General features: G+C 42.6%; 2 protein-coding genes across 3 annotated transcripts in view; one reads left to right on the forward strand and one right to left on the reverse strand.

Annotated features, from left to right (window-relative positions):
• LOC123766495 (ras association domain-containing protein 10) overlaps positions 1-20,417 on the forward strand; it is a 266,095-nt gene extending 245,678 nt beyond the window's left edge. For both annotated transcript variants that reach the window (XM_045755683.2, XM_069308312.1), the window contains 3 exons: positions 2,983-3,208; positions 4,184-4,383; positions 14,905-20,417. In XM_045755683.2, coding sequence (XP_045611639.2) covers positions 2,990-3,208; positions 4,184-4,383; positions 14,905-16,066 — 1,581 coding nt within the window. In that variant the 5' untranslated portion in view covers positions 2,983-2,989 and the 3' untranslated portion in view covers positions 16,067-20,417. The remainder of the gene's footprint in view (positions 1-2,982; positions 3,209-4,183; positions 4,384-14,904) is intronic.
• Positions 20,418-29,412: 8,995 nt separating this feature from the next.
• LOC123766496 (I-kappaB kinase beta) lies at positions 29,413-58,361 on the reverse strand. The gene is given in 17 exon segments (XM_045755684.2): positions 29,413-30,382; positions 30,662-30,849; positions 31,614-31,758; positions 32,702-32,854; positions 34,644-34,824; positions 35,387-35,541; positions 39,074-39,288; positions 40,009-40,200; positions 42,551-42,680; positions 47,123-47,180; positions 47,183-47,222; positions 47,224-47,239; positions 49,404-49,618; positions 51,933-52,091; positions 55,419-55,636; positions 56,423-56,544; positions 58,265-58,361. Coding segments are annotated over 16 exon segments (2,367 nt in total). The 5' UTR covers positions 56,541-56,544; positions 58,265-58,361; the 3' UTR covers positions 29,413-30,198.
• Between the last annotated feature and the right edge of the window lie 4,464 nt (positions 58,362-62,825).

Here is a 62,825-nt window from a genome sequence, read left to right on the forward strand (position 1 = left end):
TCCCCACTCCCTTCTGGGATCGAAGGGTATACAGAGAACATATACGGCACGCATAGACGCGATAAAGCACCTAAATTATTGGGATCGTCTCAAAGATCTCCAAATGTACTCACTAGAAAGGAGACGAGAAAGATACCAAATAATATATACGTGGAAAATAATGGAGGGCCAGGTCCCAAATTTACACAGTAAAATAACAACATACTGGAGTGAACGATATGGAAGAAAATGCAGAATAGAACCAGTGAAGAACAGAGGTGCCATAGGCACAATCAGAGAACACTGTATAAACATCAGAGGTCCGCGGTTGTTCAACACCCTCCCAGCGAGCATCAGAAATATTGCCGGAACAACCGTGGACATCTTCAAGAGAAAACTAGATAGTTTTCTCCAAGGAGTGCCGGACCAACCGGGCTGTGGTGGGTATGTGGGCCTGCGGGCCGCTCCAAGCAACAGCCTGGTGGACCAAACTCTCACAAGTCAAGCCTGGCCTCGGGCCGGGCTTGGGGCCAGTAGACGAACTCCCAGAACCTCATCTAAGTAGAATCGAGGTAGCTCTCTAGTCAACTCCTTAGCGATGGAGGGCCAGGGGGCGGAGACCCACCAGGCCGCACGGACACAAGTCAATGAGAATTCTGGCCAGTGACAGCGAGGGAGGCGGTCGTGACCTCGTGGGGGGGCGGAGGTCACGTATCTCTGCTCGCTTGTTTTTCAATATATCGAGTTGAGTCGTGCGGGGAGGGGGGAGGGGGACGGTGAGGGGGGGGGTTACAGTTGAGGTAATAATAGGGTTGATAAGACAGGTCAAATGGGGGGGGGGTTAATGACCCCCCCACACACATTCCAGGAGACCCCCAGGTCACCTCCCAGGGGGGGGGGGAGAGATATCTCTAGTATCTTGTTATAATTGATGAGTTTAGCGACTGTTGTATTCTACGCGCCATGACAGGTTTATACATTATACATTGCCCCGAGTGGCAAGGGGGTTTATACATTATACATTGCCCCGAGGGGCAAGGGGGTTTATACATTATACATTGCCCCGAGGGGCAAGGGGGTTTATACATTATACATTGCCCCGAGGGGCAAGGGGGTTTATACATTATACATTGCCCCGAGAGGCAAGGGGGGTTTATACATTATACATTGCCCCGAGAGGCAAGGGGGGTTTATACATTATACATTGCCCCGAGGGGCAAGGGGGTTTATACATTATACATTGCCCCGAGGGGCAAGGGGGGTTTATACATTATACATTGCCCCGAGGGGCAAGGGGGTTTATACATTATACATTGCCCCGAGGGGCAAGGGGGTTTATACATTATACATTGCCCCGAGGGGCAAGGGGGGTTTATACATTATACATTGCCCCGAGGGGCAAGGGGGGTTTATACATTATTTAATCAGCTCACAGAGCCACAAAGTAGATTAAAGAGGGAAGGGCGTTATCAGGAGAAAGCGGAAAGCCATGACGACTATATAGCACTGGGACGGTTATCTTGAGGTTATCTTGAGATGATTTCGGGGCTTTAGTGTCCTCGCGGCCCGGTCCTGACGTGTCACGTGTTACCCTGGGGACCCGACCCTGGGGGCCTGACCCTGGGGACCTGACCCTGGGGACCTGACCCTGGTGGGAGGCTGGTAGCGGCGAGCCTGTTGTGTGAGGCAGCTGGCCGGCTGGCCGGCTGGACGGTGTGACGGCAGGTATTGTTGCATATTGATCGTTAGAGGGGAAGGTATTATCCCCTGCATTCATCAGGAACATTACAGTGTGGTGGCGTGTTTTAGTGAGCGTGCTCTCTATCTCTCTCTCTCTGTCTCTGTCTCTGTCAGAGACAGAGACAGAGAGAGGAGAAAGCAAAAATTGAAACTGGAAAAGTCGAGAGATATGCAACAAAGTGTTCCCCAGAGCACGACTTCCTCCACAAGAACGAATAACTTAGAGAACTTCTCGCCTGGCTGGAGAAGAGAAGACTCACGGGAGATATGATAACAACGTACAAAATACTAAGACAAATTGACAGAGTGGACCGAGATAAAATAGAAATAGAGACTACTGGTGGAAAGATAACAGGAAGAACTCCGCTATTATAACTGATAAATAATATGTTGACCAGACCACACACTAGAAAGTGAAGGGACGACGACGTTTCGGTCCGTCCTAGACCATTCTCAAGTCGCCTGTGATGATGGAATGTTGTTGTTGTTGTTGTTTTAGATTTAGCTACTCAAAACGAAATGTCCAAGTAGCACGGGCTATGGTGAGCCCGTAATCTCCTCCCTCCTTCCTGCTCTGTTTTTGTATATCCTTTCCCCTCCACCTCTCTTGCCCCCACCACTTCCCTTCACATTGAGGGGGGCTGCTTCTGCTGTGGCTGCTGCTCCAGCTGGAGCTACCCTTGCTGCTGACTGTGGCTGCAGGCTGTGGGTGCTGGCTGTGGCTGCAGGCTGTGGCTGCAGGCTTTGGGTACAGGCTGTGGCTGCAGGCTGTGGGTGCTAGCTGTGGGTGCAGGCTGTGGGTGCTGGCTGTGGGTGCTGGCTGTGGCTGCAGGCTGTGGCTGCAGGCTGTGGCTGCAGGCTGTGGCTGCAGGCTGTGGGTACAGGCTGTGGGTGCTGGCAAGTATTTCACTCACAAGGAGTGAACATGTCGGAATACAACCCCCAACCCTACAACATACACACCAAGGTCAACAAGGCGGGGGTCCAAGAGCTATAACTCCTCGCTCGTGCAGGCACAATGGTACAGGCACCACACAGGTGCACCGTAGCACACCCACGGTACACCCATGGTACAATTCACAATATGGGAGAACTGTACTAACTCTACACGGGTCTCTGATGGGAGTGATGTAGTGATGCTACATATAATTATTATTGAATGCTGATTATATATAATTCCTGTTGCTGATAATCAGTATCTAATAAATCCCGTTATCATTTCTAGCATGTCTTAACGAGCCTGTGTATCCTGTTCTCCCCCAGGGGCGTGATGACTAGTGAGGTGGAGATCGGCGTGTGGGTGGAGGGCGTACAGAAGTGGGTGACGGGTGTTACGCGGAGGACGACCTGCCACGACCTGGTCAAGGCGCTACTGAGGGCGCAGCCGGGGGCGGCCCGCGCTGACGACGGCGACGTCATGCACTACGTCATCGTTGAGCGCTGGCGCAAAGTGGAGAGACCGCTGGATCACGAGCAGCGCATTCTGAAGGTAAGTTGCCCATTGTGGGAGGGGTGTGTGTGGGTGGGTGCTGTGGGAGGGTGTGTGGGGGTGCTGTGGGAGGGTGTGGGGGTGCTGTGGGAGGGTGTGGGGGTGCTGTGGGAGGGTGTATGGGGGTGTTGGGGGAGGGGTGTGTGGGGGGTGCTGGGGGAGAGTGTGGGGGTGTGCTGTGGGAGGGTGTGTGGGTGCTGGGGGAGGGGTGTAGGGGTGCTGTGGGAGGGTGTAGGGTGCTGTGGGAGGGTGTGGGGGTGCTGTGGGAGGGTGTAGGGGTGCTGGGGGAGGGTGTGGGGGTGCTGTGGGAGGGGTGTAGGGGTGCTGGGGGAGGGGTGTAGGGGTGCTGGGGGAGGGTGTAGGGTGCTGTGGGAGAGTGTGGGGGTGCTGGGGGAGGGGTGTAGGGGTGCTGTGGGAGGGTGTAGGGGTGCTGTGGGAGGGTGTAGGGTGCTGTGGGAGGGTGTAGGGGTGCTGTGGAAGGGTGTAGGGGTGCTGGGGGAGGGTGTAGGGTGCTGTGGGAGGGTGTAGGGTGCTGTGGGAGGGTGTGTGGGTGCTGGGGGAGGGTGTAGGGGTGCTGGGGGAGGGTGTAGGGGTGCTGGGGGAGGGTGTGGGGGTGCTGGGGGAGGGTGTATGGGGGTGCTGGGGGAGGGGTGCGTGGGGGGTGCTGGGGGAGAGTGTGGGGGTGTGCTGTGGGAGGGTGTGTGGGTGCTGTGGGAGGGTGTGTGGGTGCTGGGGGAGGGGTGTAGGGGTGCTGTGGGAGGGTGTAGGGGTGCTGGGGGAGGGTGTAGGGTGCTGTGGGAGGGTGTAGGGGTGCTGGGGGAGGGTGTGGGGGTGCTGGGGGAAGGTGTAGGGGTGCTGGGGGAGGGTGTGGGGGGTATATACACCTTTCGCAAGCGGAGAAAATGAATCTCAGATGAATCTTGGTCCTGGCCTCCTGAAGTAGCTCTTCGCTGAAGCTGTAAGTTGTTTCCGCAGGTGTGGCGGACGTGGGGCGAGGCGGTGGGCGAGGTCCGCTTCTCCCTCCGGCGGGTGCGGGATGACGAGGCCGCAGGCGACAACAACAGCAGCTGCGGCAGGCCCGAACGAAGCAGGAGACGCCAGAAATGGCGACATATCCACGGCTCCAAGGAGGCCCTTCACCCGAAGACCCTGGCCAGAGAGGACCACAAATTCAGGTAAGAGAGAGAGAGAGAGAGAGAGAGAGAGAGAGAGAGAGAGAGAGAGAGAGAGAGAGAGAGAGAGAGAGAGAGAGAGAGAGAGAGAGAGAGGAGAGGTGGGGAATTAGCCGAGGGAAGGAGAGAGATAAAATGAGTAAATATGTACTGTATATATGTATGTGTATATATATATATGCGTGTGTGTGTGTGTATATATGGTTCACCTTACAGGGGAGCCATAGTCGGGGACAGGAAGCCTGCAAGATTTATCAAGGTCTTCCCTTAGGCCAATTATTGATGATCTTTACCCTGGGATGTAACCCCCCCCCCCACACAACAGTTTCCTCAGTCACCGGTACCTGCTTACTGCTAACAGAACAGAGGCATTAGGTGAAAGGGGTGCAAAGGAAACATACCCAACCGTCTCTGTTCGGCATGAATCACACACACACACACACACACACACACACACACACACACACACACACACACACACACACACACACACACACACACACACACACACACACACATGAGGGGACATGGGTGGAAACTGGAAACTCAGATGAGTCACAGAGATGTTAGGAAGTTTTCTTTTAGCGTGAGAGTAGTGGGAAAATGGAATGCACTTCGGGAACAGGTTGTGGAAGCAAACTCTAATCATACTTTTAAAATTAGGTATCATAGGGAAATAGGACAGGAGTCATTGCTGTAAACAACCGATGGCTGGAAAGGCGGGATCCAAGAGCCAATGCTCGATCCTGCAAGGACAAATAGGTGAGTACACACACACACACACACACACACACACACACACACACACACACACACACACACACACACACACACACACACACACACACACACACACACACACACACACAAAATCACACACACACACACACAAAATCACACATTGACGGTTGAGAGGCGGGACCAAAGAGCCACAGAGCTCAACCCCCGCAAGCACAACTAGGTGAGTACAACTAGGTGAGTACAACTAGGTGAGTACAACTAGGTGAGTACAACTAGGTGAGTACACTAATTACCATAATGTAACTAAGCAAATGTTGACAAAAACACGCCCCAGAGATATTTCTGCTCCCAGTTGATTGGATACCTCTTTTATCGTGTTCTTTTGTGTGTGTGTTTATTTAATACGGTGATACATGATAGTGGACATGTGTCCACCACCATGGGAACAGGTAACGCCACTAATGACCTCCTGGTGGTGGTCCTCCCACACCAATAACAACAGTGGACACAATGTATCGTTGGTTCAACCCCCGCTAGTTTTTTTTCAGATCCAGGGTTCGCATCTCTGTCGAGAAGTGAATAAGGTGTCAACAAGGGGTAAGGGGTGGGGGTGGGGTTAGTGTCGTAGGGTCGGTATTATAGTGGTGTAACATGGGGGTTCTCAACCATCCCAGCACGGGGAAGATGATCTGTTCGATTTGAAGTCATGCAATTAAGGACTGCTTATGTTTACACAGGTGAGTGCAGGAGGAGATGGTGATTCTCCTCTGTGTCTGCTTTCAGTGTTAATTGAAGGTGATTGTTCACAATCACCAACACGGGTGGTACCGTGTACTGTGTTAGAGACTCCTCGCACAGCTGGTAACCTGGCGTCATTCACAGTGTGCCTTGTTCAGATCTGATGAATGAATGAATGAATGAATGAATGAATGAATGAATGAATGAATGAATGAATGAATGAATGAATGAAAGAACGAATGAATCAAATTGTTGGTAGTGCCACCAACACAAAACCCAAATCATAGTTTTATTCGCAGTTTATCTTCCATTGTTTGCAAGGAAGAGCTTAGTTTGGAGAGAGAGAGAGAGAGGGAGAGAGAGAGAGAGAGAGAGAGAGAGAGAGAGAGAGAGAGAGAGAGAGAGAGAGAGAGAGAGAGAGAGAGAGAGAGAGAGAGAGAGAGAGAGAGAGAGAGAGAGAGAGAGAAAGAGAGATGAGGCTGGGTGTCGCTGCTCCCTCTGGCCAGCGTTACGCCACTCTCCACAAAAAACATCCCAGCTACTGTAGGCGCGCGCCAGAACAGGCAGCAAGTCGGACGTCCTGGCGGTGAAGGGCTCGCACTGACCAGATGCTACTCAACTCTTTATGCCATTCGTATTTATCTACCGTTGAATTATTCACTTGACTATTTAATATGCTCGTGCCCCCTTACCTGGAGGACGGCAGGAATATACAGTTGAGGTTGGCTTGGGTTATATTAAGGGGGGAAAGTACGGTTTGTGTGTGTGTGTGTGGATGAAAATGTGGCAGCGTGCGCCAGTGCCAAAGTGAAGGGCCGCTGATGGTGGGCAGTGTAGCCAGGTGGCACATTCACCTGGGCCACAGTCAGCTTGTGTAGTGACGAGGGGAGGGACCTGGCGCTGACCGGGAGACGACCCATCTTACCAGTGGCCTGTGCGACGGAAGACGACCCCCATCTTATCAGTGACCTGTGCGACGGAAGACGACCCCATCTTACCAGTGGCCTGTGCGACGGAAGACGACCCCATCTTACCAGTGACCTGTGCGACGGGAGACGACACTTGCATCGGACGTCGGACGACCACCCGGACGACCCCTGTCGGTCCCAACCACCGCCCAACACACAAGACCCTCTGAGTTCTCTTCACATCGGCTCAATCAGACTTTTTCTCTCGTTTGAATAGAAGTAGCGTGACATCTACACCGACATCAAAGCCTTAACTTTAACGGGAACACCTGGAACATTGACATATGTGACTTAATATGTAGCAGTGAGGGGGTTCTAAGAACACTGGGTGCGTGGGAGCACACGCCTCAAGGCTGACCTTTCACCAGCTAAAGGCCATCAGACATATCAAACACGCTGGCAGGGAAAGTATCTCTTGCGACTAAAAACTTGTTTTGAAATTCAACTTGGGTGTTTATTAGCAAATACCTAGACTAGTAACTAGTTTAGTGCCACGGCTGCCACTAACTGGGAGTCTGAGTACCACCTGGGAACAGTGGCAACTGGGGTCTGAGAACCACCTGGCAACAGTGGCAACTGGGGTCTGAGTACCACCTGGCAACAGTGGCAACTGGAGTCTGAGTACCACCTGGCAACAGTGGCAACTGGGGTCTGAGTACCACCTACCAACAGTGGCAACTGGGGTCTGAGTACCACCTACCAACAGTGGCAACTGGGGTCTGAGTACCACCTGGCAAGTGGCAAAAACACAAAAAATTCAAATAACCTTAATTTTCTCGTATACATTAATATATATCCATTACAAAATATCCATTTTAGATGATTCAAACATAATTTGTATTGATATCACTTAACAGTTACGAAACATTTTGTTATTCTAGCTTGACTTGTGATAATTTACTTACAAAAGGACTTACAAAATACCTGACAGAGGTGTAAGGTGTAGCAGGTTAGGGGCTAAGTAGTACTAAGGTGTTCAGGGACCTTGACGTCTCCTTCACTCTGGTGGGGACGTCTTGAGGGGTGAGGATGAGGTTCCTGAGGAGTGTGTGTCGGCCAGGGTGTAGAGGGTACTCTACACTCTCCGTCTTGATGCATTGTAAAAGGTATTATGTTGCTGCATCTTGTATTGCCTCTCTGTGTTCCTGCTTGCTTGTTCCTGCTGCTGCTGCTGCTGTCTGTGCTTTACTGGGGCTTCCTGTGTGTTGCTGCTGCCTGTGCTTTACTGGGGCTTCCTGTGTGTTACTGCTGCCTGTGCTTTACTGGTGCTTCCTGCTGCTGCTGCTGTCTGTGCAACACTGGGGCTTCCTGTGTGTTACTGCTGTCTGTGCTTTACTGGGGCTTCCTGTGTGTTACTGCTGCCTATGCTTCACTGGTGCTTCTGTGTCCACTAGCGCCACTTGGGGTAGTGGGCCCCATACCCATCCTGTGGGGGGTAGTTGAAAGGTTAGGTACACAATGACCTCACAAACTGAAACCCAAAATGCATAATTTAAACAACAAATGGTTAAAACAAAAACCCAGCGCTAAAAACATCCACTTGGGACTAGAATATTTGGCAGAACAAAACATTACAATGTGGCAGGGATTTTGGTTACAGCTCTTATGTCAGTCGTGGAAATGCCGAAGTCGTAACAGTGCTTGTAGGAGTGCGACTTGCTACAGTACCCCTCCCTGTCCAGCTGGTTGTTGCCGTGGAGGGGCTTGGTGGGCGGCTGCCGGAGTGTGATGCTCCTTAGGGCGGTCCCCTGTCCTTTTATAGCCTTGTGTTCCTGCTGCTGTCCTCACAAATTTTGCTGGATGCCTTTTAATTATTTTCCTTTTGTTTCGTTTTTCTCCCCCCTCTTCGCCTTTCTCGTTGTCATTTCCTGCTGACCTTGTGGCTGTTTTGATCATTCCTTTTACCTTCTTTTGTTTTGACGCCCGGGTGTTTGAGGAGGCATACTCTTGCACCCGTAGAACTGTAGTACCCAACGTCTCGAACGAGGGGAACCTTTTATTATCAATCCTCCTTTCGTCACTGAACCCGATCTCGACGGACTGACGGTTCTTAAGGTGGCGTTTGTGGGGCGTATACTCACGACGCACCCCTAGGGGGGCCCCGGCATGATCGGCGATAGCTTCTTGTTGGGTGTCCTGCCTCTAATTGTGGCTTCATAGTGGGTGTGAGGGCACATTCGTGAATGAAAATGTCTCTTTTTGTCTTTATGTCATTGAATGTTCCTCTTGTACCCTCTCAGGCTCGTGGGGTGGGCGACCAAGCCCCTGAGTCGGACTGTATTGGAAGACCAGGCTCTGTAGCCCCCGCTGCGTTGGGCCCCAACCTTGCTCCTCCTTTGACCCTCCTGACTTCTCTCCTCAGCTCCCCTCCCTCCTCTGTGGTTGGGTGGAACCACAAGCCCCCAGTGGTGACCACTTCGTCCCCTGGTGCGGCTCAGTCTTTCGTTGTGACTACTGCGTCTTTTAACCCCTCTCTCTCTGGGAGTTCTCAACGCCGTCCGCACCACGGCCGCATTCGCTCGATTCCTTCCCATACTGATGCGTATTAGGCCTTGTTTGGTCCCGCTTCGTGGGCCAAATACTTTGATCTCCGCCCTCTTGATTCTACGCCTGACGATTTCTCCCTCCATAGGCATCTTGTTGATTCCGTAGATGCCTCTGTTACCTTCAACCCCACTTGTCTCGGTACACGTGTCTTTGCTGCTCCTTCTCAGGAGGCAGCTTCCCGCTTGGCTGCCTTATCCTGCCTTGGCGAGACCCCTGTTCGGGTCTCAAAGAACGCTTGGTTGAATGCCAGTGTTGGCACTATTCTCCTCCCGCTCTATATTGCAACCGGTGTTCGGAATCTGCAGGACTGCCACGATGATATTCGGCATATCCTCGATGCCCAGGGCCATTCTGTCCTCTAGGTAGACACGTTTACTCGTCCCCCTCGTGGTCGTCGCTGTCAGCCCCTTCGGGTTGTGAAGATTACCTTTGATGGTAGGACCCTTCTGCGCTCTGTCATTCTTGCTGGTGCCAGGTGCTCCGTCCAGGAGTACATTCCCTCTCCTCGGCTCTATAATAAGTGCTGGAGGTTTGGGCATGGTGCCCTCCGCTGATCTGGAACTGTCTCTCTCTGTCCTTTGTGTAGGGGCGAAGGTCACTCTAAGTTGGAGTGCACTTCTTCCCAGGCTCACTGCCTCAATTACGGTGAGGCCCACCCTACCTTCTCCCGTGCGTGTATACATTACAAGCTTGAGGCAGCCGTCCTCAACTTGAAGCACCGGGAGCGTTTATCTTTTCCTGAGGCGAGGTGCCAGGTTCGCCGGCTCCCACTTTATGCTAACATCTCTTATGCTCGTGTGTTGCGCTCTTCCTCTCCTCGTCCTTCCCACCTTCCTCAGACTCAAAACCGTTTCCGGGCTTCGGACCCTGATACACCCACCGCCCCCTCCTCTGTTCCTTTGAGTTCTGTCCCGAAGGGTCCCCCTCCTGGTCCTCTGTCTGGGATTCCCCTTCTTTCTACCCGGTCTGTCATGTCTCCTGTGTCTTCTTCCTCGTCTCCCTCCGATCCTCCTTCCCATCCTCCTCAGTCTATTGGCTCTCCACGCAACCTGTTAGTACGGGCTGATGTCCATCGCTCTCCCAACGGCCATCGTGTATGCTCTCGTTCAGCTTTTCCTGTTGAGACGCTGGAATCCGTTGCCCAGTACGTAGTTGCTGGGACACCTGTCTCTTTGTGTCAGAAGGGTAAGCCTGGCTCCTCTCCTTCCTCTTCCCCGGTGGGAAAAAATCCTTAGCTTTCTTCCTCGCCCCCTACTTCTGACTCTCGCGCTCCGTCCCCTCCCGTTTCGGTGGTTACGCCCCCTGTTCCTGCTATGGAGGTCTCTTTGGCATCCGCTTCCCTCTGGGTTGGTGCCCTTGCTGAGGTGCGTCCCCTGGTTTCTGCCCCTCCTGCTGCTGTCCTTGACCCTCGGTTATCACCCACTCTTCCTCCTCCGGACCCTACTCGTCCACCCCTGGTTGGTCCTCTAGCTACCTTCCCTCCTTCTTTACTCAGTTTACCCATTTCCCTAACCCTGACTTCCCTGACCCTGACCCTGATCCTGCGCTTCTTTAACGTGCTGTGTTCCCTTTTCGCCTTTGTTTCTTCGTTGTTCTCTGTTGCTGTCCTTCCTCTTCTCGTCGATATCTATTCTTCAATGGAACGTTCGAGGTTATTTCGCCAATTTCTTTGAACTCCAGCTTCTGATTTCGCAGTTTTTGCCCCTTTGTGTCTGTCTCCAGGAGCCGATGCTTGGTGCTCGTCCTGGTCGCTTTCATGGCTATTCCTTTCTCTCCTCCCCCCCCCCCCCCCCCCCCCCACTGCAGCTGTTGCTGGGGCTTCTAACTCTTCTGCTCTCTTGATTCGCTCTGATGTTCCCTTTCTCCCCCTACTTTTTCCTTCGCCTCTCCATTGTTTTGCTACTCGTATCTTTGTGAGGAAATTATACACCGTTTGTTCCATTTATCTCCCCCCGAGTGTCCCACTTTCTCTTCCCGATCTGAAACACCTACTGGACTCCTTGCCGGAGCATGTGCTCCTGCTAGGTGATTTCAATTGACGTCATTCCCTTTGGGGTGATGTTCCGACGAACACCCAGGGTCGCCTTCTTGAACCATTCATCCTCTCCTTTTCCCTGTCTCTTCTGAATTTTGGTAAGCCCACGCATTTAGACTCTCAGACTCGCACCCTTTCCTGTCTTGATCTTTCTCTTTGCTCGTCTTCTCTTTACTTAGATTTCATGTGGCAGGTTCTTGATGACCTCCATGGCAGTGACCATTTCCCCATCCTTGTTACCTTTTTCCCTTTTCACCTTCCCCTCTCCTTCCCTAGGTGGCAGTTTGCTAAGGCAGACTGGAACCTATTTACCCTCAGTGCTGCTCTCTGACCTCTCCCTCGCTCTCTCCTCCTTTTTCTTGACACTGTCTTCGTCGCTGCCCTCCGCTCTATTCCTCGCTCTTCCTCTCGGGGCCCACGGAAGTGCATTCCCTGGTGGAATACAGACTGCACTCGCGCTGTCTGCTGTAAGCGTGCAGCCAGGAAGAGACACTGCCGCCGGCAGACGGCCGATTCTTTTCTTTTATTTCGGAAGGCGAGTGTGGTGGCCTGTAGGGCCATCCGTATGGCTAAACGTGAATGTTGGGTGTCTTATGTCTCCACCATTACGTCCGACACTCCTCTGCGCAGATCTGGAAGCATATCCGCAAGATAGCGGGTAAGTTAGTTCCCGATGTCTCACCGGTCCTTCACCTCCATGGTACTCTTGTGGCGGACCCATTGCAAGTTGCTACCGAACTGGGTTCCCACTTTTCTTCTGTTAGCTCTGGTTTTCATCTTCCCCAATCTTTCCTTCTTTGTAAACCTGTCCTTGAATCTTGTCTTTTGGATTTCTATACTCATCTTCGCCTTCCCTATAACGATCCCTTCTCTCTCTCTGAACTTCGGTCTGCCCTGGCCCTCAGCGGTTCTATGGCAGCGGACTCCGATGGCATTCATTATGAGATGCTTCGCCATCTCCCGCCATGCAAGTCTCAGTATTTATTGAGTCTGTATAATCGGATCTGGGAGTCGTCGTCAGTCCCTGAGGACTGGCTCAATGCCCTTGTCCTCCCTTTTCGCAAACCAGGGTCTCTGGGAACATCCCCTTAGGACTTTCGCCCTATTGCCCTCACCAGTTGTGTCTGCAAACTCTTTGAACGTATGGTTAACGTTCGTTTGATGTGGTTCTTAGAACACTATCACCACCTCTCCCCTTCTCAATTTGGTTTCCGCAAGTGCCGCAGCACAACAGATGTCCTGGTGAACTTGGAGGTCTATATTCGTACTGCTTTTGCTGGGAAGACCTCCGTTGTTGCCATCCGTTTTGACCTGGAAAAGGCTTACAACACCACTTGGCGATATCATATTCTATCCCAGCTTCATTCTTTTGGCCTTTGTGGACATCTCCCTCTCTTTCTCCACAGCTTCCTCTCTCGTCGTTCCTTTTGGGTGAGGCTTGGTACCGCTCTCTGCCTCTTTTCAGCAATACGAAGGTGTGCCCCTAGGTAGTGTTCTGAGCACTACTCTTTTTCTGGTTGCCCTCAATGGTCTTCTTTCCTCTCTTCCTTCAGGCGTCTTCTCCGCTCTTTATGTCGATGATCTTATCCTTTGCTGTCAGGGTGATGATTCGCCTCTCCTTCAACACTGGCTTCAACTTGCGATTGATGCCGTGTCGTCTTGGGCCACCGATCATGGCTTCAGGTTCTCTACATCTAAGACTTGTGCTATGACTTTTACTCGGAAGCGTGTCGTTCTTTGTCCTTCTTTATCGCTTTATGGTCACCCTATTGTGTACAAGGATTCTGCTAAGCTTTTGGGGTTGATTTTTGACACTCGTTTGTCTTGGTCGCCCCATATCTCGTACCTCCGTGTTGAGTGCTCTAAGGCCCTTACCCTCCTTCGGGTATTGTCCCATACTTCTTGGGGAGCGGATAGGCACACTCTCCTCGCTTTACATTCTTCTCTCGTCCTATATAAGCTCGATTATGGTTGCCCTGCTTACTCGTCTGCTTCTCCTTCTACTCTTCGCCGTCTTGATGCTTTACACCATACTGGGTTGCGCCTCAGTTCTGGTGCCTTTCGTTCGACTCCCGTCCTCAGCTTGTATGTTGACACTGGCTTCCTATCTCTCCAGGACCGCCGTGATCGCTACTGTCTTCGCTATCTTGCGCGGCCCTTACAACATCCTTCCTCTCGCCTCTGTCGTGCTTTAATTTTTACCCCTCCTGCGGTTCCTGTTCCTGTTCCTCTTCACCACCTCCCTCTTTTTGTCCGGTTATCTCGCTTACAGGATTCTCTTTCAGTTCGTATTTCTAATGTTTCTACTCGTGTTGTTCCTTCTTTGCCCCCGTGGAGAGTCCCCCTTCCGCAGTTTTGTACATCCTTAACCCACATCATTAAAGCTTTTACCCCTCCTACGGTTCTCAAACGCCTTTTCCTTGAGCACTTTTCTTCTCACTTCTGCTCCGTTTCCGTCTTCACCGATGGGTCTAAGTCTGCGGACGGTGTTGGATACTCTGTTGTTTTTCCTGATTGCACTTGTATGTGTCGCTTACCTCCGGAGACTAGCATCTTCACAGCGGAACTTTATGCTATTCTCTATGCTCTTCGTCTCCTGCTGTCTCGTTGTCAATCTACCTTTGTAGTTGTTGTTGACTCTCGTAGTGCCCTCATGACTCTCGGGTCCTTTAATCCAGTTCATCCAGTGGTTGTCGAGATCCAGCATTGGTTGTTTCTTGCTCACAGTAAATTTAAGTCGGTTGAGTTTTGTTGGGTTCCCAGCCATATTGGTGTCTCTTTAAATGAGCGTGCAGATGCTGCCGCCAGGGAAGCTGTCCGCTCTTGTCCCATCTCTTGATAAGGTATTCCTTATTCCGACTTTTACCTGGTTATCCATTCCTCCATCCTTACCCGTTGGCAGGAAATTGGTCGTCTGTTACTGGTAACAAACTGCGTACTCTTAAGAGTTGTGTGTCCTCGTTGCCGTCCTCCTACCACTGTAACCGGCGATGGGAAACGGCTCTGGGAAGGTTGCGTATTGGCCATACTCGCTTAACGCGTGGTCACTTGATGGAACGCCGCTCTGCTCCTTATTGTCCTAATTGCATTGTCCCTCTTACGATCGTGCATATTCTTGTTGAATGTCCTGACTTCCGGGACGAGCGTGTGTCTTGTTTTCCGACCGTCCCCCGCGGTCGCTTGTCCCTCGATAGTATTCTTGGTGACTCGGATACTTTTGATATCGTTCGCCTTATGCGTTTCTGTTCCCGTATTGGCATCCTTGGTGATATTTAGCGCCCTCTGATTATCCCGCACATTTGATGATGCAACATAGCCTTTCCGGTTTGGTGCCTTCTTTTGATAATTACTTACTTGCTATAGTAGTATGGCTGCTGTCACAGTAGTATGACTGGTTGTCACAGTAGTGTGTAAATGATTGTATTGTTAGTAGTTAAGACAGCGGTAATTAACAATATTGTAGTGAAGTACATTGTGTATTGTTTCTCTCTGCAGCGAGACGATGGAGCGACTGATGCGGCTGGTAGTGGCTCAGGGCGAGACCATCCAGACGCAGCTGCGGCGCCTGCAGGAGAGGGAGCAGCAGATCGAGCAGTACGAGCAGCAGATGCACCTCCTCCGTGTCCAGAACCTTGGCACCGACTACCTCCTCCACTCCTACCTCAAGGACGACCAAGGCGAGGCCAAGGACGAGCCAAGCAGCGAGGAGAAGAGTAACGACTCGGGGGTAGTGACGGAGGAGGTGGTGGAGGGCAGCCAGAGTGTGGAGAGCGTGGCAGGCCTGGAGGACATCCAGGAGTTTGCCTCCATTTTGGCCAGGATGGAGGAAGTCAACATCCGGCTCCTGCACGAGGAGGAGACTCTGGCCAGCATGGCGACGAGCGTCAACGCTGCCTACGAGCAGCACAACGATGAGGCGGAGCTCCTGCAGCAGGAGCTGCTGTGCGTCTCCCATATCCACGCTCAGCTGGTGACGGACGCGCGGCAAAATGAACAGACCTTGCGCGAGACCGAGGCCATCCTATGGGAGCAACGGAAGCAACTCGAGTTGCTACTCAAGGAAGACACCGAGTCCGACCTGGAGACTCGCGCACTAAGACAGCATCTAGACTACATTATACACCTTCCTCCCTCTGCCTTCCAGCTCCCAGGTGCTGGAGATAGTCCCCCGCAGCCGGCCACAGCTGCCACCACTGCCAGAGTGCCGCCTGTAAGTACCTTAAAGAACAATAACACAGACCTTCCTCGGGTATCCACCACCAGACAAAGCAACCAAGTCACAGTAGAGGATAAGGATGCCCCACCTCCGCTGCCCTTGTGCCCGCCACCTCCGCTGCCCTCCTGCCCGCCACCCATCACAGAGGAGGACGAGGAAGATGATCGAGACTCAGCCAAAAACAGCAGCTTGTGCGTGAGCTCACGATCCAGCACGTCTTCCGAAGCCTCAGCCAACAGCATAAACACTACGACCTCCGCGACACCAGCGCCCAGTAAGGTCTTGTCCTCCTCCTCCTCCTCTCACCCTCTAACATCCTCTAAGACTAATGAAGCAGGAGGCAAAGATACAGACTCAACGGACTCGAATTCAGACACAGGGTTGAGTTCGCTTCACAGTAGTAGTGATGAAGGCGTTTATGTGTTGGACACTCTTGTCTGAGGTGAAGCTAATTCAATAATTTTTTTATAAACAGTGGTGTCCGTTGAACATTTACAGATGGCATTTCTATGAACACATTCCTATAGTGCTGGGATATAAGTGGCAGTGGAACACTTTATTACAAACAATGCTGTGAAACTAGTAAGGTTGTTTGTGAAACAACTGAGTGTGATCTCATACTGTCGGGGGGCCCGAGACCCCCTCATACTGGAGAGTATAGAACTATGCAACCAGTGAACCAAATATGTATACTCAGTGAAATCGTTAATGCTGTGTTCATACCTTAATTATTAATTGAGATTTATATTACGAGAGATAGCGGGATAACAGTCCGCACATTACTGTATATTGTATATAGATGTTGAGTATGTGAGCTCCATGTGCTCAACCCGCACTCATTGTTATATATCACAAACAAATATTATTTTCTGTACTTCCGAGGTGCCTTTAGGGAGAAAGGGTCACCCCCAGCTCACTCTTGAAGCTTTATCATGGATTTTAAGGAACGGTGAATCTTGTGTATCTTTTGTCGTGATTTTCATTCATTTGGGAAACAGAAATTGAATGCTGGACTGCGGGTACCTGCGGGTACCTGCGGGTACCTGCGGGTGTATTCCACTTGTTGAAGGAGTACTGAGGAGGGTGGCGGCGGTGTTGGGCTCTCAATAATGTCCCGGGTCTCACTGCGTAGCACTCTGGTGGAGCAATGTCTTTACTTGATGTTTGGAGTCAAGTAATGTGCAAGTTCAGTGCTCTGTATAGGCTGCCAGTCTGGGTTATCTACCTTATCAGGGATTTTCAGTGAAGCCTCACATTATCTCAATAAATTAAAGGTTAATTAATATTTCGTCATCAGTTACTGAAGTATTTTCATGCTTGTGTTGATACGTAGAGACATGCAGCTGGCTAGGCTTATACACCCATAGCTTCAGATTACCTCCAACTTTGCTTTAGGAATGAAGAAAATATCGTTGACGCCAATATTGACAGTTCTGTAAATCTACTGAAACAGATGTCAAGGCTGTGTGTGTGTGTGTGTGTGTGTGTGTGTGTGTGTGTGTGTGTGTGTGTGTGTGTGTGTGTGTGTGTGTGTGTGTGTGTGTGTGTGTGTGTGTAGTGTAGTGTCAGCGCGTTTAGGACATCCCGTTTGGCAATGGTGGTTTTGGTCGCATCAGATGGTGATGTCATAGTTATTAGTCCACTGCAATGGATTTAGGTGCCTCAGTTACAATCTTAAGTTAACTGGGTGTTTCAACAGTTACTTGCGTCTCTCTCACACTCACCTTCATAGTCTGGAGGAAACCCGTAGTGTGTTTCAACCAGGTAATCAACCAGGTAACCTCCTGAAACGTGCTGCAGTATAGCCTTCCCGGCTTGGTGCCTTCTTTGATAATTATTTACTTCCTTCTGAAACTTGTTCCATTGCAACTTTTGCAACAGGTTATTCTATACGTTTGCTCCAGTACACAGGGAAGATCAAATTGTAGATGTGTTTTATTAAGGAATATATTTTGCTCGTCGTAAAATTAGGATAATAACGATGTATAGACGGGTGGCCAGGACACCGCTGGTGTTGGCCGCCGCACTCCTTCCTGCTCTTTCACTGTTAACCAAGAGAATACTGTAGTCGTGATCCCGTACTACAGTGCATCAGTACGAGTGTTCTTGAGTGTTGTTATATGAGTATTAATGGCGGTTATCACGTCTAATTACAGAGCTGAATTTTTCAGTGTGGTTTGAGGGCTTCGCTGACGTCATTTTGTATTCTGAAATCCCGAGCATAAGTGTTACACATTATAACTTATACATTATAGACCTCTCAGAAAAGCTTTATGGCCATAAATATGTTACCTAACAAATGAATAATTACAAATTTATTCTGGGTGTTTTTTACTCTCAGGGTTGATGCCTTTTGAGTTATAATTATTGAAATATGGTAAATTGCAGAGGAAGTAGATAGTTGCGAATAGACGTTATATAAAGTTTTACGTCTTCCTGGAGCTGTAAACTGAGAACTCCATTAGGCCGAACAAATGACAGTCATACAATTCATTGATTTTCCACTCCAATACTACAAAAGCCTAGCGCTTTAGAAATGAACACTAATTCTAAATTGTTTATACTGCTATACCATATAATTTTTTTATGATTATTTTTATAAACTCAAATAAGTGTGTTTTGAGTCTCAGCTTTTAATGGAATCTTTAAAAAGGAGGACAGAAATAGCCAAAGTTACTCAATCCTTTTAGGATTTTTTTTATCTCAATAAACCTATTTGAACTTGGAATCGTTAAAAACTAAATGTTAGGCGTTTTTGCCCATTACTGAAGGTACATATGCCACATTATTATAACTGAAAATCAGCTCATTACACAAGAAATACACATTTAGATATGTGCTGTATGTATGTATGTATGTATGTATGTATGTATGTATGTATGTATGTATGTATGTATGTATGTATGTATGTATGTATGTACGTACTTCGCGCGGAACCTATTCTAGCGTGAATTCAACCCTTGTAACAGCAAATTGTAATTAATGTATTAATTAATGTAATTATTTAATGTGTTAATGTATTTTCTTTGTTGTGAAGCTATTACAAGTTAAATTTCAAACACTGGAGGGTTTTATATGATACAGAATTTATATGATACAGAAGAGTCTTATGTATTTGTGTAGTATATTTTGTGATCTTAAATAACGTGTTTCATTATATTTTGTTAATAAAAAGGAAGGGGGTGGTAGGAGAAAAGCACACATAAACTGTGTTGGAGGGGACCTACATTCCCTCCAATGCGTTACGTGTGGTTTCCTCCGAGGCTAAGGGTCCCCCTTCTTCCAGCCAGAGGTTTTGTTAATTGTATTGTGATCGTCTGTCTCTGTTTTCTATTTGAATGTTTGCCTGATGGAATTGTTTGATATATCCTGTATATGTGTGTAGGATTGGCTGATCATCTATTTATGGGCGTACCTGATCACTTGTCAGGTGTGTGTGTTTGCCTAATTTATCTATCCTGTATGTGCTTGCCTAATCTGGTGTGTGTGTGTGTGTACTCACCTATTTGTGCTTGCGGGGGTTGAGCTCTGGCTGTTTGGTCCCGCCTCTCAACTGTCAATCAACTGGTGTACAGATTCCTGAGCTTACTGGGCTCTATCATATCTACATTTGAAACTGTGTATGGAGTCAGCCTCCACTACATCACTGCCTAATACATTCCATCTGTTAACTACCCTAACACTGAAAAAGTTCTTTCTAACGTCCCTGTGGCTCATTTGGGTACTCAGTTTCCACCTGTGTCCCCTTGTTAGCGTACCACCCGTATTAAACAGTTTATCTTTATCTACCCTGTCAATTCCTCTGAGAATTTTGTTGGTAGTGATCATGTCTTCCAGTGTCGTGAGGTGCATTTCAGGCAGCCTTTCCTCGTAACTCATGCCTCTTAGTTCTGGGACTTGCCTAGTGACATACCTCTGAACTTTTTCAAGCTTCGTTGGGAGAAGCTGGAAAAGTTTGTTTCATGGGAGAAGTTATTTGCATCCCTTATCCAATGGAGTACTTTCCCTCTCACTCCTGCCTGCATCTCCAGCTATCGCACTAGTCTCTGATGTGGTACTGTGTCAAAGGCTTTCTGGCAATCTAAAAATATGCAGTCTTCCCACCCCTCTCTTTCCTGCCTGATTCTTGTTGCTTGATCGTAGAATTCAATTAATCTTGTGAGGCATGACTTGCCATCCCTGAAACTATGTTGGTGTCGTGACACAAAGTTCCCTCGCTCCAGATGTTCCACTAGCTTTTTTCGCACAATTTTCTCCAATAACTTGCATGGTATGCAAGTTAGGGACACTGACCTGTAGTTCAGTGTCTCCTGTCTATCCTGTGTGTACTCACCTATACTCACCTATATGTGCTTGCAGGAACGAGCATTGACTCTTGGATCCCGCCTTTCTAGCTATCGGTTGTTTACAGCAATGACTCCTGTCCCATTTCCCTATCATACCTAGTTTTAAAAGTATGAATAGTATTTGGTTCCACAACCTGTTCCCCAAGTGCATTCCATTTTTCTACTACTCTCACGCTAAAAGAAAACTTCCTAACATCTCTGTGACTCATCTGAGTTTCCAGTTTCCACCCATGTCCCCTCGTTCTGTTATTATTACGTGTGAACATTTCATCTATTTCCACTTTGTCAATTCCCCTGAGTATTTTATATGTCCCTATCATATCTCCTCTCTCCCTTCTTTTCTCTAGTGTCGTAACTAGAGTGTGTGTATGTGTGTGTGTGTGTGTGTGTGTGTGTGTGTGTGTGTGTGTGTGTGTGTGTGTGTGTGTGTGTGTGTGTGTGTGTGTGTGTACTCACCTAGTTGTACTCACCTAGTTGTGTTTGCGGGGGTTGAGCTCTGGCTCTTTGGTCCCGCCTCTCAACCGTCAATCAACAGGTGTACAGATTCCTGAGTGACTGTGTGTGTGTGTGTGCGTGCGTGCGTGTGTGCGTGCGTGCGTGCGTGCGTGCTTGCCTGACGTCTCTGTAATCCACAGTGGATACTGAACATATATATATCCTGAGGTTTTTATCAAACGTATCGGTAAGATTATTTGCCCCATGAAACAAACTTTTCCCAATATCAAAGAATGACAATATTCTACCCTAATATACAGACGAAGTGTCAGAAAAATGTCCCGTTGACACGGGGAAGAGAGATGACGGCACGAATCAAAATACTGAGGCGTTCACGTGGAGGACAGCAGCATAGCACAATTAGAGTTACGCATTTGTTATCCAGTATTACTAGCAGTATTATTTATTCCACTTCTTCTAAGTAATATATTTTTGTCATCATAATTCTACTTATTAAAATATATGGAAAATGTAAAATGGCATTTAGAATAAATCTAAAAAGGTTACTACAGTTAGCAGTATATATTATGATATATATATATATATATATATATATATATATATATATATATATATATATATATATATATATATATATATATATATATATATATATATGACTGAAAACTCACACCCCAGAAGTCCTGGAGACCATTCAGGCTTATTCGTATATATATATATATATATATATATATATATATATATATATATATATATATATATATATATATATATATATATATATATATATATTATATATATTTTATATCCAGTGTTGCATCAAAACTTGAATGAAAGTAAGTTATAATAAACTAATTGTATTTATGTAAATATATAATGGAAGAGATTATGATAGTGTTTAAAAGAGCGTTTAACACAACTACATTATTGAGAGCCCAGTTGGAGGCTCTATATTTCAATTATTATTATTATTATTATTTTGAAAGGAAGGTAATTTAGCATGATAGTCATCACATAGTGTTTAAAGGATGCATTCATGTAAAAAAAATGATCGGGTTTGATTTATTTACAGATTGTATAATCAACATTTTTTGAATGTAATACAGTAGATTTAAAAATAACTAAAATATAATTTTGTTTAAACTTGGCCTTATTTTGTTAATATGCAGTAATATTCATAACAGTTTGTTGAGTAAAAAATGTGTAGCGTAGGTGTAGCTAAACTCACTAAAGCACTCAAGGAACTTTATAGCAACTGTCTCATAGCCACCATAATGCATTCGTAGGCCTTGTATTGCATCACAACACACTACTGGATAAAATGATGCCTTTCAGTGATGAGTATTTGGAGTTGACCCCCACCACCATGCCTTCCCCCTCAGTGCCTGGCGCTGTCACCGGCCTCTGGATACAAATATCTTTATCCTCTCAAACCAATGATGTTGTTAATGATATTTTTATGAATATAGTGAATGTACATACTGTGTAGAGATTATATAACTTGTGTATATATAATATATAATCTAATCGATAATAAACTTTGACGAAGACTGTTTTTGTTTTTTTGTTTTTACTTGGATTGTTTCATAATTTATATTGTTTTAGCAGCTAAGAGATATGGCAAGAAGCTGTGTCCGAAACCAATATGCAATGGCTAAGGCTTGGACCACCAAGCTTCTGTGACCTTTCTTTGCCAACCGGATCCTACGCCTAGATTTTGGGTTCGCTCTCCGTGGCGAAGGGAGTCAGGGATCATAAATCAAGCAGCCCATCAACACAATATTTGGACTTAAAGAGTCCACGTAGCCATGAACGAGGCTATGGCTTGAAACATGGTTTGTTTACCTTTAGCCTGAAGTGGAAATACTCCATAAATTAACATTACCGAAACACCTTACTTGACCTAACATAATCCTAACTATACACAAACCCACATTATGTAATAGTATTAATGTATATTTCCGAAATAAACGTTTGTTGTTATACTGTACGGAAGATACTGTATATCCTGTCAGTTGGTTGTCTGTTGCATAAGTAAAATAAAATTGTTAAGTAAACGCTAGGTTAATATTTGAGTTATTGCTTGGGCTGAAGAATGGATTGAAATAAATATTAAACCTCTCAGAAATTATAAGGATAAGGAAACAAGCGACCTCTTGGTCAAGACAGTAACCGCCGCCGCCGCCAGCAGGTGGCGGGCCAGGTCACCAGGTGCTGACACGCGTCAGTCGTCCGCTGGGTGTGGTGGGGGGCACGTCGCTTGTCCGGCGTCCTGCTCCAGGTGAGTAGAGTTGGCTTTTCCCGAAACTTCCATTCCACCGGGAGCTGCTACTCTGTTTATTTTTGACAGTTTAGAATTGTTCGTGATCCCTCCCACTTTGCGTGTTGCTGTAAAGTAAATAATTCCGTTCCTACCGTAGCTAGGATCGTCTCTCCCTGCATGGGTCAGCTCGCGTCTCCACCTCACCAGAGAAACATTTTTTTTCCAATGGGTCGTAACTTTTCTTCACCGAGTTTGATTACTCCTCGAGTGGATTCCCTTCCAGGCATTGCACGATAGTTTATTCATCCCATCGAAACATGTTATGGAAGAGAATGCACGTTCGTTTATTTTGGGACAATTTTAATCTTTAATGCACATGATGTAACCCATAGCTTATGTACAGTGTTCATCAACACTTTAAAACACTAGTCTATCCGACTTCCCAGCTCGTAATGGGTCTTTAAGACATTGCACTTTGGCTAAGTGCCTGCCTGCACGGTGTACGTAAGGAATTTCTCCCACTTTCTTGCACATCTACTCTATTCTACTTAGGCAGCCGACTCATCTGCTCATCTTAGAGGGTGTAGTGACCGCTGCACTTGTCTCCGCCAAATTTATCTTCCTCTTCACTATACTCTATTGGGCTCCCAACAAGTCATTCATGTAACTGGCACACTTGTGTATTCATTGTCATGGCAGCCCTTAGTTGTTCGTGGCGTGCCACTATCACTATAATATAGTATGTATTTTGCACTTTTAGTATGTACTTTTGCACTTCAATTTTTAGGAAGTTGTTGAAATTAAAACTGCCAACATGTATTAAAATGTTTGATTTGCAGATGTTTATCTTCATCATGACAGTGGTTTTAAAACTGACAGGCTAAATACTTTACTTTGGTAAACTGTATAGCACTCGCCTCCTTGCCAGTGATATAGTTTTATCGGGGGAAAGCGCCAAGTCATTATGACTATATAAGCCATGTATCGACAATGGCTTGATGCTTATTTCTGATGGATCTCTTACCCTTATGGACCAGCTTAAATTACTACATTGAAGTGATGCAGTAAAAACTTTAACTGAGCACTTGTTTTCAACTAACTGATTATCCGTGTTTAACTATAGAGCTGTCATAAACTAGTTAGCATTAAACATTGCGCTACATAAAGGTGCATGGAGTGAGAAAGTGGAAGTTCAAACTTTTTAATGTACTGAATAATGGCTCCCATTATGCGACCCGTCCTCTCTAATAGTACATCGCATTTAGACGTATAAACCGGGGGGGGGGGGGAGGGGGGGTTATACAACCCCCCCTCTCCCCCCGAAGGCTAGAAATTGATAACCCGTTTTCTTTTAATGAATTCTCGGTTAGGTTTGATTTAGGCAGTTTAGCACACCAGTTTAGTGACGCTGTGAACGCTGTAGAGGACAGGCTGCTTGTTCACCCAAATATTGACACTATAACCTCAAATAAGATGGCACCGTTATTCCCTCCCCAGTAACCCAGGTCATGCCTCAAGGGAAGGTATCGGGCACAAAGGTTATAAGGTATAATAATAATAATTAATAATAATAATAATTTATTTAGGAAAAGTACATACATAGATGCAGACAAATATTACAAACATTGATTTATAGATAGAGCTAGTACATACAATACCTAAAGCCACTAGTACGCATAACGTTTCGGGCAAAATTTACCTATCGATTTTGGCATGTTCTCCCGCCTAGGCCTAGGAAAATTTGAGTTAGGTCTAGAATTTTTTTTATTTATGATTAATAATCGGTGAAAGAACGCATGACATGGCTTAGCAGTAATTACCTTATGCCAAATCTTAAGATGCTGCAAAATTGTACAAAGACCTAAAAATAAAATTGGTTGTCGAGACGCAGTATAGACATTCTGGCAACCAGCTTGGCTGACATGACTTAAGTGTTATCAATTCAATTCTGTAAGTAGTAGCCCGTGATTAGTGAAACTATTTGAAATTATGAAGTACAGTAACTAATCTTTCACTAGGGAACCATTCATGGGGTTAAGGTAGGCATAATATGGATATGGCCAGAGGAGTGTGCAAACGTGTAACATGTTCAGTAAAAGGCTACAAAAAAGAGGGCTTAAAATAGGGTTAGTGGTAAAGATTTGATACAAATTGAGACATAGGAGGAAGGGGGGGGGAGGGTCTGTGCAATACACTAAAGGTAATATTGACTGTAATGGTCTTGTAGCAATGGAATAATAGTTTATACAAAATATTTTGATGGCAAAGAATAAAGGTGGCACTAATTCGAGGCTGTTTGTCTTAATGCAAAGCATAAAGATGGATGGTAAAGGGTGAAGCTGATGAGTATACAGATGTATAGTGCAGTTTTAACAGCTAAAAGCCATAGAGCATTCAATTTAGGAGTTACGAATGTGATGGCCAAAAGAGGATGCATCAAAGATAAATCCCAAACAGTTTTGTACAACTTTTGTATAAAATAGAATGCCAGTGTTAAAGGGGCGATTAGAGAGATGTGCTTTGTAGCAAGTTACAGCACAGGTATTCATTGTAGGGAATTTAGCCGTACCTGGTAGCCAAGGATGACAATCAGTTGTAGACTGGAGCCATTGCTGAATAAGAAAAAATTGCTGTAACAGCAAATAATTCCCCATTGGGAGAGTTGTGCACAAAACACTGCCATAGTATATGCCTTCATATTAGAGAGCAGCTAAAAAGAGGAGGAAGCTTTGAAGTAGGAAATAATCTCAAAAGCCAATAGAATGCAATTAGGCTAATGTATTACAGTATCTTCAGGTATCATAGTTTTTTTTTTAAGTACAGTAAAATGACTGTTCACTGAAATTATGCTAGATAATTTTGAGTAATTTTGGTTTGAAATACAGTACAAATACTTAAGTACTGAGAATTTTTTTGGTAAATAATTTTCTTAAATTTGGTTATAATGACAGTTTGAGAGCAAGATAGTTTTATGGAGTTAGTTTATATAACTGCATGTCAGAAAAAAATGCGTTAGTGCATTTTGTGCAGGAAATGTTCTTTGAAATAAGTTTTGGTTTAAAGATTTTTCTAAAATAATAGGTAAGATTGTCATGAATAGGAACAAATCAGGCAAGAGTAGATAACAAATTATTTATTAATGTTTAGTATAAAATGACTAGACAAAACAATCCATAAATTAAGCGGTTTGTCATATTTACAAATCACATTGGCCTGGCTTAATTATTATTAGTTTTGATATAAAAAAAATATTTAAAGTACAGATGGATTAGGGTAAAAAGCAGTTTACCAATTACCATTATTTCTAATATAATTTTTACCATGTTTCAAACATGGTTTATGTAACAATCTATTTAACAAAAATACCGGCTAGATCCCAAGGGACTAATAATAGTTTAACAACTCGACTGCTTCCCACCAAGCTAACATACCCCAATATTTACAATCTGCGTTTGGAACAAGACACCCAGGCAACAAATACAGTAACTTAAAGTATGACAAAACTTGTTAGGCACTTTAATATCACAAAGAGTATAAATAATTTATGGCATTGAATGAAACCACATTTTTAGAATAGGAAATATTTTGGAATTTGGTACTGTAAATGGTATAAAAAAGCTAAATTGTTACTTTTGAGAAAAATATACTAATAAGTTTCATATTTGCAGTTCAGAATTCATTGCTAAATTGATAAGAATGTTTTGGACTAATGTAACAATTTTGGCCAAGCACTCTTGCACACAGTAAGAAATGTTAGAATATTTTGGCATGAAATATAACTTTATACCTTAAGATTATAAAACATGTATATAACGGAACATTTTCTGCTTTCAATGTTATCCAATTTAAATTAAGACAGTATTGAAAGAAATGTAGCAATACAGTTTGTCAAATATTAATTTAAATTTCCAAACAATGCCATAAAATGTCAGTATTAATAAATAATTCATCTAGCACCATAACATTGAAACAACAAATTTGATTTATAACGAAACATATTATAGTATTGACAAAGGCTAAGATGACCAATAATTTTCACAAAATACTGTAAAAGCTGGTTTTCTATTTAGGCACAATCCTTTTGGGTTTAATGCAGTCCCACTATGCCAATGACTGAATTTTCCAAATTTATTTATACGTCAAAATGAGATGTATTTTTCAAGAGGACGAGTCGGATAATTGGGGGGGCTTATTCAGCAAGTTAAAAAGTTTGAACTTCCACTTTCTCACTCCATGCTCCTTTATGAAGCGCAATGTTTAATGCTAACTAGTTTATGAAAGTTCTGTAGTTAAACACGGATAATCACTTAGTTGAAAATAAGTGCTCAGTTAAAGTTTAAAAGCTTTTACTGCATCACTTCCATGTAGTAATTTAAGCTGGTCCATAAGGGTAAGAGATCCATCAGAAATAAGTGTCAAACCATTGTCTATATATGGCTTATATAGTCATAATGACTTGGCGCTTTCCCCCGATAAAACCTATATAGCACTGGCAAGGAGGCGAGTGCTATACAGTTTACCAAAGTAAAGTATTTAGCCTGTCAGTTTTAAAACCACTGTCATGATGAAGATAAACATCTGCAAATCAAGCATTTTAATTTTTTATTTTGGCAGTTTTAATTTCAATAACTTCATAAAAACTGAAGTGCAAATGTATATATTAAAAGTGCAAAATACATACTATATTATAGTGATAGTGGCACGCCACGAACAACTAAGGGCTGCCATGACAATGAATACACAAGTGTGCCAGTTACATGAATGACTTGTTGGGAGCCCAATAGAGTATAGTGAAGAGGAAGATAAATTTGGCGGGAGACAAGTGCAGCGGTCACTACACCCTCTAAGATGAGCAGATGAGTCGGCTGCCTAAGTAGAATAGAGTAGATGTGCAAGAAAGTGGGAGAAATTCCTTACGTACACCGTGCAGGCAGGCACTTAGCCAAAGTGCAATGTCTTAAAGACCCATTACGAGCTGGGAAGTCGGATAGACTAGTGTTTTAAAGTGTTGGTGCATATTGTACATAAGCTATGGGTTACTTCATGTGCATTAAAGATTAAAATTGTCCCAAAATAAACGAACGTGCATTCTCTTCCATAACATGTTTCGATGGGATGAATAAACTATCGTGCAATGCCTGGAAGGGAATCCACTCGAGGAGTAATCAAACTCGGTGAAGAAAAGTTGGGACCCATTGGAAAAAAGTTTCTCTGGTGTGGTGGAGACGCGAACTGACCCATGCAGGGAGAGACGATCCTAGCTACGGTAGGAACGGAATTATTTACTTTACAGCAACACGCAAAGTGGGGGATCACGAACAATCCTAAACTGTCAAAAATAAACAGAGTAGCAGCTCCCGGTGGAATGGAAGTTTCGGGAAAAGCCAACTCTCTCTGGGGGGGAGGAGAGGAGGGGGGGGGGGGGAGGAGGGGGGGGGGAGGAGAGGAGGGGGGGGGGAGGAGAGGAGGGGGGGGGGGGAGGAGGGGGGGGGGGAGGAGAGGAGGGGGGGAGGGGGAGGAGAGGAGGAGGGGGGGGGAGGAGAGGAGGAGGGGGGGGGGGGGGGGGAGGAGAGGAGGGGGGGGGGGAGAGGAGTGGGAGGAGGGGGGGGGGGGAGAGGAGTGGGAGGAGGGGGGGGGGGAGAGGAGTGGGAGGAGGGGGGGGGGGGAGAGGAGTGGGAGGAGGGGGGGGGGGGGGGAGAGGAGGAGTGGGGGTTCCTCCTCCGCCCCCTCCCCCTCTCTCTCCTCCTCCTCCCCCCCCCCTCCTCCTCCTCCTCCCCCTCTCCTCCTCCCCCCCTCCTCCTCCTCCCCCCCCCCTCCTCCTCCTCCTCCCCCTCTCCTCCTCCCCCCCCCCTCTCCTCCTCCCTCTCCTCCTCCTCCCCCCCCTCTCTCCTCCTCCCCCCCCCTCTCCTCCTCCCCCCTCTCCTCCTCCTCCCCCCTCTCCTCCTCCTCCCCCCTCTCCTCCTCCTCCTCCCCCCCCCCTCTTCCCCACTTTGAAGGAGAGGGAGGAGGAGAGGTTGGGGGGGGGGGGGTGAGGGAGGAGGAGAGGTTGGGGGGGTGAGGGAGGAGAGGTTGGGGGGGGGGAATGAGGGAGGAGGAGAGGTTGAAGGGGGGGGGGGGGGTGTGAGGGAGGAGGAGGAGAGGGGGGGTGAGGGAGGAGGAGGAGAGGTTGAGGGGGGAGTGAGGGAGGAGGAGGTTGAGGGGGGAGTGAGGGAGGAGGAGGTTGAGGGGGGAGTGAGGGAGGAGGAGGTTGAGGGGGGGGGGGAGGAGAGGTTGGGGGGGGGGGGTGAGGGAGGAGGAGAGGTTGGGGGGTGGTGAGGGAGGAGAGGTGAGGTTGAGGGGGGGGGGGGGTGAGGGAGGAGGAGGGGTTGGGGGGGGGGGAGGAGGAGAGGTTGGGGGGGGGAGGAGGAGAGGTTGGGGGGGGGGAGGAGGAGAGGTTGGGGGGGGGAGGAGGAGAGGTTGGGGGGGGAGGAGGAGAGGTTGGGGGGGGGGAGGAGGAGAGGTTTTGGGGGGTGGTGAGGGAGGAGAGGTGAGGTTGGGGGGGGGGTGAGGGAGGAGGAGAGGTTGGGGGGGGGGTGAGGGAGGAGGAGAGGTTGGGGGGGGGGTGAGGGAGGAGGAGAGGTTGGGGGGGGGGGGTGAGGGAGGAGGAGAGGTTGGGGGGGGGTGAGGGAGGAGGAGAGGTTGGGGGGGGGGGTGAGGGAGGAGGAGAGGTTGGGGGGGGGGGTGAGGGAAGAGGGTGGAGGAGGAGAGGGAAGAGGGTGGGGGGAGGAGGAGAGGGTGGGGGGAGAGGAGGAGAGGGAAGAGGGTGGGGGGGGGGGAGAGGGTAGCTAGTATACATTCATTACATTATTACATAAGAATTGCACTTTCATTGTCGGGTATGCATGATATATTATGACTTTCCATTATTTCACTGTAAAATTTTAAATTAACCAATATACTAAACAAACATTTACGAATACATTATTTGATTTGGTAACTACAATTTAAGAGCAAGCTAAATATATATATAAGTACTGTACTGTATTCCCTTATATAAAGAGACCTCTTAACATATTATCCACTAAAACACCCCACAATAACACTAGTTACATTACACAGCGTAATCACTAACGTGATTTGTCAATGAAAAAATCCATAGCAGCTGTGATGAGGATTCAAACCTATGCGGCGAGTGTTCCCTCACACATGCCCTAGTCAAATAGGCCACGACATGGACCATGTCGTGGCTCAAGTTGACTAGGGTGTGTGAGTGGAAATGCCCACCGCTTATGTTCGAATCCTAATCACGGCTCTTACGGATTTTCTCACATACAGGTAGTTACATTCTTGGCAATACTATATCACTTTAAAATAGTCTTCTTGCAATACCTAACTTTACATAACTTGTGAAACTTGTCAGAAATGCTCTTGCCCTCCACTCTGTCCTCAAAATGTTTACATGTTTTGTTATAATACATATATACATTTGTCTCAATTACATTATCTACATATTTTATACATCAAAAGTGCTACAAAGAGGTTTCAACTGCTTTTTTCGGTGACGGGAGTATACTTGGAGAAGAAGTGCGTTGCAGATGACCTGATGTAAGTTGATGACCATCTAGAGAAAGATGCGGAGCTGTAGGATTTACAGATTTCCCATCACCGATCACAAGGTTGGAGTTAACATTTCCCGTCAGCATTTCAACCATTCTGGGAAGATATGCAACCATTTAGTAGTCTACAATAATTACCTGTACTCATCTCTTCCTAATGTACAAATATTTTATTAAACTATACTTACACATACTTCTAATCTTTTCTGACCAAATAATCACTATCTTCCCTGCCCTTTCCATCCATACCTTTCTTTTCACAATCCTTAATTTCATCACCTTTTGCCATATCTGCCTCTTCTATCTGTACTTAAAATACTTTAAGGCTGTACTAGTACAAAAATATTAATTCACGGTAAAACATTGGTGCACTTACTGGCATCTAAGAGCACGATTTTCTGCTATAATGGCATCTGATTCCTTTCCTGATTTCTCCAGCAGAGTAGTGAGAGCACTAAGAGCTGCAGGTGATGGTGGCTTCTTTTGCAAATTCTTCGCATTAGGAATAGGTTGCATGTTAGCTTGTGTCGAGCCTGCAGTACCAACAGTACGACTATGGTTGATCTAAAAAGATGATCATAGTTTAGAGGTTTAAGAAATAATCACCTAATTAAGCTTCATCTGGTTAAGACCAACTGAGGTAGAAACCAACTTCTATACGATATTACCCCTTTTAATGTCAAATAAAAACAATTATGCTTCCTAGATGCAGCATCAATCCACAATATTTACTCTCTCCAACACCTTATATGCAAATGATTTCACAAACTTGTCAACAGTTTAAATATATGCTAGTTTAAAAATCTGGATCACTCCTTAAATGTATCTTTTAAACAGTTTTTCATTCCACATAATTTGTAGGTTGGATGTGACCCACTTTCATTTATTCTGTACTTCATTGTCATTTATCCACAATCAGTTTCATTTGTCATACTATCATGCTCTTTTGTCTAGGTCATTTTGATGGGCATAAGTCATTTAGATCTTGTATTCTCACATCTTACCATTGACCACAATCATCATGATGATGTTGGTTTAGGGCTCACAACAGCAAAGGTGCTGTATGTGCCCTGGCATACCCTTGAAGGCTCAAACAAAAAGTTGAATGGCAAAATGGATGTCATCTGCCGGTGGAAACAAATGCACCTCACACCGAATAAACATACTGATGGGGGCAGATGACTAGGAAGCCCCAAGAGTCCCTCTGAGTGACAAGTACTGGCCCCACTCCACACACAGAACACTGGTTAGTAAACCACAAACTTGCTCTCCCTCCTAAAATGGCCTCCCCTCCTTCCCATTCTTTACACAACAAAGCAAAAGCTTACCGCAATTTCCATGATTTTCCATATATCTTTTTGCCGCTGTTTCTGTAGGGAAGATATATGTTGTGCTGTCCTGGCAGCATCTTGTAACACCGTTTCTAGAGGGGATGAAAGTGCTGCTACTTCACTGCAGCATTCACTCTGTTTTCTAAAATCCACAGAAAAAAATACATCATCAGTTAAGTGTTTGGGGTTTCAAGCAATATTTTAAATAAAGCGAGATGTAAGAGTAAATAACGTGTGTGTGCAAGTTTAAAGTCGTAGAAATACAAACTGATTTTTTTTTTTTTTACATCAAATCAATCATTGGCAAGCATTTAAAAACAATTAAGCTATATATTGCATATATTTTATCACAAAAAGCTTTGCATTTCAGAAATGTAAACTTTTGCAAATCAATCAATGCCTTGTACACCCACATGTGTATTAAATTCTTTTTAGGGGACTACAGATTATTAATATCTTGACGCTTTTATAAACAACAGTCAATGTTGTGACCCTATAAATGGGTTCGTAAACAGAAAATGAATTTCCCCAAATACATTTTGTATTGCTGAGGAAGCAGCTACAGAAAGTAGTTCACTTTGGACAAGGTAGTGCACAACCCCTGCAACATGAAACTTAATATATTAAGCCATAATTAAAGCAAGAAACAAACTTGTTTATATGCCTCCAAGTTTTGCAGAAAATTGCACATTGTGTTTCCTTTAATTCCTTGCATGTTTGAACTAGTATATATATATGCAACACACACACAAATTATATACAAATACTTCATCAGTTACAGGACTTTAAATAAACTGACCTCACAATGAAAATTGGCCACTTTACATTCTATGTTACAAAGCTACAAACGCTGCAAATGTTAAAATTCCTATTTTAAGGGTAAAGCTGAAACCAACATAAAAAGTTACCTCATCAAAGCAGCCTCATTGAACAATACATTAGGTTAACAATAAGCAGTTACTGCTCTTAAACAAAAATAAATGCAAATACTAAAGTAATTTTGAGGTCAATGTGTCATTTGCACATAGAATAATGTAGTATTTGTGTATATAATATTGCTTCACCTGTTGGAAAGGAATACTCACTCCACATGCTTGTAGAGATCCTGCTGCAATCTGTCTCTCTTTCTCAGTGCCTGAAGGAGTAACTTACACATGTCTGTGTTGTCATGTGGTGTTGACCGTTGCTCTTTATTACGACGTCGGAGATTGCAGTATAGTTCCTCTCCAGCTGCCAGCCTACAAACAGGGTAACAACACAGATATGCCTCTTGAAAGTATTAAAAGCATTAAATTTAAAAGTTACAATGGATATATTTTTAATTAAGTGGTGAAGATGAGTCACAATAACATGGCTGAAGATATGAAGACTAGACCACACACACTAGAAGATGAGATGAGGACGTTTGGGTACGTCCTGGACCCTCATCAAGTAGATTGTGTCATGGACCATTATTACATTCGACTTGATAATGGTCCAGGACGGACCAAAACGTTGTCATCTCATCTTCTGGTGTGTGATTCAGTCATCATAATTAAATGACCTATAGTGGTCCATGCCAACCAACCATGGAAAATACATGGTAATTTAGTACAATAGTACTGTAGTAGTTTGTTAAAATAAAATACCTTTACAAATAACTGATATGGAGCACTGTGTGTAATGTGGTCATGTTAATTGCCAGTAATGCTATCAAGTAAAAATAAGTAGCCTGAATGTACTTACAGTACTTGCGTCTATGGATAATTAAATATACCTCTTGGGACCAGTCTCTTGGCTAGCTGCCATGTGATACAATTAATTCTTCTGATTTTATAATACTCTACCATACCTACTCTAAATCTTTGGCTGCAAATAAATTTTTTCATCCCTATCCCCTTGCAGGGTCAAAATGTAGCCAAAGAAATATAATTTTGACATTTAAATTTCTCTTAACTACTTATCTAGTATGAGAGGAACATGCTTTATCCAAGTGTTAATAAACAATTTACCTTTAATGGTAAATCAAATTAAATACATATAATGTATAATAATTTAAATCTTCAATTTCTAGTAGTAAACATGGTGAAATTAACCTGAAACTAATGTGTGCATTTTTTCCAACATGCATAATAAATACTGTATAATAAATAAACATACTATTTTCTACATTGAATAAGAGGAGATTTTCTTTGGATTTGTTGTTTTTACCTTTCTAATTGCAACACACATTTTTTTTCTTCATATTTACCATAAGACAATATAAGTAAACTCTTGAAGAAAAAGATCAAAACATACACAGAAGCAAAACTCTTTCCAAGCTTGTAAATTGACTACACCTGCTGGCCCCACACCTACGAGGCAATTCCCTTACTTACATGCTGTTGCAAACATTTGTTGCTGGGGTGGCAACAGATGTGTTGTCGTCTCCACATCTGCTGTTGGCCACTATCTCCTATGTTATGCCCCCCCCCCCCCTCCAACTGTGAAGGATGTCCCCCACATCCAATTAATGGGATGAATGATATTTTCCCTCTGTGCAGTTGCCACACCTGTTGCATGTACAACTGTGTTGCTCTGTCTATGCCCTATTGTATTATCTTCCACACCTGTGAAGGCTTTCTCCACTTTCTACTGTGTTATGCCTACACCTGTAAAGACTATATCTGTTGTTGCCCACACCCGAGTTGCTGTGCTTTCCTGCTGTCCCAAGATATTGTCTTAAGTATGGGGAATGGCTGCATATTTTTTGTTTAAATATCTTTACTTTATAATAAAGCTGTATTATTTTGATATACAGTATATACAAAAGTCTAAAAGTAATGAATTTAAAGGCATTACAATGCCTATAAAACTTACAGCCATTTAATTTCCATATACAGTACTGTACTTGTTATTAAAAACTTACACGATGTTTGAAGAACTTTTTAAATAAACATTAACAGTGTTTCTTATATTTAAAATAAATAACCAATTTTGGTGCAAGATTTTTAATGAACCATTTCTGTATTACCTAAACAAGCCTTGATATATATTACTTTCACTTACACAGTATCAAGAGAGTCGTTAGCCCGTGCCCGAGCAAAGGGTGAACACTGGAGTTCCAATATGCGTGTATTAAGAGCAGTGAGAGATCCTTCCAACTGCTGTACACGTTCCACCACAGCATGCACTTGCCTCAAGGTCACTTCCCCCATCTCACGCCATCCACTGTAAAGCTTTTCTGAAGCTGGAGAGAGAGAGAGATAAAAAAAGGACATTGCCTCATTAGATATACAGTAGTGTGATTCGACGAGACCCCAAGTTCTCGTTGAATTAAAATTTTCAATTACAAGCACCAGCCAAGATTAAGTATGAATCTACATAATGTTGCAGGGCTCACAATGTTGATTGCTTTATGTCGTATTTTCTTAGGAGTAAAGCCAACATAACTTCTTAGTTCTTAATGTATGTGTTGGCTGGATAGTAACTTTGGTTGCCAAGCTGGAATATGCAAATTCTCTTGGCAGTGGGATACAGTATATTTTATAAGCACAACTAGTCAAAATGGAATTGCAAATTAATTTATATATTGTTTTGCACTAAGGCGGGAAAATAGAGTATGAATGCAAATACAGTACACCGATAAGTTTACTATGAGCAACAAGGAATTCCATATTTGAGTTAGCATATTACATACTTTTTCCATGTTCATGATTTTTCATGTAGGGTAATTATGAAATACATTTCTGGAGTACCTGACGAACTAGAAAAGCCACTGTATTCTACTACCACAAACAATGCACACTTACTCAACCGTCCTGATGAAGCCTGCTCATCGTAGTAATCAAGGTCTGTATTAAGTGCCTCCATGAATAGATGATGACGTGCTTGCAACTTCGCAATATCACTGAGCATTCTCTGGCCAGTTTTTGTTAGCTGTGCATGCCCAGACATTAGATGGAGCCTGCAAAACATTACAGTTATAAAGTATAATGAAAGTTTAAACCAGCCTTCAACTTGATATGTGCTGTACATTATACTTGTTTTTAACTATTTTCTTTAGTGAAATCAGCTGTCATAAGAAATTTTAATTGACTACCTCTACTATAAAATTTTGGGCTGATCATAACAGAAGTTTCTCCAGAAAGTTGTATTAACACAAACCTTCCCCTCCTCAGTATATATTTTGTTCCATCATTTCCTTCCAAGACACTTGTTGTCTGCTTCTACTATATGATTGTACACCCTACTCGTTAAACAACTGTCATTCTACTAACATGCCCATCCCATCTTAGTGTACTGATTGCACTTTGTCCACAACATGCTTTGTTCCCTCACTCTTTTTACTCTTATCACAATTCACATACACTTTCTCATTTTTATAACCATCCAACACATTTCCATCATCTGCTTTTCTATAGAAAAAGAAAAAAATCAACAGCTGGTACTATTGAGCACTCTGCTCCTTTCCATACCCAAGTATCACTTCCACATATCAGGGCTGTTGGTACATATTATATACTATCTCTCAGTCCTTTATATGCTGTTCACCTCTTACCACTCATTGCAATTGTTAATGAATTTCTTGCAGGTTTTGTAATTGTAAAGATTTCTGTAAATATTATGTTTTTTTAGACAATAAATCTGGTTTTAGTAGAATTTATTATATTTAAACTAGTCTTCCTATTAAGTCCAGCAGTGATGAATTCAGCAATTAACTCTAACGACTGCTGAGTTACCAGCTGACGTGTAATCCCTTGGATGGGAAGATAACTGGGAACTAGCCAAAATTGGGTAGTAACTAACAAACTCGTGTGGATTAGGCTAGCACACTAGATTACCTACAGACGAGAGAAGGGCAAGCACACTGCAATTTTTTGGCTTGTCAGAAAGGCTTTGACACGTACTTCATAAGAAACATGTGCACAACCTGAAGATGCAGCCAGGAGTGATAGGAAAAAGAAGTACCTAAGCAATGGAAGGACAGCGAGGCACTGTGAGGGGTGATATCTCACAATGGTGACATGTTGCCATCGGAATCCCACAGGGGTCAGTGCTACTCAAAGTTTAGGCATTGACCTACCATAATGTTCAGCATTTGTTTTTCAACATTTTGAATTATAAGAGGAAATTATAAAAGTAAATCCAAAGCTCATTTGGCATCTTCCCATTTTCCTGCTAGTAACCTGACGACATGTCAGAATTTGATGAGCCTTCTCCAGGCTTTTTTTCACCCAATGAGAATAGAATATTAAGTAAATAATAAATGAGGACCTGCTTGGTGCCACCGATCCCTGTATTATAAAGTTTGACTAGATGCCCAATGTGACCTCAGTTGTGGTACCTAGAATGTGGGAGGCTATCCTCTTTAATATAAGTTAATTTATATACCTTACTAAGCTGTGAGATACCAGGGGGCAATCTTAAACTATACATCAAGAGTGCATAGAAGTGCCTGTGCTCTCAGTGGTCTTACTGCAATGCAAAATTACATAAAATCATCACCTCTAGCTATGAGAGTCTGATAGCTATCATAGTCTGACCTAAAAAGTTCCTCTGTACTAATGTATTCATTATTCCATAACCATGACAAATCTCTCGATGCACCAATATATATACATTATTTTGTAGTTTCTGTAAATTGTTTAGTTACAAGTTAAGAAAGAGAAAAGTTCTAGAACTTGCTAGTAAATAACACAATTGTAAGAATAAAAAATACTGACATGGCCTTAAGAGATTCGTGCCATCCAGGCCAGGGTATACCAAACACTGCCTCTCTTTTAACTCACTTTTGTTGTTACCAAGACCTGGTATTTTATTTATTTACCTCTTCAGGAAGTTTTGAGTGGGTCAGAGGATGTAACTTAATGAAGAGAGAACATTTTAAGAAATCTTGACCTTGATAAAAATAAGTTAGATCACGTCAAATGTTTAACATTATCAAACTTTCTCAGCATTATGACATGGTTGGAAATACAACTGGATTCTTACAGTCAGGCTGAGTGGATGTCCTACTTACATTCACACCATTGTCAAGTTTACCCTATATTTTATTTCTGCTCTCGTTATTTCCCAATTACAATTAAATATATCGGCAATTCTAGACAAGTACTGTACATGACAATTTGCCATATGAAACACTTTACTTAGAACTTTCACCATCAGCATTTATATGCTCTGCTTGTAATTTTCATAGCTCGTAATCTCCAATCTTATTGAGAAGTACAGTCTAGTGCCAGTATAGGAAGGGTTGAATAGTTATCAGTAGTATTATTAATGCTCAACAAAGAGTAACCCACAGTATAATTTGTGTATGTATATGTTACTACCTCTTAAATTGTTCTTTAAATATAATCTAGAATAATGATGCGATTTTCTATATTTTCCTCTTTGTCTTTTAAGAATTATCCAACCCCTAGATATTTATATAAAATATTTATGTGAGGCCTCTGGAGTTAATCTTGTAGAAACAATTAATAAGGGGATATACCCCCTACCCAACTTTTATATCATAATTCATGAAATTCCAATAGCCCATAACCAATTACAGGAAAGGCAAACCATTAATATTAGACATGGGTAATTAGGTCCAAGGGTTATAACACAGAGCACAATAAATATCTGACCCAGCAGGAATGGAACTACAGGTGAAAGAATTTCTTTGGGAAGCCTAGTAGGAGAAATTAGAAAAAACGATAAATGAGTAAATTGTACTGACACCACAGAACAGAATATACTATCCTGGTTAGAAGGAGAAGAGAAGAGCAACATCAGCCCATGCTTCAACAATGCAAGAAAGCCAAAGATAGAAATGAGACGGTACTGAAAAACAACACACAACAGCATACCAAGGCATACAGGGTCACAAGGAAGCTTGAGGTGCAGTATTAAAATTAAACAACAGGCAAAAACTAGAGATCAACTTTGGTTACTATGCCACTACAAAAGGAGAAACTCTAAGGCCCTTATAAGACTAATATTTTTTTAAACATCACGGAACATGACATTGCTCTGCAAAAAAAGCTCAACAGGAGATTCCAAGTAGTTTTCAAGATCAAGATGAAGGTGGGTACAATTGATAAAGGAATTTTGGAAACCATTACAGTAGTAACTGAGGTGGTTATACAGAATCAGCTGGAAAAGATTCCAGCTAAACAGTAGAATTGGACCCAATTTTGTTACTAATATTGAAAGATGCAGCAGAGGTATTGTGTAACTTTCCGAATTAGGCCTACAATTTGTAGGTTACCACATGGGGGGAACTCTTGGAAGACTAAACAACATGGTGGCATTGACCTTCCATTCACAGAGTCAAGAGCAAGTACAACAGTACTAGGGCACTGGAACATATAAATGTACCAGGTAAAATAGCTATGATGCCTATATACCTCTCATTGCTCCTAGATATAATGTATTAATTGTAAGGTTTCATTTGCACAGTAAAATGTGAAACAAATAAATTTTTGTTGTATGGAAAACACAAATACAATACTAACATAGACACTTTCTGCGCCTGTGTCAGAAGAGTAAGGAGTCGAGCCTCACGGTGGAGGAAGAAAATAGCATGTGCCCACATCCTGCGCTGCGTTTGGTAATCGACAGTTGTCCGTGGCTCACGCAGCATTGCTTCCACCAGTGGTGGAAAGTGTGGTGGCACTTGTGGTCGAGTCATACCTTCTGCAAAGATGTACAGCAGCCATTCATCTTCATCCTGTAATACAGAGCATTGGGTTGATTATCATATCACCATTATCTCTCATTTTGAAGGATAGGGACACACCTGCCAAGTAAATATTATATATAAAAATTGATAATCACAATAATACTGAAATGATAGGTGCAGTTAAATGTAATGATAAATCAATTACTTTTCTAAAATACATATGAAATCTATGATTTTGACTAGTACTGATACTACAAAAATTTGAACTACAAGAATACTATTCAAGCTTCTGTTATACTAAAGTAACATATATTATATGTACTGTATATATATAAAGTCAAAAGAGATTTAAAGTTCAGTCTGGTTACCCATTATCAAGGACAGTCAACCTGTTAGCCAAATCAAAGTCACCTTAGCCTAGGGTAAGGCTCTTTACATGGTTACCCAACCAGTTATTAGCCAGATCCAACAGTATTTAATTGATTGATGCACACATCATCCACTCTGCCATGCAGTTTCTCTCTCCATACAAACTAATTATTATATAAATATGGACACAACAGGTAATGTAAAAACATGTCAAAGCAAGGCAGATAAGCTGTTGTGGCAATGGATCAATGATTCTGGAGGACAAATAAATGTCCATGAAAATGGCATGTATACATAGCACTGCATATGCATACATGGCACTGCACAGTACCATATTCATGTACTTAATCAACTACATGGAAATGGAGAAAACATTCAACATTAAATCTGATATCTTACTGGTGGAGCCCAACACTGAATGGCTGGCCGGGTTGAATCAGGAGGCTGACCACGGGGAAGCAGCGGCCGTTGGTCCTCTATGGCCACACCACTGTCTTGAGCGACCAATTGCTGAACTTCAGATAGAGATGTTGCTTCTGATACTTCATACTCCAAGAGTCGACATAAATCCACAACAAACACTTTGATCATCTAAAAAACAAAACAAAAATATTGTAATAAAATTGTAATTGAGTAAATCTTAAAATTCAAATAATTCTCAGTTAGGGTAAGTACAGCAGCAATGATTGTTTCATTACCTTTGGGGACCTAATTTTCTTTAATCAGTTGTTTATTTTGTTACACTTATGCTTTTTGGTACTGTAACTTATGCTCAGTTTACAGTACTTATAGATTCTAGGGCCAGCAGTCTGCCCTGTGTTCTGCTAAGGAGCAAAAGCAGAAGTAATGTCAAAATCCGGGAAGGATTGCACACCAGTAGAAGCCTCCATCCAGTGACAAAGCAGAGATGGGTCTTCCCACCCATAAGAAAGAGGAACCTCAAGCTTCAGCAGAAGCATGGAAACTCCCTTTATTCCTCAGATGTACAGTACAAAGACAGCACCAAGTCTCCAGTCCCCACAACTACAATTGCAAGTGTGAAGGAGGCCCAATGTCCACATACTTTACAGATAAAGTGGGAGTTAAAGCACCTCTGAATGATCCTTGCCAAGGACAACAAATTTTACCTTAGGGGCAACCAACTGCAATAGCTCCCAAAGAAAAGATCATAAGTTATTCTTCATTTTGAACAATTAAAGTTTAAACTTGTTGGAGGTTGGAGTGTCTCAACCTGGATATTTTGAGAAGGGATATTGACCGTATCTTTAATATTATTTAACTGGGTTACCAAGAAAATTTGTAGAGAACCTTAATCAAAAAGACTACTGAACCAGCCTGTCCTGTTAAGTTGTAACATCACAAAAAACTAGCATTGAATGTTATGAAATGCCATTTTCTGGGTGAGCCCTAGAGGTGCCCTGGAGCTATAAGGCTAATATGCATTACATTAGACCAGTGCATTAGTCAATGTAGTTCAGCCTCCTGGGGACCACAAGCCAGAACCTGGCCCCCTCAGAGAGATACAGGGAGCAATGGCCCTGGAAAACCCTCCTGTGGTTGGTGGTTTTCCGTATCTGCCATCGATCGGGGTTAGGCACCCAGAAAGGTAGGCATAGCAAAACAGACCTTGCATAGTAAGAAAATTGCAACAGAAAACCAAACAGAGAAGTAGAACTTCCTCAATTCCCAAAGAAGCAAGAAAACAAGCAAATGTCACACCTCGCTGCCGCACTGCTCGTCCACGCAGCCCTCCCCTTCCCAAGAGGGGGAAGGGGATTCCCAGACCTCCAGTACCAGCTACCCATCAACTCCAGTTCAAGGCTAAGCATCAAAACAACGCAAAAACTTCCAACTGGAGGGAGGGAGGGAGGGTGCCAGGGAGGTTCCGGGGTTTACCCAGAAAATGGCATTTCATTACACTCAACGCTGGTTTTCTGTGGGGAGCCCCTCCAGCTCCCTGGAGCTACATACCCAAAGATAAGGAAAAGAGGGGACTTATCCGGGAGGTGGCCGCCACACGCTCCTTAACTCGAAGGCAAGACAGCTGACTGCAACCTGTGACCCCACAGCCACATACGAATGCCCAGGACCAGGAAAGTTGACCAAATAATGGGCAGCCAGGACCCTGTTCGACCTCCAAAATCCCCACACCCAAATATCAGCCCAAGACAAGTTACCAAAGACAGCAGCCAAGAAGCAAACTTCCAAATGTCATGGGCACGAGGATAGACTACAGGCCGGCTAGAATTAATAACCCTGCTCACGACCTGGCAGACCCGAGCCCTGGAACAGGTAACGAGGGAAACCGGATCAACCCAAAGCGCATTTCTGGCCACAGGAATGCCATCCCTGGTAAATGTAACAACCCCATAAGTGCAATTATGAACTACGTAAGACAGTAAGGAAATTTACTTATTACACTTAGTATTAAATCGTACTGTCAATTTGGAGGATGGGTTGTTGGCTCCAACAGAAGCCAGACCTGAGACAGTGGTCATCCAAAAGGAGGAGCAAGGAATCCAGGGGTTCAGACGGGACAAGTCCAGAATGAACCGCAGATCCGTACAGTCCCATTTCGGCACTGGAAACAGGCGGGAAACCCACCTGAGGGATGGGGTTGTTTCGACCATGCCTAAGTACACCACTCCGAGATGACCCGACGAAGCACAGGGGAAGAAGTCTGCCCCGAACCCTCTCAAAGGAGGAGCCGCCTCCCAACACTATCACAGGCCAGAGGATATGACCCGAAACGCCCAAGAATCGTGGGACCAGGCATGAGCAAACAGTGCGAGTCTGCCCCCACATCAAGTGAGCGAACCGCGAAATGGCCAACACCCCTTACAAGAAGCCGACAAAAAACAAACTTGTGATATTATAATTATTGTATTATAAAATATTTTATAGGGAGATATGCTCTTGTTGCTTTAAAAATTAACTTTACCTTTTTATTAAGAACATCATTGATCATAGTAAACGCAACCACTTGTTTGCCTCCGTCATCGTCTTGTACTTGACCTCGAAGACCAGGTTCCCATTCCAGCATTATTCGGAGCCACTCCTCCAGTCGTGTTCTAAGGCAATCGTAAAACTGTATTAACACAAAATACAAATTATCCATGAATCTTATCAGCATCAATTAGATATGGATTGACCACACCCAAGCAATTGAGGGAGACATTCCCGTCACCTATCACAGTCTATCACGCATTTACACAATTTTATTAACTTAATAATCCTCCCAATAAAATGTATTGGGTTACCGTATAATGAAAATAAGAGGGAAAGGAGAGAATTATCAGGAAAAAGTGTTGAGTTAGAATGACACTATAAAATAAAGACATCAAAACGAAACAAACTGTATATACAACTGTATATAATTTCTAAGAGAACTGGCCAGGCCTATTTAAATATTACATAAAGGTGAGGTAAAGAACTTATCAGGAGTGTGTTAAACTATTATGATTATATAGCGCTTGAAAGGGATGAGCATAAGATTTTTGAGGATAAATGGGGGGAAGGATTGTTGCCCAACCACTTGGACGGTCGGAGATTGAACTCCGACCTGTAAGAAGCAATTCATCACAATTTTAAGTACTGTACTGTATTGACTTTTCTTAATTTTTTATTCACCTGTACTTTTTTTTATACTACAGTATATAGAAACCTTATCTGCATTGAATAATTTATATTCAAATCCAAACATTTAAAAACAAATAGTGTCTAAACATCTTATTTACATTTTTCCAGAGTTAAAAGGTGGTACAGCGTATATAATTTCCTTTATAATTAGTACAGTACTTCATGAAAGAAACTTCTCTATTCTAATGCAAAGTCATGTTTTCAGTGTTGATAAAACTAAAATTTCTTAGTTGTGGCAGGTGCTTTGACATTACTGTATTCTAAAAGTGGTTTCAATTTTCCTTGGCTGTCAGATTGCTCCAAATTAGGTTTAACAAGTCATTTGTAAATAGAGGAGAATCTCTCATAAAATGTAAACAACTTCCTTTTCATTTGAAATACTAAATGGTTATCAAAATAAGGCTCACATTTCACTCTTTCCAACAACATTTACTACTTTTAAAGATCTATCATGCTTAGTAAGGTTTAGTTGTGGTTCTGGTTACTCTGCCTCTACCAATGATTCTGTATGCAGGACTAAAAGCACACGAAGGAGGAGGAGGAGTAGCTGTGCTGGTGAAAGAACCCCTCAAGGTTAGTGTGTTAATAATCAAAAACCTTTGAGAAGTTGACATATTGGCATTGCAGGTCTGGATACAGAATGATAACTGATAATTGTAAATGCCTACAGCCCCACCAGCAAGCAACACATGGACAAAGGAGGAAACTATATGACCATTATGAGAGGGCCTCATAATGGTCATGAGAGAGAGAGATTATAGTAAAAGCAAATGAAGATAAAGCATGACTGATGGTACCTGGGGATCTTCACCTTTAAAGTAATAGAGTGGAAGGCCTACGAAACAAGAATGGAGGACATTTTGACAGGCAGATTTGTAAACCTCATTCTGGAGACATTCATGTATCAACACGTCAAGTAAGTAATTATCAAAAGAGGGCACCAAGCCGGGAAGGCTATGTAGTACCATCAAATGTGCAGAATAATCAGAGGACACTAAATATCTCTAAGGATGCCAAGATGAGAACAGAAACGCATAAAGCGAACGATATCAGAAGTATCTGATTCACCAAGAATTCTATCGAAGGACAAGTGACCGCGAGGGACAGTTGGGAAGCAAGACACGTTTGTCCTGAAAGTCTCGACATTCAACAAGGATATGCACGACCGTACGAGGGACAATGCAGTTTGGACAATAAGAAGCAGGGTGGCGCTCATTAAGTGCCCATGAGTTAAGCATGTATGGCCAATATGCAACCTTGCCAGAGCCATTTTCCCCTGCCGGTTACAGTGGTAGGAGGAAGGCCACGGGGACACACTACTCTTATGAGCATACAGTTTGTTACCAGTAACAGAAGACCAATAACCCTGCCAATGGGCAAGGATGGAGGAATGAATAACTAGGTAAAAGTCGGAATAAGGAATACCTTTATTTGCACCTGTTCAGCGCCCGCAAATTGCTAGTTATTTCGTCGGTTCCTTGTCAACCTCGCCTTACCGCCAGACTCGATGTAACCCACAGACATATATAAGCACCTGCCGGTGCCCTGAAAGAGCAGACTACTACTGGTGCTCCTGGGGTCTACATCTCACCGCCTTCACTCACTTGGTCCTGCTACGATGCGTGACAGTGGACGTGTGGACTTGTGTATTAGATTAAGTCACCCTTTTGTTTTTCAAGTCGAGTATAATTATTTTAATTTTTTTGTGTTCGGCCAAGTATTGTGTTAAGAATTATATTTTGTTATGTTTAAATTTACAAGTAAAGTATTTAAATGTTTATCTTTGTTTTTCCCCACAACTTTTCACACCACAAAGGCAAAGCAGAATTTATTTATCTTGTTTTTGTTTAATGTGCGTAAGGGCATTTCAGCTGCTCTGGTATTTGCTGCACTACCGCACTATAACGTCACACACCTCTTCTAGAGATGTAGCAAACTAACAACTGCAGGTTCCCTTTTTTGCTGCAGCACCTTGCATGAGAAGAGCTTTTTACATCCCATTTCTAGGCGAAGTTTCTTAAATCTTTTCAGTGTCAGTGACATGCCAAATATCTACTCAACAGTTGCAGCAGCTGTAGCATTGTCCAAGTTGTTTGCACGAGTCCTGCAAAATGTGATTGTTCACTGCTATTGCTTTCAGTCCACTTCAACTCTCACTTTGTTACTTCTCACCATATTCTTAGAGCCTTCACTTCGTGGAGGATGAGGTTGCTGTTGGTAGTGAAGTTTGAAATTTCACTCACTGACAAGTTGTCAGGGCTCGTTGAGGGTTTCAATACCATTAACCCCATAAACGTGATAATTCTGAAAATTTTCTGGTTCAGGAACCTAACTCACATTTACAGAATTGGATCCTTTGTATTTAGGGTAGCTGGTGTAAAGAAACTCAGAGATAGGTATGGTACTGGTGGTTAATCTGTGCAGTTGGCCAGACAAGCTAACTAGTAATTAACAAGAACCCTCAATTCCCAGTTACCCATGATACTAGAAACGTTTTGGAAGACTTCGGAGTTTTTATGACATGATATCTTCCAGACATTTTGGGCTCAACTGAAAATTCAACAATGAGGGGCTCATCCAGAAAATGCCATTTCATTACATTCAATGCTGGTTTTCTGTGGGAAGCCCAGTCGGCTCCCTGAAGCTACCTACCAAAAGATAAGTAAAAGGGAAGGGACACACTCAGGAGGCAGCAGCACTGCATGTCTCAAGACAAGTAAGATCCTTGACAGATGGCCGGGAAGGCGCCTCAAGGCCACACACGGCCGGGAAGGAACCTCCAAAACCTTCACGCCTGAATAGTACTCAACAGTATGTGTAATGCAGCCCGTCCTCCAAAAATGGGGTGGTAAATGTAAGGAGACAAATAAGTGCAATTATGTACTATTCATAGCAGTTAGGAATTGTACTTATTTTCACTTAGTATTAAATTGTACTGTCAAATATATTGTGAATATTTGAGTTACCTGAAAACCTGAATAGAAAACCACAACCTCACCTAACCGTCTTAGTTTTTGAAGATAATAATTTTATTGCTTCTTAATTACAATTAGTACTTAACCTATAGCTATATTGATATTACAGTTTTATAAAACTAATAAAACAAAACTAAAATATATCAATAAATTGTAAAGAAACTCAGGATATTTTAAAATTTTGCATAAAATCTATATTGTTTAATAAACCTGAAAAAGAAATTCCTGATATTTAAAACTTGTGTATAGCAAATTGAAATTGAAAACTTCATCCTAAAATTCTGAGTGTCTTAACAGAAAACGAGGAAATTAAATCGGGGGAGGGAGTTGGGTAAATGTAACAGCCCCATAAGTGTAATTTATGCACTGTTTATGACAGTTAGAAAATGTACTTATTACACTTAGTATTAAATCGTACTGTCAATTCGGAGGATGGGTTTCTACGGAGGATGTAATGATCCTGTAGTGACTGTTTGAAAAGTTACCTGTGGCAAGGTAATGAGCATATCAGTCTGCCTGACTGTACATGATTTTGCTGACAGGACATAGTGAATCTTACCTAATGAAGTAGCTGAATAATTATGTTAAAAGATGGTTTTATATTCACTCAAAAGGTAGATTTTTTAACCCATTACAAAATGCCCCAAGTCAGTGGCCATTCATACCATACTCTTGGTTCGTGGCAGCTTGAATGTTCCAGAATGTAACTCAATGCATCAAAACAATAAGCCAACGGCTAGGTAAGATTCTGGAAATATGGTCTAACTTTACAGTAAAAGGCAATAAGAACCACAAAAAAGTAATAGTAAAATAAAACCACCACCCTAATTTAGATTCACAGGAAAATGCCCGAGGGTATACCCAAATTAACGTTGTGCTAATGTTTATTCTGTACTTACCTAAAAGGAGAGGAGATGTGACATTCATTGAACATGTGTGAAGAAAACTGTACTTCACATTTCGTCCCTCATACACACAAACGTGGTGAGACTGTTTTGTTTCGTACTCGCTTCATCCTGGAAATAAACTCTAAATTACCATTTTAAAATACTAGTGTTATGACATTCCTTAAACTTTATACTATACAGTGATACCTTGGTTTTCAAATTTAATCCGTTCCCCAGAGACGGCTCATAAACTGAAAATTTGTAAACTGAAATAAATTTCCCATAAGAAATAATGTCAAATGAATTAATCCGTTCCACACACCCAAAAATATTAACTTGAAAATACATTTATACAGAATACTACTCATATTTTTCATACACAAAACAATCAGGCATAAATATAAACCATAAATAAAGTAAGTGAACATTCAACTGCACTTTACCTTTACTGAGGACGTGTGGTGTATGGGAGACAGTGAGGAGGAAAGAGAGGTGGTGTTGTATGGAAAAGGTGAGGAGAAGGGGGGTGGGGAGGCGAGACTGTCCCCTGCTCGCCTTAAACACTTTCATATCTGCATCACTGTTTCCAGATTTTCCCTTTCACACATTTCACTGCCTCTGTTATGTGGCAGCCAGTCAGAACCAGTCAGTCACAACATGTCAGACAAGCATTCAGTCAAGACCAGTCACAGGCAGTCATAACCAAGGCACTCAAGCATTCACAGTTGTGATAGCAACCAGTTAGACATTTACAGTCAGTCATGCATTCACGTTCAATCAGGTTTTCACAGTCGCAACTAGTCAGTAACAAAGAGTTTAATGACAGGCGCTCAGGAAGTCTGCCCCCCAACTCAACAGCTGGTAGCAAGGAAGCCCACGGTATTAATACTGTCTATATAACTGAGAGGGGTACAGCCAGGAGGGGTCCAGTGTGGGGGGAATGAGGGGATGGAGTTAGCAGGGAGGATCTGGTGTCCAGGATGGAGGGTCTTGGGGAGACCCGGAGGTGACCAGCTCATGTGTTAGTCCTAGTCAGAAGCTTGGCCACTCACGCCACCACCTCCTTAGTCTACCATCTGCTACCCATCCTCCTTATTCTACAATCTGCCACCCACCTCCTTAGTCTACTTATTTAGAGGTAGTAACAGGATAGTCCCAAACTGAGTGAACAATATTTAAGTTGAACACAATATAATACCCAACCATAGAATTTAGTTTGAACTATTACACTTAACTACACAAATCATTAAAACTGCATTCTGAGCAATTAAGCTATAACCAGTCATATTTCCTTAACACTTTAGTCCGGGCATGACGCAGCATTGCGTCATCCGTTTACTGTCGGTAATCTCGGGGATGACGCAATGCTGCGTCGTCCACTAAAATAATTGACAAAAATCAGGTTTTTATCTGATTTTTTGGGGACTGTTTGGTAACTGTCAACAAGCCGAATGCAATCTGTGACTACAATACAAACATGAAAGGTGTTGATCACTTTGACCAAATGATCAAATATTATCACTTCATAAGGAAAACTCACAAATGGATGAAGAAAATGACCTTCTATTTTGTGCAAATGGCTATCTACAATGCTTATGTGATGTACAACTACTACACAAAAAATACTAAACTATAATACTAAATATATTAAAATACTAAATACTAAACATTTGTGGGCAGGAATTGGGAGTGTAGCTGGAAGGCGTCTGGGCGCACTCGCGGTTAACGCGTGGCCCGTCTTCAACTCGTCGGCGGGTGGAGCGTGACCAGGTTTTTTATTTTATATGCTAATGTTCCTCTAGAGAATTCTATTGCAAACCCATTGATACCAAAATGAAAGACCTAGGACGAAAATTGAGGTGACCAGAGTGAAAAGAGTGAACACATTTTATCACTTGCCCGCTCCTGGGTAACTCGTTCGCACTTTCTCTGTTTGCTGTGGGTAATTAGCTGGGCTTTTGGAGTTTATAAGCATTTAGTGCTGTAGAGAATTCTATTGCGAACACAATGATACCAAATTTAATCTCGTAGGATGAGAATTGAGGTGACAAAGTTGGAGAGTATACACTTTTCAGAATTAACGCGCGCTCCCGTGAAACGCTGGGACCCAAATCGCATAGTTGAGGGGTGGCGCGCTGGGTATGCTAATGTGTTACTAATTCCCATGCTCTATAAGCAAATTTATTAAGCAAAATCTTACATATAGGTCAATTCTAAAATAAAGTATGTAACAAGTTAACCTCTACAAAAAACAAAAATACAATAAAGGCTTGACCAATGCATGACAACTCACCACTCTACCGGTGTCATGTTTGGAAGAAATGGTCTGACGCCTGTGATGATCTCGTGTGTGACTAGACCCAAGCTCCAGTAATCAACAGTGCAAGTATATCTCTTACTTAGGAACAGCTCTGGGGCCAGGTACTGGAGAGTGCCCACAAATGATGTGCACACACTACTCTGGTCCAGTTCTTTAGCATAACCCAGGTCAATAAGCTTATACACTGTCTGGAATACAAGTTTTATAATTATTAATTTTTCATGAAACATCAAGTTATAATAATAGTACTGTCTTACTGTCAGTTAATTATTTTTAGCATTGAATTTTACTTATTTTTGTATTATAAATCTTCAACAAGGCAGCTGCAATGATAAAAATTCAGAATTGCATGTAATGAAATGCCCTCTTCTGTCGGTTTCTCAGTATACTCCATGAGATAAGCATTAATATTGCCATGCCTTAGGAAGATGCACTAGTCCTGATACCCACCATAATTGCCTACCAGGAGCCAGGACCAAAATCTGACTCTCCCTATGAGGCAAGGGGAGCTGAGGATCAAAGAAAAAAGTATTAGTGCGACAAAACAAGCAAATGGTTGTAAATAATAACCGATATACTGGAGTGCCACCAGGTGGCAGTCCAGGTCATCCTGAGCTCCTCCAGCCTAACCCCTCACAAGCTACTCAAACACATCCACTCCACTATACAGGAAAGATGGGAACAGAGCAAGGATGCAGAGCAATTGTGAGGCCCACTAGAAGATAGCATCTCATTATATTCAATACTGTACTTGATTTCAGGAAGTATCTCCCCAAACTAACTCACAATGGGGTCTAGGTAAAGAATGCTGGCATTGTTTAATACAATAATAATGTGTAAACAAAAAAGGCAACCAGTGTTTCCCCCATGGAAGAAGTTGGCAGATGAGGTGGGTCTGGGATGGTTAACACCAACCATGAACCCAACACCGAAGTGCAACATAAGTGGTGAGGCGGACTACACTCCAGACAATGCCAAAGACTATCAATCAAGGGGGCTGTCCAAAGCACCCCTGGACTTGAAGCGGAGGCAAACACAGTTAATTGCCAGGACAAAATCCAAATCCCCAGAGGGACACCAAGAAACCAGGCATGGGTTTCCATGAGCTCCCAGTACCAGCTACCAGACCCAAGGACTAGAAAACCCCAGAAAGAAATTAATATGGGACCGAGACCCAGAATCAGAGGCCCAAAGCACCAGCCAGAGAGAAAAAACAAAAAATGGGACAACCAGCCCAGAAAGGCAGAAGACATGAGACCTGGCAAACAAAGGACAAGTAGTTAAACTGGTTTGGGCCAAGCTTATCACCAGGCCAGCTATTTTAATCCAATTCATTGCATTAGAGCAAATTAGTACATGTGACAGACCATCCTCCAATAATGTTAATATTTATAGCAACTATTTGCTCAAACATACAAAGACAGACTGTTGGACTCCAAAAAGGTCAATCCTAGGCCTAATATAAGCTATCTTAGACCTAATATAGTACATGCACTATAAACATTCCTAGGCCAAGATTCTTCTACAAATTAGAGGTATTGTCAGGCAACATCACCATGACAAGGTAATTGAGGAAAGGAGGATAGAAGCACAAACCAGTGAATCTGTACAATGGTACAACATGGTTGCAGCTGGCAATCCCAATCATCATGGACGAAGAGGAGGACGTGGAAGAGAATCAGTAATAGTGAAAATCCATCTTTGATACAAATATCCATGAAGATTCGGAATGGAAACAGTTGATCAGCGGAGTTGCAGAATCTGTGATGAGAGTGACGGACACTATCTACGCGAATGTGAATATCTAACACCTGAGAGACATTAGAAACATGCGTAGAATAATAAATCCCACATTGTTTGAGTTAGGCAAACACTATTTGTCAAATATTGATACCGTTCTTAAAAGATTCCCCCATTTTGCACCCGCAAGATAATGTAGGATTTTATGGGTTGACAGATTTTAATCTTCTAGTCTGAGGAGCTGTTCACTTGAAATAGTTAAGCAAGTCCCAGCTGTGTCTGGGTACAAGTGATAGGATGAACAACCCAGTGGGTTTTCTTCCTATTGGGGAGTGTTGTCATGCTGCTATGGCAGTGTCCACTCACAGGATGAGTGCGCTGCCCAATAAACTCATCCCTCGGGGCAAAATTTAAAAAAATTAAAATTCCTAGGCCTAGGAATGTTTAAAATTATTTGTTTGCCTTATTTTGCCTACACAGTGACACAGTAGTACAAAATGTGAACACTCTAGATTGCAACAGTTCATTATTTAATGTTCATCCAAATACAGTAGTTGCTATAAGTACAATATTGTACTGTACTATAATTGTAGGAATATTAATTGTCATGATGAATTGTCATGAGTAATTCATGACAATTCATGTGAAGGTAAAAATGCAGCTCAGGATGCTGCATTTTTTTAATGCATAAAATTTCTTATGGAAAGAAGAAACAGCAAAAGGAATAAAAATTACTGATTTAAAAAAAAAATCCTGACAAACCTTTCCATCGACATCTTGGAGGACAATGTTTTCTGGTTTCAGGTCTCGATGGATAATTCTCATCGAGTGCAAGTATGCCACAGCTTCTGTCATATCACGTATACAAGCACGGACAGTTGCTTCACGCATACCACAACAATTTTCTGGTTTGTTTAACACCTGAAATTAAACATTTAATAGAAAAATATATCTAGTTTATATTAAAAAACTTGGTATGGGTTAATTGCATTAGGATCAAGAGGGGGAAAATATCTCGCTCTTCCGAGATCTTTCTGCACAGTTACATCCTCCATTAGGAATACCAAATAATATATACCACATTATTAAATAGACATTATTGTTTAAGGAGGCCCAGTGACATAGAAAATTTTTCCAAATATGAAATATATTGAATTTTTTTAAACAAATCTCCTGTTATTTGGCATCAGCGTCATGAAAATTTCATCCCAATATGTTAAGAAATGGATTTTTATGAATTTTTTCAAAATAAATGCGTGTGCGACGGCCAGAAACTGGTACAGTACTGATAATAACGATAACACCTCCTATTTACTGGCAATCAGGCATAAAGAGATGCAAACACCTATCCAATGCACAGAGAAGACAAGTACTATAGTAGTAAGGAGGGTCTACAAAGTGGATATGCAGCTGGTGCCACCAGGAGGGCCAGATTTCATGCATAATAATGAGTTAGTATGTTGTTATGCTGTATTTTATTGTGTATCATATAAATACATTGTCCAGTGGCAATAATTCTTATGTTACTTTGTATGAAAAGCTGCAACCCCCCTCCCCTTTTTTTCCTTTGTTTCTATGCGGATTTTGTTGTGACTTTTACATCTTTGAGAACGTATACCCAGCACTAAACATGTGAAGTTGGAACAAAATTGGCCAACATGTTAATTAATCAACCACAGGTGGCAAAAGTTGACATATTTTTTGGCAGATTTATTTGCAGATTTCAAATTCTATTCTCTTTGTCTATTTAGATTGTATTGATGAATGAGGACCAGATGAGGGCCTTATCGCTTATATATGGGCAATAAAGTTACTGCAATATACATGTTTTGTTATACGAACATAAGAATGAAGGTAACTGCAGATTGGCTATTGGCCCATACGAGGCAGCTCCTATTTATATCCACTCAATCTCATTCATATATATGTCTAACCTACTGTTAGACAGTTAAGGGGCCTAGTGTCTATTTTCCAGTTATCCCTAACATATCCATATATTTAGTTTTTTGGGGGGTTTTTTTCTTGACTTCATTTCAACACATTGACTACAACTTTCACACATTCAAGTACGAATGCCAAGCAATCTCAATTAAAATTTACAAGATATGTCATAAATTCAAAGTACAGTGTACTGTACTATATACATTTGTCGAGAACTTTAACTACATTTTTCTCTATGAACAGAATTTTCAACTTTGAGACACTGTCAAAAATTCTGTTTCTGACCGATTCTCACTGTTTTTTATACATGTGCAAAGTTCTTAGTTCTAAGGTAATCACTTTGTCATTTAGTCATAAAGCCATAATGTTGAGTTATAATTTTTTTGCGTTTAAATTTGGCACATATTTGGATGGCCACATTGAAAAAATGTTTTACAGTAAACTATACTCTCAAACATATTTTGCAAAATGAAACATGAATGTTATATGCCATTCTGAGACCACACTGAATAAAATAACAATTGGTTACATACTAATATTTTGACACCAAATTTGAAATTGTGATTTTTTTTTCTATTTTGTTTTTTAACTTTTTTTTCTGTTCATGGTATGATGCTGATCTACTAGGAAAAGTTGGAGCATTTACCATGAAGATATTACTCAATATAATTGAGTGTCTTTGAGGAAATTTTGGTGCACAGTCACCGAGCCCCTTAAGTAATGTATACAAAGCAAGATGAAAAATTTACTAAAAATATTTTACTTGTTAGCAACGTACATGAACCAAAATGATCAGAATTTTCAGCAAAAACATTTTATACAGCCTCAGAATTCCAGCTTACACATCATTTTAACCCATTACTCTAGTTATATACTTGATGCTTTATTCTCTAGGAACTTCCCGTTCTTGAGGGGCTTCTCTCAAATGGAATCTACTTTAGATATTTCAAATGCCTTTACCAAGTATATTCTGTATTAAAGACCTTTGAAGGACTTGCAACACGAGTTGAGAGAATTTTACATGCTACCACTCAAGTGAAGCACTCACCACTTGCTTGTACAGAAAAAAAAGACTGTGGGCAGAGAATGAGTACCACTTTCACTTTAGGAAGTAATGTTGTGGAGGCTGACTCCATACACAGTTTCAAGTGTAGATATGATAGAGCCCAATAGGCTCAGGAACCTGTACACCTGTTGATTGACGGTTGAGAGGCAGGACCAAAGAGCCAGAGCTCAACCCCCGCAAGCACAACTAGGTGAGTACTTTAGCAAACATGTAAAAATGTTACACATGGCAGCAGTAGAAAAGGACAGGTAATGAAAGAGAAGCCTAAGGGGAAAAGGAATATTAAATTGCAGATGATTAAGTGGGAAACAGGGTACAGTGTTATTATTTAAAATACTGATAACATTTAGATACTGAAAGACAGTTTGAGAAGGTAAAGTACCTGTTGTTGTTTTAGATTTGGCTACTCAAAACAAAATGTCCATGTAGCATGGGCTATAGTGAGCCCATAACTGAGTTCGGTTATTTGCGATAACTTTGTTATTATGATATTTGGGTATCACCTCTACCTCTGTACCCTACTGCTCTATGACAAATCTGTGTACACAATCTCTTGTAATCATACACATGAATGTTTAATGAGCAATGGGATGGATTAACAGAATGCTAAATACAACACCACAAAATAGAATACAAATTGATAGATACAAATTGGATAAGTTTAGATTCAGAAAACTTTGATAAATACTGGTTTGGAAAAAGTTTTGTAGATTTGTGGAACAAATTACCAGGTACAGTAATATAATTGACATGAGACTGCTGGATTCTTTCAAGGGGGTAGGTTCAGATATATTTATGAGTGTATTTGGGGTGGGTATAAATGAGAGCTGCCTTGCATTGGCCAAGAGGCCTTCTGCAGCTTCTTTTATCTAATGTTCTTTTAAAAAGTCATAGACAAGGTTTTCTGAAGTTAAGAAGGGATTTGGTATAAATAAATCAATGTATTTCTTCCATGCTCTTTTAAAACAAAACAAGAAAAAGTGTAATTCATTTGTGCAAGCACAAATGAATTGTGCTTGTCTTTCTTAAGATCAGAAGTTGGGTCAATTATAACCTTCCTTAAATCACTAAGCATGCTTGACTTTTGGAATAGCTACAAGGGTTATAAAAATATATACTGTATGTTATAATTTGCCACTTGCAAAATCAATGCATGGGGAAAAACAGTACAATACAATACAGTATATATTAATGTGAAATTTTGGGGCAAGCATATCAAAACACTATAAGGAACAACATACCTTCCGAAGATCCCCCCCACTGCAGTACTCCATGCAAAGCATTGGTAAATCCCCAGTGGGCCCAGTCAGCTCAGATGGCACTTGAAAGCATTTGACAACTGCATGGTGATCGAGACGGTTCATGATCTCCACTTCCTTTTCCCAACGCTCGACATGTTTTGGTGTTAATATATTCTCTGTGCCTGTGCCTGGAGTGCCCCAGCGACATTTTTTCAAGGCTGGTAAAATGTAAACAAATAAATATGGTTTCACACTAGATAAAAGCTAACAAGTATAACTATTTTTTCTTATGCAATTATGGTATAATGATCATTTGATTTTGCAATCACATTAATAAATATTGATTAAACGCATGGCATAATTAGAGTAAACACCCATCTCGATCAAAAATTATATAGGGAGGAGATACAATAGGTCAAAAGAGGCCCAGGTATTTTAATTTGCATTTGTCCTGGGAAGAAAATGTTGTACTGTACTTGAATTTCAGTTGCAGACGGGAGGGGAGGATTTCTCTACTTTGAAATTGTTACAGGACCTAGAATGAGCAGAGTGATCACTGGCACAGTTTATGCAGTGAGCTGGTTGAGCTGACAGGTTGATTGATGTTGTTTAGACTTGCCACAAATAAAGCAAAAAGACCACATGGCCAAACTTCAAGCAAGTATTGCTAAGGAATTTGGATTTTTTTTATTTAACTGAATAATTAAAAATATGGCCTTGGATTTCAGTGAGAGGATTAAGCATAAGCAGACAGGCTAAAGATAATATTTTTTTATTTTTTTTTATTTTTATTTTTATTTTTTTGCTTAGGAAAATAAGCTCTTTGTGTTTAGTTTAAATTATTTTTATATTAGAAACATGTTAATGTCCAGTGCACAAATCAAACTAAGCACATGTTTTAAAACAATACTTGTAACAAATGGGAAACACCTGATACAATACTTAATAGCTGAGTACTTTATCATAAAAAATATAATGTACAGTGTAAGAAAATACATTATTACCAATTGTTTCCCCCGTGTCATTGTGCCGCCACAAGGTAACTGTTCCAAATCCTCCAGTACCAAGCACCTTATCCTTTACCCATGGATGTGTGGGTGGTTTTTCTTCTGCTGCAGCCATTCCTCTGCAATAAAATTTATAAATAATAAAATGTTATAATAAATAAATGTTTATTTAGGTAAGGTACATATATACAAGAGATTTCACAAAGATTGATCGATTTATAGATAGAGCTAGTACATACAATGCCTAAAGCCACTATTACGCAAAGCGTTTCGGGCATAATGTTAGAGAATGTCTGTGTCCAGTACAGTTTAAAAAAAACAATAAATAAAACTAAGTGAACTGTATATGAAAACCACTTTTCTGAGCTCGTGGGAAAGAAGGTACATGTGACCCTGTGCTGTCACTGCCCTTAATTCTGGAACATTAAGCAAGTTCTTTGCTGGCGTCCATCACTTTCCCTATCCCTATCCAGTGATCACTTTTTCAGAAAAGAAAAAGTAACTTTTTCTCATTTGGTTGCTCTATATGATAAGATCTGCTAGGTAATTATGCCAGGATCTTGCATAGTCAGGCTGAATGACATGCTATGTGCTGTAGCACCAAGATTTATTTCTACTGGTGGAAGGCTCAATCCAGCCCAGAATTATCAACAGAGATGCATTCACAAAAATTTAAGGCCCTTCCAAACCCTCCCTTTGGACCACATGCAACTGTACATCAAGGACTCTCGCAAACTTCACACCAAAGATATTCTAAGACTTGGAGCCTCTTTGTCACATACTTTATGACTTACAGTTCAGTTGGATGACAGAGACTGGATTTCTGCTATGTTTGTTTCACCCTAAAATTTTCTGTATAGGCCTCAGCCTATACTAGTACCCAGGTGTTAAAAAATACAAAAATTATGGGGGCATTAGGTTGTCGTTGTCAATGGCAACAATGACAAAATAAATCTCTCAGAAACTACTGCGCCTGTGCAGGAATAACGGGAAATTTTCATAAGCCGATGACTTTTTATTCTCATTGAGACCACTAGTAAGATGATGGCCTCAGGTAAATTCAGCTAAATAAATTAGATGACTGGCAAGGAATAAGGGCAGTAATGGAGGCCAGCAAAGAACTTACTTAATGTTGCAGGACTAGGGGCAGTGACAACAGAGGGCCACATGTACAATCTTTCCCACAAGCCAGGAAATACTCTTACTTGCAGAAGCTATATAATGGAAAAAAACAAAAAAACTGCTGTGCCTTATGTCAGATAACTGCACTACACAGCAAGTGCTCAGTGACACCCAGGTGACCCCCCCCCCACCCCCCCGGGGGGAGCCAAGAGCTATAGCACCCACCCGACACTCAGCCAACTGGAAAACTGTCTATCAACACCTAGTGACCCAAGACGACGATGTGTCACGCGGCCAACGAGTAGTCAAATAAAACTGAAGCCAACCAGCTAATGCCAACCCGTTTAATACTCAAAATCCAAAAGGGCAAAATTCAACGATGTCTTGCAGTGACCCCCATTAAGACCCACAAACTCCCAGCACCTCTCGGGGCCAAGCCAGCTCCGAAAACCACCTGGCCTGAAGTTAGGCCTGAAGAACTCCCCGCCAGAAAACAGTAAATTATATCACCTTCCCTGCGACCCCAGGCAATAGGGCCCCCTAGGGTCAGAAAGCGGGCCGCAGAAGAGGAATGCCAGGCGGCAACATTTTGACCCAAAAGGCAAATAAGTGTGTTCCGTTATAGCCGAGGCGGAAGCAGAGCCATCCACTCCTCTTCAAGGTTGAACTCCCAGCTCAACCTTGAGTTCTGAGAAATATTGAGTTCCCAGAACTTACTTGAAGGAGTATATGTGGGTACTCGGCCCCCAACTTGTTGTTACTCGACGCTCACTTGTCTCACGGGACTTCCCCGCTGCGCACCACTAATATCCTCTTGCACGGTAAAACTAATAATAATATTTAATTTTAAAACAATACGAGAACATATGTTTACAATGGTTATATAGTTAGTGTTTATATATTTTTGTTTGTAAATCCAGTAATGTGGTGCAGCGTTTCCGGCAACACTTATTGTTTTTATGTTATTTGTGTTAACATTTTAACTGAATTTACCTTAGGGCTACTAGCACTACTGGCCTCGATGAGGACAGGTAGCCGGCGGCTTGTCGAAGGTCGCCCCATTTGCCTTGACTATCTTTTCCAGCTGAATTCTAAAATTTAACAGCTTGTGGCATTTACAGCTTCGACGGGTAGGCGGTTCCTTGGGTTTATAACCCTATGGGTGAAAAATGATCTCTTTTTGTCAGTCCACATTGTGGTTTGTTGGGCTTGAAACTGTTGCTTTTTGTTTGTGTTACATCTGACCTTTTGAACAAATTGTGTGGATCAACAGCCTCCAAATTGTTCAGTATTTTAAAGGTTTCGATGAGATCTGCCCTGTCATGCCATTGGGTTTGGTTAGTTTTTGACTGGTGCTCCTTCCTACCTGTTGTACAACTTTCAGTGAGTGGTGGATTTTGATGCCAAGGTCATTTTCTTCATCAATCTGCTGTAATGTATTGTTATTAATTTGGTAGTTATGACATGGGTTGCAATGTCCACCATTCTATGTTTTACATTTGCTTTGTCTTACAGTTGTCAACATTAATTACCATAAATCTTTGTGTCATATGCAAATTTGGTGATGTGGTTTGTAATATTCTCATGTATGTCATTGATGTATATGACAAAAAGAGTTAACCCCAAAATGGACCTCTGTGGTACCCCACTTACCACATTTCTCCAGTCAGATTCATTCCCATTTAGCACGACACTTATGTTTTAACCATTGTTTTATCCATCTATTTTTCTACCATTTATTCCATGTGCCTGCAATTTTCTTGTCAGTCTTTCATTCCTGAGTTTACCTGGGCTTATCTGAGAGCCACTAACACTAGTGGCCTCGACGAGGACAGGAAGCCAGCGGGTTGTCGAAGGTCACTACATTTGTCTTGATCTTTTCCAGCTGTACTTTAAAAGTTAACAGATTTTTCTCCATTTACGACTTCGGCGGGTAGGCAGTTCCATGGGTTTATAACCCTATGGGTGAAAAGGCATCTCTTGTTCTCAGTCCTAAATTGTGGCTTGTTGGGCTTGAAACAGTTGTTCCTTGTTTGTGTTACATCTGACCTTCTGAAGAAATTGTCCGGATCAACAACCTACAAATTGTTCAGCATTTTAAGTTTCAATGAGATCCGCCCTGCCATGCCTGGTTTGCAGTGTTAGGCCTGTGGCCTTCTACCGTTCCTCGTACGAGAGGTGACTTAGCTCTGGAATGATTTTTATTGCCCGGTGTTGTACTTTTTCCAGAGCAGCTGTGTCCTGAAGATGAGGTCTTCATGCTTGGGTACATTAATCCTAATGAAGGCACACCAAAGATTTATACAGCGAGATTTATTGATTGATTTATTTCATGTGGTACCTTATCAAACGCTTTAGTAAAATCTATGTATTCCACCGAAAGGCCTTTGTCTGACTTGCTGGTTACCGTTTCCAGAAATGTGAGCATATTTGTAAGGTAGGATAAAAATTTTTATAAATCCATGTGTTGATTTTGTAAGATTGTTTACCGACAGATGGTGAATGATTCCCTTTCTTAGGATTCTATCCATGAGCTTGCAGATGTGTGATGTCAAGCTGAACGGCCGGTAGTTTTCCGCTGAGCTCTTTCTGCCCCTCTTGAAAATAAGATTGACATTTGCATTTTCCGATCAAGAGGGACAATCTTTTGGTCCCGTGAAGCAATACCTGATTTTGGGACAATATAATTAATACTACTATAGAGATGTAGGTTACCATACATATAAATATAACCTTTTTTTATAGAAATTAAGCAAATGGTTTATTTTCAAAAAGTGATTCGTAAAGCTGATTTAAGAGTCCAGACTTCGGTTGTTGATTATGGTTTAATGATATCTTGATATATAATATATAACGCATGCCCTTGGTGTAGCCTCATTCTTGTTTCAGAACATTCACTCATACCACCATTATGCACTCATGTTCACTCACCATCATGAAGTCTCATATTAACTCACACCACCACCACAGTCTCATATTCACTCACACCACCACAAGGCCTCACATTCACTTACACCACCACAAAGTCTCACATTCACTTACACCACCACAAAGTCTCACATTCACTCACACCACCACAAAGTCTCACATTCACTCACACCACCACAAAGCCTCACATTCACTCACACCACCACAAAGCCTCACATTCACGCACACCACCACAAAGCCTCACATTCACTCACACCACCACAAAGTCTCACATTCACTCACACCACCACAAAGTCTCACATTCACTCACACCACCACAAAGTCTCACATTCACTCACACCACCACAAAGCCTCACATTCACTCACACCACCACAAAGTCTCACATTCACTCACACCACCACAAAGTCTCACATTCACTCACACCACCACAAAGCCTCACATTCACTCACACCACCACAAAGTCTCACATTCACTCACACCACCACAAAGTCTCACATTCACTCACACCACCACAAAGCCTCACATTCACTCACACCACCACAAAGCCTCACATTCACTTACACCACCACAAAGTCTTGGTCTCTCTTGGTACAAAGTATAAATCTGATACATTCTGAGTTCAGTTCCAGTTTTAGTTATCCATTTGGAACAATGTTGACCTTAAATAAAGAAGTTCTGAAGGGCTTCTGTACAAGGGTTAGGATGAGCTAGCCTAATTTCCTGCTGCACCGTGGGAGATTACACCCCTTTCCAATTTTAATCCCTCCCTTTCCACCCAAGAATCAAATTTGATATCAGTCCAAGCTTCGTCTTGAGGCAAAGCTCAACGCCTTAAGCCATATTGATGCTCTGTCCACAGAGCCTTCTTTTTCTCAAATCATATACACTGATGGTTCCCTACACCGCCCCACGGGTGCAGCTGGAAGTGCAGTTGTCCTGACAATGGGCGATGGCTTATATTTTGAGTGGGGAGTCCGTATAAACAACTTTATTTATTTATTTATTTATATATATACAAGAAGGTACATTGGGTTTGTGAGAATACATTGGATAGTACAGTATTTACATTCTTGTAAAGCCACTAGTACGCACAGCGTTTCGGGCAGAACTGGGCCTCTACCCTTGCACAGAAGCCCCTAGACCGAACTATTTGCCTTGCTTCTTGCACTGAAATGTGTAGAAGTCTACAAAATTGATACATTAATTGTTAGTGATTCTTTATCATCCTTAATTGCTCCTAACTCTTTAAGACATAACTGTAACATGCTCGTATCTGAAGCTAGACACAACAAAATTATTAATGATGGTAACAGAGTCTATTTCATTTGGATTCTATCTCATGTTGGCGTCCGAATACATGATAAGAGCTGATAAGTTAACCAAAGAATCCGCCTTCAAAGGAGAAATTGAGTATAACTTTGGATTGTCAATAAGCAGTCTGAGAGCAACAGTACACCAAGAACTTCAACAAGATCTTGTAGATCTGAGGCAAAGTGAAATCGACACCAGTAATTCCATCTATCATCATACTATCATGCAAGAGGAGCCACACATCTATGGTCATCCAATAAAATCAGCAGACTTCTAGATGTTACTACTGCTTGGCTTAGACTCGGTTACAAGCATCTCTGGGAATTCTCATTATCTGCGGATGTAGACCTGACCAAATATAAACTGTGTCAACAAAATTATTCGCACACCCTCCGTCACTATGTGATGGAGTGCGAAAAGATACGTGAATTCAGAGACAATTTTATAACAAATGTTCCAGATATGTGTAAATATTTAATTCAAAATTATCTGCTACCAGAAATCTTAGCCAAATATCCCCAGTTTGCTAACAGTAGGTAGTAATTAAGTGATTGTAACCTATCCACCGCTGCCCACTGGATGGGGGGCGGTGTGCAGGACAAACATATAAATTGTGACACTAGCTCTCCACATATGTCAGTTGCTTAATTTAGAACCTGTACTTGTGGTCGATCTCGAACCCATTGCTGATGTGACGATGTGCATTGAATTTTGCAACTAGTTCAAGATTGTAACTTGCTTAGCTAAATGAATTGTGGGGTTCAGTCCCTGAGCCCATTATGTGCCTCTGTAACCCTTTCCACCAAAGCCCAAAAGATGGGTATAGGGTGCATAATAAATGAACTAAACTAACTACCACAAAGTCACACATTCACTCATACCATCAGTCTCATATTAAACTCTGAAAACGTACTTGGAGGAACAGTAAGTAGAGTCCTTGGGTGCTGCGGCGACCATGGCTGAAGAATACATTTTAACCCATAGGCCCTCTACAAGATAAGCTTCAAAGACCTCCTGAAAACCTTTTACCAAGGATAA

The sequence above is a fragment of the Procambarus clarkii genome, chromosome 62 (genome assembly GCF_040958095.1).
Source record: "Procambarus clarkii isolate CNS0578487 chromosome 62, FALCON_Pclarkii_2.0, whole genome shotgun sequence".
NCBI classification, from domain to species: domain Eukaryota; kingdom Metazoa; phylum Arthropoda; class Malacostraca; order Decapoda; family Cambaridae; genus Procambarus; species Procambarus clarkii.